At 32.6% G+C, this 72,089-nt stretch overlaps 2 long non-coding RNA genes across 4 annotated transcripts; one reads left to right on the forward strand and one right to left on the reverse strand.

Moving 5' to 3' along the window:
* Positions 1-21,004: 21,004 nt before the first annotated feature.
* Positions 21,005-23,525, reverse strand: LOC143082152 (uncharacterized). The gene is made up of 3 exons (XR_012980297.1): positions 22,850-23,525; positions 21,632-21,960; positions 21,005-21,286 (listed from the first exon to the last, which is right to left on the reverse strand). It is a non-coding gene; the product is annotated as an uncharacterized LOC143082152 (long non-coding RNA).
* A 13,772-nt stretch (positions 23,526-37,297) lies between these two features.
* LOC143082153 (uncharacterized) lies at positions 37,298-44,013 on the forward strand. 3 transcript variants are annotated; one of them, XR_012980298.1, is made up of 4 exons: positions 37,298-37,397; positions 40,403-40,538; positions 42,843-42,930; positions 43,985-44,013. It is a non-coding gene; the product is annotated as an uncharacterized LOC143082153 (long non-coding RNA). The 3 variants fall into 3 exon arrangements; XR_012980299.1 differs by lacking the exons at positions 42,843-42,930; positions 43,985-44,013 and adding an exon at positions 41,301-41,351; XR_012980300.1 differs by lacking the exons at positions 37,298-37,397; positions 40,403-40,538 and adding an exon at positions 41,739-41,812.
* Positions 44,014-72,089: the final 28,076 nt, after the last annotated feature.

A 72,089-nucleotide genomic window follows, 5' to 3' on the forward strand; every position in this document is an offset into this window, starting at 1 on the left:
GAACCTGAATGTCACATTCTTCCAATTTGTCGAAAATGGTTTGTTGGGCTTTAAAAAATTCACCAGGGTAAATATACTTCCTTTGGCTGGTATACATGTGCTGATGTCATTGAAGATGACCGTGATGATTAAAGTGACGTTCACATGTTTGGCATTGATATTTTTTAGCGTAATTCTTAAACTCTTTAATGTACGAGAGGCGATGTTCGTACATAATAAATACATTGTCTCTTTAAAACGACAGAGAGACTTGTACACACAAAAAGCCGTATCGTCTTCCTTCAATTCATAGACGTTTATATTCAATTGAAAACAGGATTAAAATTCTGGAATTTCTTTTAACTGTAATCCGGGAAACAGCTTTGCTTCGTATGTACTTTCATTTCGTCGTTTCTGATAGCCATTCCATTGTTGAAAAAAATGCTGCAGACTACGTTCTAAGTTAGTGATGGGTGGTCCTCTGTGTAACGCCAAGCACAGGAAATCATAGAGTTTATCCATAAATGGCTTAGCATTTTTATTGTCTTTTACGAGAGCGTGTATGCTTGTCTTATCTTTAATGTAGTCTCGCAGAGCCGTTTCTCCTTTTCCTAGCGTATACTGTGTAGTGTCGATTACAAATAGCTCATTGGTCACTAGGAAAAGTTTCCATTTGGTGTCGGTCTTTGTTTCATCAGGTATTCCCGCAGATTTAAGTCCGTGAGTTTCCACCGTAGTTTCTAGAGATCACTTCTCTTTGAAATAAACAGGGGTTCATGAAAAAACGGAATCGTTTGCGTAAAGTTTGAAAAACCTGTATCGTTTTTCTTCTATGTGAATTAGAATGACGCCAAAAGTCATGGTAAGCTTGAAGGCGTGTTGTTGACGCTTGTATATATTCTCGGCAGCTAGCATGAGTTGGTGCATGTCGACGTCATATTTTAGTGGTATGTTACATACGGAATGAATGGGACCTTCTCGATGATTTTCAAGATAAAAGGAGCGTTGGCCTCGTACATTTCTTTTAAAGCCAGGTCGTTTTAGCCTCCTTCTATCTCCCAAGGATATGGACCCTGTCCATAAGGGGACACTTGCAATTGTGTCACTGGCCGACCTGATAGTGTCGTTGCATATCGCGAAGGTATAAGTCCAGTTTGTTGGTGAAAGACTCATTACATAGTTGACAATAAACACGCTGAACGACTGTCTTCGAGGGATTGGTGCGTGGTTTCTTGATGGCTGGTACCTCTATAGATACTTGTGCCGGTCTTTTTAGTGATTGTCTGTTAGGACTGTGACTGTATTGTTGATGTTTTCGTAATCCGTTAGCCGTCACACAACGCTTGGCACTAATCATACATTCGTATTTCGGCAACACAGTGGGGCTACCTGAGCACTGATTTTCGTGTTTGCGTTTTTCATAGCTCTGAAGTAACATTTTATGACAATTTGTATATGGATACCGTATACCTTGATGTTTGGTTTGTTTAAGAGCTAAAAGTTTTGCTGGTCGGTTGTAGTTTTTGTCGCATAGACCGCATGTTAAACGAAGTCGTTCAGATATTAAGGGATGGGACGACAGATGGTGTTGTTTGGCCCATACACGTATTTGCGATGGCAAATGTAACGTCTCCAATTCTCTTCTGATAAAATCGTCTTCAGCATAGTATATATCTGTTTCCATGTTCCACAATTGTTTCATGCTGAATTAAATGCAGAACATAATTAATCCCGCAAACGTTAATTCTATCGAAAAACATCCTGCGTGACTGGTAATTGTTTTAGATTTTCTATAGTCAAGTATTAATTTAAAGCTTTCTGATTGGCTCTTTTATGGATTGAATGAAAGATAAGCTATAATTCAACACACTCTATATCAATTTAGATTCATCAAACACCTTCCCCGTGCATTTTTGAAGATATAAATCAATTAAAATGAACGACATCGGGCTTGTCAAATATATATATATAAAAGTCTATAAAAAACGACCAACCAGCAAATTTACTATGAACCGGATCGTCTAGAATAGGCGATACTATGCAGATAAGGAAAAAATTATATCAGTCTAAAGATTTGCACAACGGTACTGATATAAGATGTTATAATACGAAAATGTTGTTATTAAATCGTGCTGACAAATATTTCGGCTCAACAAATGGCCTGCTTCAAGTGTCACAAGTTTTAACAATACTCATATATATATAGAGTCTATAAGAATCTACCAACCAGTAAACTTAATAGGTATTGGATCATCAAAATTGACAATACTACACAAACAGGAAAAAATTATATGAGTCTGAAAGATTGTGTAACAATACCGATAAATAGATGGAAAACAAAACACTAAAAAGTGTTGAATATCATTGCACAAAGATAAAAAAAACTGAACAGATGATATAAATTATACAATAATTGCAAATATTTCGGCTCAACAAATGGCCTTCTTCGGTGCCAAACGTTTTAACAATAATGATATATAATGTATAAGGTGTAAACATAGATCACTAATAATACAGGTAAGTTTTGGTCGATTGATTTTAACCCAAAATCCTGAATATAATAATATAAACAATAGACTGTAAATTTAATTATTTCTTTCTATTGATTCCATCTGGATGGAGGACACCCAGTGTTTTTATCCAAAACTTCTCCCGATTTTCTCTTTGCCTATTTTGCCATGTACAATCCTGTTCGTTCACAAGGATCTTCATGTGATCAAAATCTTTCAGATTGTGATCTGGTAACCTGAAATGTTGGCTGACAGGAATATACGGTTTTTTTGTGAGGTCACTCCTGTGGCCATTGAGGCGTTTGTGAAATGGCTGCATAGATTCACCAACATATTGGAGACCACATCTAGGACACTCAAGAACGTAAATCACGTTTGAGCTTTTGCAGTTGACATTGCAGAAGATCTTGTATGTCTTTTCTGTGGTCTTACTGTGAAATGTTGATGAATGCTGCATTTGGTTGCAACATTTGCAGCGCTTATCCCCACAATGCTGACAATTACCTACAGTATGGTTAGGTTTGGAAAGGTCAGCACGGACAAGTATATTTCTCAGGCTGTTGGGTTGTTTGAAGGCAATCATGGGAGGCTCAGGAAAGATTTTGGATAACTTCGAATGTTTCTCGATTGCTGTCCAATGATTACGAATGGTCTTGAAACTATTTCTCAGGCATGGATGGTAGGTGAGCACACATGGGATTCTTTTACTTTTCTGTTTATCTTTGTAAGTTAGCAGACTGCTTCTGGGGATGGATTCCGCTTTTCGAAAACTATTTTTGATGTTTTTGTGTTTATATACCCTTCTTTTCAAATGTCCTTTGAGCTGCCCCAGACGTTGTTTTGCAGTGTCTTCAGAGGAGCAGATTCGCCTTATTCTGAGAGCTTAGCTGTATGGAATACTCTTCGTGCAGTGTGGAGGATGGCAACTTTCAGGCGACAAGTATTGATGAATATCTGTAGGTTTAGAGTATATATCTGTGTTTATTATACCTACAGAGAGGGTGCTAGATGTATCCAGGAAGTTTATGGTGGAATAAGAATTATACATCTAGCCCGAAATATTTGCAATTATTGTATAATTTATATCATCTGCAGCTGTTCAGTGTTTTTTTATCTTTGTGCAATGATATTCAACACTTTTTAGTGTTTTGTTTTCCATCTATTTATCGGTATTGTTACACAATCTTTCAGTCACAGAAAATAATTATATTTATAAGTACGTCTGAGTCAGTGACAACTGTGTGGTCGTGTGGTGGTCGTTTGGTCTAGCGGGACGGCTGCAGTGCAGGCGATTTGGTGTCACGATATCACAGTAGCATGGGTTCGAATCCCGGCGAGGGAAGAACCAAAAATTTGCGAAAGCAAATTTACAGATCTAACATTGTTGGGTTGATGTTTAGACGAGTTGTATATACATTATGTACACAGCCATGTATCACCATCATTGATGGCGATCCGATGGATACATCTGTTGTAGAGTTGTCACTGACTCAGACGTACTTATAAATATAATTATTTTCTGTGACTGTATATTACATTAATTTGTAGGATCCTTTACTATAGATAATTTAGCTGATCTGTAACATCTTCATGCCTTATATATCATGTACTGTAGTACGCCGCTAGATTAAAACTGACGAGGAAAGGTAACACACGGCCAGCGAAAGCTCTTTTTTTGAGAGCCCAGGTGGTCGTGTGGTCTAGCGGGACGGCTGCAGTGCAGGCGATTTGGTGTCACGATATCACAGTAGCATGGGTTCGAATCCCGGCGAGGGAAGAACCAAAAATTTGCGAAAGCAAATTTACAGATCTAACATTGTTGGGTTGATGTTTAGACGAGTTGTATATATATATATATATATATATATATATATATATATATATATATATATATATATATATATATATATATATATATATATATATATATATATATATATACATATATGATAAATAAGATACACGTCGTATTTCACTGATAAGTACATAAATGTAAAGATAAACCCGAACATATAATTGATACAAAGTATGTAATGCCGGAGAACAATATTGATAGCGCCAGGTGGGGATACACACATCCTTTTTTTATTCATATTACTATTATGTATCTTTTTTATCCTTTCATACAAAGTTTGTTACCTTTAACATGTTTAACAAATTTTCAGTCATTTGTTTCCCCTACCCCCTTCCCATGAAATATATAGAAACTAATTCTCTTTAGTGCCTTTCTAACGCATTTTTCTTTCACATCGACGCGTTTGGGTCAAGTATTAATCTCTTGTGACTATTAAAATATCATTTGAAAGAAAGCGTATAAAGATACTAATTTTTAATCACCAGATATGCTTTATCTCTTAATCTAATTATTAGAGGTGTTATTTTAATCAGGACTATATGATATTAATAAAGTGGCTCAGTAAGTCGAAAAGCAATACTACTGAATGTTTCACAATTGTCATGTTAATAAGAAATCCAAAAAATAAAAATGAAAAGATAAATATTTTATTTACTGATATCAAACATTTTAATCCAATTATCTTAACACGTGCATCTATTCATAGTACCGCCTACTGGATTGAGTGACATTTTATCTGATTATATAATTACTGATTAATATAAATAGTATATCTTGGAGAATTCTTACAGTTGTTATAAGCATGTATAGGCAGTTACTTATTTAAGAGGTAGAGTACTCTTTTCAGAATTATCACAGACTGATTATCTAGGGGTTTGGAACTTTATTGGACAAGTACCACTTTGTAAGGATTTCAACAATAAGACTCTTAGTTGAGTGAAAAAGATTTCATAAAACGTTTATATGGACGAACGGACGGACAGACTTCCAACCACTAAATACGAGCTAAAAAGGCCCAATAAATTTTAAATGCTACACGATACGGTTTATCCGCGCTCTAATTTCCTTTCCTATCGACTAAATTATAATAGTCTCTTTTTTTAATTGATCATTGTTAATGGGCAGGGATAATTTATTCACTTAAACAAATAATCTTTTAACTTTTCAAGAGGAATTAAAAAGCTGATCCGAAAACAATTTCTTTTACCAGAGGAATTGATACGAAGTGAAATCTTTCCAAATAAGTTACAGAAAGCACATAGAAGGAACAAAGTTCAAACGTTTCTTATAAAACCATTACATCTCCTATTTCAATCTCATTGAAGTTATATGTAATTGAAACAACATTATCGTATAAATGATACACAAACATGATATGGTTAACGTGACAGTTAAAGTTTCTAAAGAGTAACTTGTCTGTTAGATGCTGACCAATCTGTGACTAACATTCTCAGTCGTCTCCAGGTATCATCTAAATCTTTTTGATCACTCGGCCATTGCACAAAGTATGCATAATTGCAAATAAACGAAAACTCAAGGGGAATGTCGGTAATTCTAATATCTTTTGTTATTACAATTATTTTGTCCAGATTTCTCGTTACTTTTTCGTATTTTGCTCTGTCGAGTTCAAACAAGCAATCGTTTGACGATTTGAACTCGGGTGTGATGAGAAAAATGATGTACCTACTATTTTCAATACTTTCCGCCTCAGTGTCAAGAAGACTCTTACCAGCTAAAAAATCGCGATCTCTTATACACATAGTCAGTCCCCATTCGGCCTCAACTCTTGGTATTAATACATCCTTTATCCATATTATAATGTCTCCTGCATAAGACAAATAAACGTCGTACGTGTATCTTTTCCGAACTTTTTTCTCAATAAAACGCTGAAATACTCCATAAATGGAGAAGGCAATCTTCCATCTCTTACTATATAAAACTAGTAGTAATAATACTGTAGCACATGTAGATAAAAATGTTGAAGCAAAGGTTAACCACATAGCACTCTTACAGTCCGCAAACAAGTGCGAGAAGGAGTTGTAGACAGTAAGTGAGTCAGTAATGGTTCCATTCGATAATTGACATTTATAAGACCGACTGTCAAGATTAACTTTAGTAGTGTTAATCCATCGTATTAAGTCTAAATTATCACAGTTGCACATAAATGCATTGCCATCGAGAAACAAAGACATTCCATGCCGTGCTTGCATCTTGTCTGCCCAATTTCTTATGACAGAACTCACAGTTGTTAAGAGATTGTTTCTCATATCAAGCACCTTTATTTTAGTATGATCAGTCAGTTGTTCCGGAATTGACGGAAGTAAATTTTTACCTAAATTTAAATTGGATAAATTAGGCATTGGTTTTAAAAGTTCGTTTGGAAAATACCAAATATTATTTCGAGATATATCCAACGACTCTACAGATGCTAATACCCCGAACAACTGGTTTCCCTTTTCTTCTATCCCTTCATTAAGATAAGCCTCATTCCATACAACTGTTTTCAAGTTGTGGTCAGGAAAACGCATTATTTCACTCCAAGGAGTTTCGTAGGAACCAGTAGATATAAATGTTTCAACTCGAATTTCCCGAAATACTAATGGCATATTTGTACTTGAATAAGATATATCTAAATATTTGAGGTTGTTGTTTAGAGGAATTATAATCAATATTGCAGGGTATGTTGTGAGTATAGTGTTACTCATATTTAGTATTTCTAGTGATTTTGGTAATGTCACATAACTGCCATGAAAACTCCCTTTCTCTAAAATAGAATTCACAGAATTGTCCATGAAATAGTTGACAGCATTATATGAATAATCTATCGATTTTAGTTGAACAGATTTTCCACAAAAAGAATTAAAATCGCTGATCGTTTTCGTAGTAACAATAACAAACCTGTTTCTGTTTAAAGAAAGATGACGTAAACATTCAGGGCGATCAAAGGTGAATAAAGACCCAGGTTCATAATCAACTATACCATTATTTGATAAATCTAAATTCTCTACGCAGATTGTTTTCAGATATTTCATCATGTCGGGTGTAATTGTCGTAACAAAAGGTAGTTCACTGCTATCAATACTAGCGTCACTTACATGACCTAAGTTAATTGTACTGAGATTTGAATACATGAATGGGTGTAATAAATACAATGCTCGTCTTAGATGTATAAATGTCCCATGAAAGTCTATTACACGGAGATTTGGAAACGGAAGCAAAACATCAGCATCCGTCCTTACGGCTTTTAGTCGGCAGTTCGTAAGACTAAGCTCCTGTACGAAATATGAAAACGCTTGGAATGTTGTATTAGACAGGCTTACTAGATAGCATGATTGGAAGTGTAATTCTCGAAGGTTGGTAATATGACTGAATCCCCTTCCAAATTGTGGCACAGGCATCATATCAATACCTAAAAACGACAACTCACTTAAAACACCAAATACATGGTCGGGATAAATAAAATCCTTATCAAAATCTATTGGTTGGCGCATATTACTTCTGATATCCAATTTTGTTAAGTTTTTAATTGGAACAAATATTTCCGCTGAATATGCTTTTGATAAATCAAGCATGTTATGAGACATGTCAAGCGTATCAAGAATATATAATCCTTTAAATGCCCCACTAGATAAATATTCAACTTGGTTGTTTCCCAAAATCAGTTCCTGTAAGTACTTATAATTAACGAAAGAGTCGTTGTCAATAGCTGTTAATTGGTTCGAACTAAGATCTAGAACATTGATATCTCCTGGTAAATTCTGAGGTATAAAATTCAATCCCCTGTTTTTACAATCTGCTAGTTTAACTTCCTGTGTTTTTTTGATAACGTATTTAATATCACAGTCCGATAAATGTAAGATTTTTTTACACTCATGTATCTTAAGAATGTATACAATAGCTAAATAAATCGAAATCCTCGTCATTTTGTGAACTGTATATTCTCGAAAGAATTTCAAATAGTGCCTTGAAAACAAACAGCTTCAAACGCGAACAACACTTTATTTCGAACGAATAAACACATTGAAATATATATAAGTCTCCATGCTTCATTAATGTTGCATGGATGGATGAAATACAAAAGTTTTTTTTTAACTTATTAAGTTTACATAAGGAATAGTTTTTTTCTTTACATACGACATACCTGAATTGTGTGTTCTCCTAAATTTACAAGAGCTAAAAAATAACACAAGATCACTGTCTGACATTGATCTTTAAAATACAGGAAAATTATAAACAACCAAACAATGATTTGACCATGTGTGCCATTTATAACTTTTAATGCAATTTACGTATGCAATTTTTACATTTATTAAATATACCTTCGAAAACAAGTAAATAATTTCCAACAAAATGTTAGAGAAGCTATCTGTATACAATTGAGTCTGGCTTAATCTTTCAAGAAATAACTACGATGGTATGATAAGAAACCACACAAGTCTAACAAAATCCATAAGCCTTTGACCTTGAACAGGTACAAAAACTATGGCGTGGATAAACCTTGTTTGTGAGATCTCAACTCATCTATTCATCTAACTAAAGCAGATTAAACAAACACACGGCAATACACAAGGTTAACCCAGCTTTAAAGAAATCCGACTCCGATGTCAAAAAAGGTAACAGAAGAAATTAAGCAGATTGACAATGAAACATAAATTACCAAACTAGCAGTAACTGACATGCCAGCTCCAGACCTCAATTAAACTGATTGAAATATTGTGTCTTAATCATCTGCAAAATCAAGCACAATCTCTCCCGTTAGGGGTTTAGTATAATAAGAGATGCAATGACAATATACGGTGATGACACAGCAATGAATTTTGATATTAGGACGTGAAAGAGAACTATTTCCTCAGATTACTTTGAATTGACATTGTTCATATTCTTTGTTAGATTTTTTTCTTTCTAATGAAAAAATGGGATAACGCCATAATACATTTAAAATAGTCCATGATTGTCAATTTCTAGCACTGTCTCTATACTTAATATATATTTTTATACCTTTGCATACTAAACGACTGAATTATTTGATTATTGTCTTGTGTATATGTTTATTATAATTTGCTGTCTCATTGACACATACGGGTATTTCCAATTTATTTAGAATGTATACAATAGCTAAATAAATCGAAATCCTCGTCATTTTGTGAACTGTATATTCTCGAAAGAATTTCAAATAGTGCCTTGAAAACAAACAGCTTCAAACGCGAACAACACTTTATTTCGAACGAATAAACACATTAAAATATATATAAGTCTCCATGCTTCATTAATGTTGCATGGATGGATGAAATACAATAGTTTTTTTTTAACTTATTAAGTTTACATAAGGAATAGTTTTTTTCTTTACATACGACATACATGAATTGTGTGTTCTCCTAAATTTACAAGAGCTAAAAAATAACACAAGATCACTGTCTGACATTGATCTTTAAAATACAGGAAAATTATAAACAACCAAACAATGATTTGACCATGTGTGCCATTTATAACTTTTAATGCAATTTACGTATGCAATTTTTACATTTATTAAATATACCTTCGAAAACAAGTAAATAATTTCCAACAAAATGTTAGAGAAGCTATCTGTATACAATTGAGTCTGGCGTAATCTTTCAAGAAATAACTACGATGGTATGATAAGAGCAGTGTCCGGTACCTAGATGTTTGGTACTGTCATGTGGGAGTTATATATACATTTATGTATTTGATTGTTTCATGAGTTTATTTTAGATTAACAATTTATCAATAAAAATACAGCGTATTTTTCGTATGTTGTGGTGAAGTTGATTGTATGTTTCACTGGTACCAGTAGTTATATGTTTGAGCGAAATTTACATACATATACGATAGTTAGGAGTGTATAGTTAAATAACAGTAATTTACAGGTTATTTTATTTACATACGTATACGCAAGATATGTGGTATCGTATCAACATAAAAGTGTAAGCAGGTCTTGATGGAAAAGTAAAATCACAAAAATACTGAACTCAGAGGAAAATCAATTCGGAAAGTCCATAATCACATGGCAAAATCAAATAACAGAACGCATCAAAAACGAATGGACAAGAACTGTCATATTCCTGACTTGGTACAGGCTGCTAAAGAAATGTGACAAATTACATTGCAAAGCTAAAATCAACTTTGTGGTGAATATAAAAAAGAAGATGTGGTATGATTGCCAATTAGACATCTGTCCACAAGAGACCAAAATGACACAGAAATAAACAACTATAGGTCACCGTACCAGCTTCAACAATGAACAAAGCCCAAACTGCGTAGTCAGCTATAAAAGGCCCTGCAATTACAATGTAAAACAATTCAAACAAGAAAACTAACGGCCTCATTTACATAAAAAACATATATAACACATAAACAAACGACAACCACTGAATTTCAGACTCCTTACTTGGGATAGGCACATACATACATAATGTGGCGGGGTTAAACAAGTTAGTGGGATCCCAACCCTCCTCCTAACCGGGGACAGTGGTATAACAATACAACATTAGAACAAACTATAAACATGATGTTTATTCTTCATTAAACTGAGAATGGAATTGGGGAATGTGTCAAAAGCACACCAACCCTCCAATTGAGCAGAACACAGACCAAGGCCACTAATGGTCTTCAAAAGGGCGAGAAATCCTGCACCAGTAGACGGAATTTAGCCGACAAAAAGGGGAACAGAATTTCTGAGAAATGGACGTCACAATAAACTCCGAAACATATAAACGTCTGAAATTTAAAAAAGAAACCACACAAGTCTAACAAAATCCATAAGCCTTTGACCTTGAACAGGTACAAAAACTATGGCGTGGATAAACCTTGTTTGTGAGATCTCAACTCATCTATTCATCTAACTAAAGCAGATTAAACAAACACACGGCAATACACAAGGTTAACCCAGCTTTAAAGAAATCCGACTCCGATGTCAAAAAAGGTAACAGAAGAAATTAAGCAGATTGACAATGAAACATAAATTACCAAACTAGCAGTAACTGACATGCCAGCTCCAGACCTCAATTAAACTGATTGAAATATTGTGTCTTAATCATCTGCAAAATCAAGCACAATCTCTCCCGTTAGGGGTTTAGTATAATAAGAGATGCAATGACAATATACGGTGATGACACAGCAATGAATTTTGATATTAGGACGTGAAAGAGAACTATTTCCTCAGATTACTTTGAATTGACATTGTTCATATTCTTTGTTAGATTTTTTTCTTTCTAATGAAAAAATGGGGATAACGCCATAATACATTTAAAATAGTCCATGATTGTCAATTTCTAGCACTGTCTCTATACTTAATATATATTTTTATACCTTTGCATACTAAACGACTGAATTATTTGATTATTGTCTTGTGTATATGTTTATTATAATTTGCTGTCTCATTGACACATACGGGTATTCCCAATTTATTCAGGAGAGGGAAAGAAATCACACAAACAATTTAGAGTAATACGAGGAAATATTTGACTTTCACCTCCTGGTGTATAAATATATTGCTATGTCATCACCGTTTATTGTCAATTTATTCTGCAGATGAAGTAACCGTAACCGTCACTTTCAAATATGGGGAAACTCCAAAATTAATTGTACAGTTGGTTGAATTTGACGTTAAATAAATGATTATAGTAGAATTCCTGTACGAAATGTTCCATATGCAATGTACACGGAATATAGTAGGAATATTGCTGTGAATTCCTACCAGAAAAGAGCGATATTCTAGTCAGACAGTAGTAGGAATCCACACGGAAATTAGCCGAAAAATTTAAATTAGCAGGAATTATGCAAATTAGCAGGAATAATTTGGTAGGAAAATGAAATTCTACTTGAAAACCTGGTGGGAATTTTTCAAAATTCAACCCAGAAAAAAAATTAAAATATACAAAATGTAAGTGTATATTCACAAATACACAACTAGCCATGAGTCAATGATTTAATATTTAATGAATCTCAACAGCAAAGAACAAAGGAAATTCATAGAATACATTCATTTTTAAGAAAATGGATTTTTGAAATGTATAAGGAAACTGCAATATATGTAAGCAAGACATTGTGTTATATATAAACATGAAGATTATCCAAAAATATGCCTAAATGAAATTAAGAGTGAATAAATAAGTGAAATTATACACTATTGTTGAATTAATTGATTACTAAATATTTTTAGCAGGCATATACAAAAATCATTTTAAATGAATAAGAATTACTTTCAGTCTTCATAAGTCATATGTTCTTACATTTCTATAATGTAGCTGTGTGACCCTAGCTTGCAGCATTGTGTTCCAACATAACTTTTCATTCTTTTCACCTCCAACTTTTGAATTTGTGAACTGGAACTTGCTTGCATTAAACACTGCAAAATGTGTGTCATTAGCAAACAAGAATCCAGTTCAAGATAACTAAAAGATTCCAGATAGAAAGATTTTATGGTAGGAATCTTGTACATGTAGTAGAAAAATGTATAATCAAATCAGATTTTGAAATAAGAAATAAACCCATACAGACTTTTAAAATCCCACCTAGGTAGTAGGATTTTAGTAGTAGGAAAATAAAAATTTCCAGTCAGAATTTTGTTCATTTTCCATGTCCGCCTACTTTCTATATGGAATCTTTGATTCTAGGTAGATTCCTACTTCATTCCTACTAGTGTCTAGATGGATTCCTGCTAACTATTTCGTTATTCATATTACAACTGCTTTCTATCAGATTTTCAATTTTAATCGGCATTACTAACGTAAATCATTGACACATTCATAGTCTTTATATAAATTAGACCGTTGGTTTTCCCGTTTGAATGGTTTTACACTTGTAATTGTTTCTGGGGCCCTTTGTAGCTTACTGTTCGGTGTGAGCCAAGGCTCCGTGTTGAAGACCGTACCTTGACCTATAGTGGTTTACTTTTATAATTGTGATTTGGACGAAGAGTTGTCTCATTGGTACTCATTGTGCATAAATCAGACTCGTATAAAATGGTTGATAAGAGATTGATAACAAGTTCAGACTCTAAAGTTTGGTTCGGACTACAGTTGATCCTTTCAGACAAAGTTTCCAGTTCTGGTTCGTCTGGTTCGTGCTTCACTAATTTTCTACCATAGTCGTCAACTTCTTCTTTCAGTTACTTGAAGTTCTTCTTCCAGTTGATGGGCTGGGAAATTCTATATGTTGTTGATTTTGCTATCAATTTTCTTGTTATGTCATCGGTAACTATGAAATTGTTGTCAGTAATAATGATGACTAGCCTGACTATAGTATTTTAACGATGCATATTAACCATTCGGAGGATAGGATTGCACATCTCTAAGGTTAAAGGCCTCTAAAACCTTTTTATGGCTGAACATTTTGGATGCATGATACTTTGTGTAAGTATATGAAACTACAGGTATAGCTTGAATTTTTGATGTAATCATGTAAAGTTTTGTGAGCAGATTTCTGGTTGTTGGTAATATTGAAAGCAGCTTAACCTTAAGTGGCGGATTCTACTTTAGAAAAAAATACGTTTATCCTCATTTAAGGAAGTAATTGTAATGGATTGTAATAGTCTATTGTTAGCAATGTCCATTGACTATTACAATTAACCTACACAAAACAGAATAAGAATCAACAACAGAAGTATTTTTGGCCACTTATAACAGTAAATAAAGTTAAGATAATTGACTGAAGTATAATTTAGGACTGATTTGGTGAATTAATGAGTTTAATTTTAACCAGACGATAACAAACTATCAATGATCACGGTTAAAAAGCAGGTGGTGGATTACATCTGTGACACTGACTTATATTTCATCGAGTAAAAGTGTAAAAATAACTGAATTTATTGACTGTACTACATCTTGGACTAGCAAAATTAACTACATCATAAATTTTGTCATTGCATCCATTATAATGTTATCACCTAATGATGAAATCTCGATCTAGCTACTTGTTTGTTTTGAACTTGGCCATCTGTCTTAAAATGTTTTCACCTAATGATGAAATGTCTATTAGTAATTGTAATGAATTGTAATAGTCTATTGTTAGCAATTTCCATTGACTATTACAATGAACCTATACAAAACAGAATTAGAATCAACAACGGAAGTATTTTGGGCCACTTAGAACAGTAAATAAAGTTAAGATAATTGACTGAAGTATAATTTAGGACTGATTTGGTGAATTAATGAGTTTAATTTTAAACAGACGATAACAAACTATCAATTGTCACGGTTAAAAGGCAGGTGGTGAATAACATCTGTGACACTGACATATATGTGACCAGCCACGACATATCCAGGCTTATGGAGGTAGAACGTCATTGTGAGAAAAACGCCGTTAACTATATGTGAATAGCCATTTCCAGTCTTAGGAGGGTACATTGTCTAAAATTTGATTTTTGTATATTTATCTAGAATATTCCGAAACAAAACTCTCTGTCATGTTATTATGACATATTTGTTGTAATAGCAACGAAACGAGACATTTCGAATACCGGTATGAAAATGAGACTGTTCTATGACGACTTTTACTTATCGAAGGCACTAATTTATAAAACACAAAATTATTGTATTTATTGGCTCTTAGTGATGTTTAATAGCGTTTTTGAATAAAATTTCAAAGACTTAAATTTACTGCAATGCAAACAATTCTTATCTCTATTTTAGAACATGTAATTTAAACTTGTTGAAATAAAATTAGTTTAAAATTTGTCAAAGTAAGCTTTAAGAATTCCTTTTTTTAATTTAGATTTATTATGCATGTCTCTAAACATAGTATGCGACGCGTAACAGTTTATAAGTAAGTGTTCTCATATATTAATTTGATACGGTGCATTTATTATAAATATATTTCAGACTTCATTTATGAAAGAAAATATATACAGCAGAGCATTATTTGTTTGTTTGTAGCTCTATTTTAGAACATGTAATTTAAACTTGTTGAAATAAAATTAGTTTAAAATTTGTCAAAGTAAGCTTTAAGAATTCTTTTTTTTTAATTTAAATTTATTATGCAAAAGATGTCTTTATACATAGTATGCGACGCGTAACAGTTTATAAGTAGGTGTTCTCTTATATGCATTTGATACGGTACATTTATTATGGATATATTTCAGACTTCATTTATGAAAGGAAATCTATAGAGCAGAAATTTGATTTTTTTTTGTATCAGTTTAAAATGTAGATTCAAATATTTTTCACTTCAAACGTTAAAGTAAAACTTCTTAAAAACTTATGTATGATGTATATTTCGGCGTCCGCAAAAGAGAAGCAAGGGAAAGTGTTTATCTCTTCTTCACAAATACGTATTTCATTGAATCTCGATATTTATCATGTTTATAATTTTTCTAACAATGACATTCTACCTCCATAAGCCTGCAAATGTCATGGCGGGTCACATATTTCATCGAGTAAAAGTGTTGAAAGAACTGTAATTTATTGACTGTACTACATCTTGGACTAGAAAAATTAACTACATCATCAATTTTGTCATTGCATCCATAGTGAATGGCTGTTCCCAACTCTCTTATTCAAAAGTCTTCTCTATGTAGACGATATGATGAATTCAATATAAGGTCATTTGTTTTCTCTATGATCCGCACGTTCATTGAAACAAATGAATGACCAGGCTGATTAAAATGCTTACCTGTTGGTGACCTTCTGCTGTTGTTTTTTTTCTATGGTCGGGTTGTTGTCTCTTTGACACATTCCCCATTTCATTCTCAATTTTATTATAGATTAATTGACTGTTATTGGGATCATTACCATTAGATCGATGGTTATTAATTCAAAAAATGAGTCTTTGTAGAGTTTCCTCGATGTATATAGCTCATACAAAATCATACACACTATTTGAAGCAGAACAATTTAAATCCTCATAACTATGTGAATTTTACCTTGCAATGGTCAACTTTCTTTGAAAGTGGGTATTACATATAAGTACATCACATGGTCTAAAACATTTATGGTTACATTAAGAAAAAGAGCAACAGTGTAAGCTATTATTGTAATCTTAGATATCTGAAAGTTACAGAATACTGTACCAAGTATAAAAAAACTTCTCTGAATTTGTATAGTATAATGAGGAATCAGAAGACTGTACATCATGTGTCATTTTCATTACATCCTTTAAGATAATCGTAGGGAGACCTGATAAAAAGGTTGTTTTGTGTCCTTGACAACATCAAATTGACAGCTTTGTATCCTGAGCGACGTGTTATTCGGTATGATAATATGTATGTCAATTTACCTGTGTTGTGTGCAATATCTAATGGAATCATTGTGTTTCAATAACACAGTATTTATGGAAATAATAATAGTTTCGACACAGAAAAATTAAAGTCAGATTACATGTAGTATATTTAGCTATTCTACATGTTCTACAGAATTTGGTAAAATGTTGCATACAACATTGACTGGTTGATCTATCACTAAAAATCGAACAGTTTGATATGAATATGAATGATTGATTTAAAAAAAAGTGAACATTTGTTGAGAAAGCATATAAACTCGACAAAAATATTCCTGACGTCATAAAATCTTCAAATATTCAATTTCAGATTCATTGACTAATTATAATTCCCTGACGTTTATACAAACATTTCCGTTTGAATGATAATAAATCATAATGTTGGCACCTGTCCTGAAATGTCTATTGAGCTACGTGTTTCTTTGGAACTTGGCAATCCGTCTTATAATGTTGTCACCTAATGTTGAAATGTCCATTGAGCTACTTGTTTGTTTGGAACTTGGCAATCCCTCTTATAATATTGTCACCTAATGATGAATTCTCTATTGAGCTACTTGTTTGTTTGGAACTTGGCAATCCGTCTTATAATATTGTCACCTAATGATGAAATCTCTATTGAGCTACTTGTTTGTTTGGAACTTGGCAATCCGTCTTAAAATGTTGTCACCTAATGATGAAATCTCTATTGAGCTACTTGTTTGTTTGGAACTTGGCAATCCGTCTTATAATATTATCACCTAATGACTAAATCTCTATTGAGCTACTTGTCTGTTTTGAACTTGGCAATCCCTCTTATAATGTTGTCACCTAATGATGAAATCTCTATTGAGCTACTTGTTTGTTTGGAACTTGGCAATCCGTCTTAAAATGTTGTCACCTAATGATGAAATGTCTATTGAGCTACTTGTTTATTTTGAACTTGGCAATCCGTCTTAAAATGTTGTCACCTAATGATGATATGTCTATTGAGCTACTTGTTTGTTTTGAACTTGGCAATCCGTCTTATAATGTTGTCACCTAATGATGAAATCTCTTTTGGGCTACTTGTTTGTTTTGAACTTGGCAATCCGTCTTATAATGTTGTCACCTAATGATGAAATCTCTATTGAGCTACTTGTTTGTTTTGAACTTGTCAATTCGTCTTATAATGTTGTCACCTAATGATGAAATGTCTATTGAGCTACTTGTTTATTTTGAACATGGCAATCCGTCTTATAATGTTGTCACCTAATGATGAAATGTCTATTGAGCTACTTGTTTGTTTTGAACTTGGCCATCCGTCTTATAATGTTGTCACCTAATGATGAAATCTCTATTGAGCTACTTGTTTGTTTTGAACTTGGCCATCCGTCTTATAATGCTGACACCTAATGATGAAATCTCTATTAAGGTACTTGTTTGTTTTGAACTTGGCCATCCGTCTTATAATGCTGACACCTAATGATGAAATCTCTATTGAGCTACTTGTTTGTTTTGAACTTGGCCATCCGTCTTATAATGTTGTCACCTAATGATGAAATGTCTATTGAGCTACTTGATTGTTTTGAACTTGACAATCTGTTATCAACATCTTCAATCGTCTCCATGTATCAATTAAATCTTCTTTCTTGGTCTCTTGAAAACGGTCCATTTCCATCCAACCAAAACTGTATCTTGTTCCAGCAGAAATGAATGTCTCTAACCGTAGTTCAACAAAAAGCACGGTAACAGTTGTATTTGCATAAGATATATCTAAATAAGTAAGCTTATCATTTTTTCGGAACTATAAATAGAAAGCGTAAAGTATTAACTATTGTGAAACTGATATCAAATTTTGTTAATGAAGCTGGTAACATAACGTAACTGCCACCAGAACTTTTAAAATTAGAGTCTGAGGTCATTGAATTTTCTATGAAGAAGTTGACAAAATTATATGAATAATCTAAAGATTGTAATCGCAAAGCTTTTCTAAAAAAAGAGTCAATTTCTCCGTGATTTTTTATATGAGCTAGTAAAAGCCTGTTTTCTTTCAATGAAAGATGTTTTAGGCACTCTGGGTAATCAAAGGAAAATAAAGAGCCATGTGTGTAATCAACTATTCTATTCTGGGATAAATCTAGATTTTCTATGCAAATTGTTTTCAGGTTTTTCATTATATCGGATGTTATTGTCAGAGCAAACGGAAGGTCGTCACTATCAATGATTAGGTCGCTGACATGGCCTAAGTTGATCGTGGTCATATTTCTATAACGGTATGGATGCAAAAGAAGTAAGGCACGCGATAGGTGCATAAATGTTCCAAACAAATCTAGTACACATAGATGTGGAAACGGACCCAAAGCGTCATATTCTGTTTTAACAAAGTTTAATCGACAATTTCTGAGATAAAGCTCTTCTACAGACGATGAAAACTTCAGGAATGTTTCATTTGATAGACGCACTAAATAAATAGTTTGAAAGTATAACTTTCGAAGTTTCTTCATTTGACTGAATCCGCTTCCGAAGATTGGCACAGGCATCATATTAATCCCTAAGAAAGTTAATTATCTCAAAACATGGAACGCATAATCGGGATAGTCGAATTCCTTATCATAATTCTGAGGTTGAGGCATATTACTTCTGATATCCAATTTCGTTAAGTGTTGTATATGCATAAGATAGATCAAGCAGATTATGAGACATATCAAGCACGACAAGATTGTGTAATCCCTGCAATGACTCTTTATATAAATGTTTCAGCTTATTTTTTCTCACATTAAGTTCGTGTAAATGTATATAAAACGCGTTCTATTTGAAAAAGAGAAAATCTATTTTATTCTCTTTTTAGTGTGGTTTCAAATTCGGTAAACAAAAAGATTGTCAACGTTTATTGTAAAAAAACATCTTTATTTGAAGAAGCGAGGCGATTCAGTTGCTAAAAATTAGTGAAAATTTATCCAGAATTACACCTGATGTTAACTTTATATTCATGCAGCAACAAAGAATGATGAAACTCATTGAAATTTTTCCTCATCTATTATCATAATGAATTTAAAAATAAATGAAAATGGGGAAATATCCCCGGCATAAAATGACCTTTAGACTGGGGAAATATCCCCAGAAAAAAGACCTTCAGACTGGGGAAATATCCCCACTTTTCTTCAAATATAATTATAAGTTTGAGGATAATGTGTAAGTAACTGTAATTAACATCATGAATAAAGTGGGGAAATATCCCCAAATTAAATATGACTTTCAATATGGTGATAAAAGAATACGAAATGGGGAAATTTCCCCATTAAATTACAAGTAGTGGGAAAACATCCATACAGGAAGACAACACATACGTGAACACTTAACAATATTGGGGAAATTTCCCCACATGAAAATAATCTTTTAAACAAGCTGTGTAATTGGTCATTTTCTATGTCGAAGAAATAAAAAATATACATGGAATGGGGAAATGTCCCCATTATGTGTATGTATCCATTTCTACAGCATTTTGCAAAGATTTACTTTCCGTCTAAAAATGTCAATCTTGAATATAAAAATGACGAACATTTATCAGGTGAGCTTGGAAAAGCAGTGTGATTCTCAATGCACTTTTCGACTGATTTTTTTTATATTGCAAACAAGTCAAGCTAATGAAAATACTGCTTTAAATTCTTTTTGCAAAGTTAGATAGCGGGCCTTAGATTTGAAGGTCATAATTAACACTAACTAATGTACATGTGCAAGACTTTAAATGACTTTGAAACATTCAAATACAAAATAAAAGATGAATCTTGGTGATTCGCACTGTCCAGCGGGAAATAAATATGCATATTCAGGACAAGAACAAGTTAATGTAACATGAAAAATAACTTTACTTTTCACTTGAACCACACGCAGAGTCGGATTTTCAACAAGCTAATTCATAAAGGAGGAGTAAAAGATACCAGAGGGACATTCAAACTCATAAATCGAAAGTAAACTAACGCCATGGCTACAAAAGAAAAGACAAACAATAGTGAGGAAGAAACGTCAATGAAATTAAAACCTACAAGCAACACGCATCCCACCAAAAGCTTGGGGTGATCTCGCCAACTCCGAAAGGGAAGAAAATACTGCTTCACATGTGACAACCGTCACGTTGTTCATAAGATAACAGTCCACCGAAACGGACATAGCATTATCACTTCGAGCCAATCAATCCTTTGATCAAACTCCTTCATGCTGCGTGCTAAGCGGAGAAGCAACAAATACAAATTCTAAAGTCTCCGTTTTCATCCAGCCGAGTTCCAAACTACGACCTCTCGCACTCGGGGTGATCACGCTACCACGTATTCGTGTATCCATCAAATTAAAGGAAAGTAAACGAGATAGAAATCAATGTTTTTTTTAAGAGAAAACATAATTACAAACTGTTTAATGTCAGTACAGCACAACAAGGACGTATATTAGATGTTAGTTATACGTCCTTGAGCACAAGTAGAAAATTTAAACTCTTGAAAATTACATATTAAAGCATGCACATTATTTTGAATAAAACATAATTGTACTGTTGCTGTTGAAACCATATGTTGTTCAACTGCTAGGTAAAATAGCCACAACAAATATGATACCTCATGTATATAACAAATCAAATCAAAAAAGAAAATGAGTTCTATTAGTTCCTGTATTATAGAATAAAATATCTGTTTCTTTTGACATATATAGCCATATACATATGAGCTATATATGGTGCGTCTAGTTGTCATGTTCTTCGTATTTCCTGAAAATACATATTAAAAACAACGATTGATTTCGACCTTAAATGTTGTTAGTTGATGATTAAAGAAAAACAAATAAATATTATAAAGTAGTCAATTACCGATTTCGAGTTGAGTTTGCTAATAAAACGTCCAGATGTTTTGCTCAAATGAAAAATATTTAATTTGAAAAGAAGATAAATATTTAGTTTTCTCAGTGATATTAGCAAGCAAAGACAACGCGTTTGACATTTGATCCGTAAAGAGACATTTCCAGTCATTAATTCCACTTTCAATTTTTTCGATAAATATTTTGTCAAAAACTGGCGTGGATACTTTTGGTACACCCTTTGGCAATTCTACTTCACCTTTATCGTTAAACATGAACATTCCACTTGTTGAAATCTTCCAAGGCCCCGCATGATTGGATTTGTAACACAGTTTAATCTTATTAGATACTTCATCCATTGTAAATCTATAATGTAATGGCTTGATATGTTTCCGTACATCAGCAATAAATGGTTGAAGCCAGTTCCTAATATCGTATTGCCAAATTAAGTTGCTTGGATTTGGTAAGAGATCCAAAAGCTCAGGGATTTTTTCTGCGTCATTTCGACGGAGGGAATCTACTATTTTGCTGAAAACCGGCGTCAATATCCTCATGTGTGTGTCCAACATACAGAAAAGAAAGGTGAACCTGCAAAAAAAAATATTTTCATAAAAAATTCTATCAAATTTTATATTGATTTATATTTTAAAACTGTCCGCATTACGATTCTTGTATGTGCATTCTTTTGCTAATTGTTTTGACATTTCTCTGAAGCATTATTGCGACAGTCATGATAGTGGATGTATGTGGAGTATTTATATATTACACTTGATACATTATTTCAGGGACGGTGTTCCATATCATGAATTCAGTTAGTCTAAAAATACGACGGGTGTCCCTCGAGGAGCTGTTAACCGAGTTTTCCGGTGGTATTGGAGTTACTTTATATTTTTATGTAATGGTTTGTCTTAGTTGTTTTACTGTTGAATATTGAGATGATTTATTTTAATCGACTTTTCATTATGATTCTCCGTCGGTATATTTTCTCGCTTTATTATATCTTATTCATCATGTTCATTTGGATACAGTTATTCATGTTAATACATAATGATACGACCCTTATAAAAATGGTAGGAGGAATCACCGATCAATTCAGTAGGAACAAGTACACGAATGCCCCACTCGCACTTTCATTTTCTATGTTCAGTGGACCGTGACATTGGGATAAAAATTAGAAAGATTATATCGTAGGGAACATGTGTACTAAGTTTGAAGTTGATTGGACTTCAACTTCATCAAAAACTACCTTGACCAAAAACTTTAACCTGAAGCGGGACAGACGGACGAACGGACGGACGGACGAACAGACGAACGGACGCACAGACCAGAAAACATAATGCCCCTCTACTATCGTAGGTGGGGCATAAAAATACGTGTGTCCATTGTCATGATTGTATTCCCTGAATTTTTTTAGATAGGAATTCTATTATCTAACAGTAGTATGATTACTGTGGGCTATAAGATATCAAATGTCTACCTCTTGAAATACTTTCATGTGCACCAGTAACTCGCAAAACGATAAAACATATTTATTTTTGTTTTCCCGCCAGCAGTTGTCCGCTTGAATATACAATACTGGAGGCAACGTTCCACCCTGCAAAAATTATAATTCAAACCTTAAACATGTTATTTTATTTATCTTGCTCATTCATTACTTGATGTGTCAAAACAGGAGTTTGTTGTCCACTAAATAGCTGTAGCTGACTAAAATAATTGCAAGTATATAATACTGCCTTAGCAAGTACAGTATGTCCAATGAACATACACACCAATATGTGTTATTCCTCCCTACCGTGTTGCTTTTAGTTGTTTTGTCATCGTAGTTGTAATGTTTTCCCCCTTCTTGATGTGGTATGGTATATGCTATATTTGTAACATAACCGAATTAAACTTCGATATTAATTATGAAAAGACAAAATATTGGTTGAAATCCATGTTGCTTTTTGTATATCAAGATACATTGTATTAAGAATGTCCCAGACACCCGCAGAAGTCGACTTAAACACATACGTATGCATGTAAACACATATAAATTTTTCATAGATTTTATATTCAATTATAATGCAAAATATTCTATAAGAATACTAAACCACCGAGGCTGTACCATTTTAGTAGGCTTGACTTCTAACAGATAACAAAAAAAAAAATGATATTTCTTTTTTTATGTCTCTTCATGATTAACCATGAACTTAATATGTAGTTCATCCTTAAAGTGGAAAAGTAAAGATAATCGGTTTAATAGATATTACTATCTAGTAATAGCATAGTTTAGTCAGTCATAATGTGAATCTTTTCAGTCAATATATGTATGCACAAAACTGATAATCTGTGTATCGCACTATTTCGGATCATTTCTACTGAGGGCTATTTGAAATTTTCTAGTTTGAATTGTTCTATATTTGCATTGTTGTTTTGTAATATTTATAGCTGATTATGGACATTGATTTTACTCATTGTTGAAGGCTGTGTGGTGATCTATAATTGTAATTTTTGGTGGCATTGATCTCTTGTCACATTCCAGCACTCTGCAATGGTGGTTTCTATAAATTTATCATTTATGATTATGAAATACATGCTTTTCTATTTCAAATAAATCAATACAAGTAAAGGCAAAGGCAGAGATAATCGTGTGTAAAATAGCAGAACAAATGTGTCGTCAAATAAAATAATCATTGTAAATGACATTAAAACAATGACATGATTAAACAATAATTTCCTAAATAATTAAATTAACCTATACTGAGCCAAAAAAGTTTAGCAACACTTTTTTTTTAAATTTTTTTTGGTTGTTTCTGGATTTTTTTTTAATAAACATCATTGATATAATCCTTAGTATTACCTGTATTTTTAAGCAGTCGTACTTTTTTCCAGGTGATTGATTTTGCGCCATTTTAGCTTTGCGCGTGTAATTGATGTTTTACCTTCTGTACCTGTACTTTTAAGACGAAATTTAATTTGTTTTTGCACTAACGTTCAGAAACACACCATTGGTAAGAAAAACACATAAACGTTTGAAAAAATTGCATGGGGCGTCAACCAGGCCTCTCCGAAAATGACCGTCAGATTGCTCTTGGAATGGTTGATGCTTGCATGAGTGTTACTGACGTTCCACACAGTGGATCGATTTAATGTGCATAAGTCAACAGTTTATAGACTAAAAAACAGTTATCAACAAATTGCAACAGCACTGGATAGGTCAATATGTCGTAGACCAAAAACAACCATCGTCAAGGGAGGAGCGCTACATTCGCTTTACGTCAACACGGGACAAGTTTTTTGTGGCCACAACAGTAGTGCATTGACTAAGGGCAGCTGCTGGTGTGCCTGCCAATACTTAAGTGATGCCCTGAAAGCATGGTCGAGAAATTGATTTTGAATAACACAATACTCAATTCCGCTTTTTGACCCTCTCGCGCTCCATACAAAAAATATTCTAATGAATATGCGTGTTAAACATACATTTTGCTTCTCACATGTCATAATTCATAAAAACAAATATGTAACCCATAAAAAAACGACAACCACTGAATTACAGGCTCCTGACATGGAACAGGCACATACATACATAATGGGAAGGGGGGGGGGGGGGGTAATCATGTTCGCGGGATCATAATCCTCCCCTAACATGGGACAGTGGTACAACGGTACAACATGAGAATGTATTTTGTGACTTTTCAAAAGTAATCCGTTTTTTCTTCTTTATCCTGTTCACTAGCCCAAATATATTTATTTTATTTTATTAAAGAAAACCGATATGCAATGACTTTGTAAACTATGCTCAACAGCAAAATAAACTGACCATCGCCATTTTTTAGTACATGTCTTAGGCAGCAACCATTTCATTTTCGGGGGGGGGGGGGGGGGGCAAACAATTGATTTTCCCATAAAACGACAAGACAAGACAAACTATTTTATTTTCTCAGTCATAAACGTGTACAATAGTAGCCTTTTTTTCTCTCTCGAGCCTTTGAATGTTGATTTTAAGAACGAAACCGTATTAAAGAAAATTGTAGTATGTTTTAGTAAAAAAAAAATATAGGTTGCTGTTGCTTTTTTTAACGCAATTTGTACTTAATAAAAGTATCTCCCATGCCTATCAATTATGCAATAAAAAAGTATCACGCAAAAAGTAGAAAATTCTTTTGAGGCCTATTAGGTCTGAGTAAACTATGTTAATTTTCCTTTTATGACAATGCAGAGTGAACGAAGCATCTAGTAATAAAACATATCGGCTGCACACATCGATCAATTAGATTAATCATAGTTTTAATTTTGAATACCATATTATCTTCATAAAATGTCTGTGCCAAAAAAAAAAATCGTTTTATAACCCCAGCTTCATAGTGCGTGATTTATGACAACTTGCCGCTGGGTGCGTAAATATTAACACCGATGTGAAGTGCCTACTTCTTAAAGCTTTTATATAAACAAAATAATTAATGCATTTGTACATTTTGATTGGAATAGGTATATTAATATTTCTATCTGTTATTAAAGGATTAACCACGATTATTGAGGGAAATCCTCTCGTTGTGAAAGTAGTTACTATCATGCGCGTTAAGGAATTTTTGATTCTCGGACTATCATTTTTTTCGACATTCGATTTTTATCTCAATATGAACAATTTTGTTTTTAAATCCTGTTATTTTCAATGGGAACCCACAATAATTATTTAAAAAGTTCTTGCCGCCTCCACCTCCACAAAAAATGAATGGTCAATGTCTAATATAAAATCATTAATAAAATGATATCGTAAGATATGCTTTAAGTTTACTCGGGGGTGGAGAGGGGGCACTTACTATGCAATGAGTGACAGGAATGGGCCGCTGGAATAGGTTAAAATTTCTTGCTACATGATATATAATAGTTGATAAATTCAAATATTAATTATGGGTTCTATTGTTATTCTTTTACTTTTCTACATTGGCTAGAGGTATAGGGGGAGGGTTGAGATCTCATAAACATGTTTAACCCCGCCGCAATTTTGCGCCTGTCCCAAGTCAGGAGCCTCTGGCCTTTGTTAGTCTTGTATGATTTTAAATTTTAGTTTCTTGTGTATAATTCGGAGTTTAGTATGACGTCCATTATCACTGTACTATTATGCATATTTTAGGGGCCAGCTGAAGGACACCTACGGGTGCGGGAATTCTCGCTACATTGAAGACCCATTGGTTGCCTTCGGCTGTTGTTTGCTCTATGGTCGGGTGGTTGTCGCTTTGACATATTCACCATTTCCTTTCTCAATTTTATTATCATATTATCACTTGCTTGATAATATCAGAAGTATCTGAAACAAATCAGATGCCAGTATTTATTTTTAATGCGGTTAAACCACAGTCGACTTGTAAATGCATTAGCTATTTGTCAAACTAATTAATCTCTATTATTCTAATGTAGTATTTCCACTGATGCTAGTCATAGATGCTATAAATCCGATTATTTTGACATTTGCACCTAATTACCATATCCAAAGGTTTGTATACATGAAACACTATACCATTGATCAGTGGCAGATCCAGAATTTTTCACAAGCCGGGGCCCACTGACTGCCTAAGAGGGGGCCCGCTCCGGTCCTGCTTCAGTAATTCCCTATATCATAATCAACCAAATTTAGCATCAGTAGTCAGAGCTCATGTTTTGTCTGTTATTGTGTATATATAAGCCGACGCTAAACAAAATTTACTTACTTAGTACTTACTTTTCTTAATCTTACGTATACATGTATATGGGTTATATTTAGTTTTTAAAGATCATTAAAACCGAATATTTTTTTTGTTTCGATTTGTTTTGTTGTAATAATTCACTACGTCAATTGATAAAAAGCATCAATATAAATACAAACATGTTTAACCCCGCCGCATTTTTGCGCCTGTCCCAAGTCAGGAGCCTCTGGCCTTTGTTAGTCTTGTATTATTTTAATTTTAGTTTCTTGTGTACAATTTGGAAATTAGTATGGCGTTCATTATCACTGAACTAGCATATATTTGTTTAGGGGCCAGCTGAAGGACGCCTCCGGGTGCGGTAATTTCTCGTACATTGAAGACCTGTTGGTGACCTTCTGCTGTTGTTTTTTTATTTGGTCGGGTTGTTGTCTCTTTGACACATTCCCCATTTCCATTCTCAATTTTATTTCACATATTTAGACGTTATAATAATCTAATAATTTCACTTTGACATTAGTTACATCGTTTATTGATTTGTTATGGCCACTTATATTTCTTATTTGCCGTATTGCTTCACCTATAATAAATCCTCGGAATACATGCTGTGATTGACAGCTGCTTTTGTATTTCTGTGTATATCTATAATACTAAAATTACGAGGTCCAATTTGTCAGCCGTCATCGGGTAAAAACGACAAATCAAAGAATTCAATTCTATATATAACTAATATAGGACAATGGTGTAGATTAAAAATTACACCACTCCAGACCCTTTTGTTTTCCACATAATTAATATTGCCAACAATTAACAAGTTCCGGGTCTAATCCGATACCGATACCAATAGTATATTCACCTGTTGGCTATTAGGGAGCTACCATTTGATTTTTAGGGGGGGGGGGGGGGGGGCTAGGATGAAAAATTTTGTCCTGCATTTTTTTTTAGTTGTAATCTCTGTCCTGCCTTTTTATTTTTCACTCTATTCGGTCCTGCTTTTTTTTTTAGTTTATCCTGACTTTTTTTACATAAATTGTCATCCTGACTTTTTTTTTGCAAGTGTCTCATCCTGCCTTTTTTTTTTAACTCAAAACTCCTGTCCTGCCTATTTTTTTCAAATTTCATCCTAGCCCCCCACCCCCCCTCCCCCCCCCTCACCCCCATAAAAATCAAATGGTAGCTCCCTTTCCTTATCTGTACGTTCCGCATTTGGCAGTTGACAGGCGCACCACCAAACGGGTGTATTTAGGATTTTGCTTTATACACGGGTCATAATCGGTCCTGCTTTTTTTTTTTTTAGTTTATCCTGACTTTTTTTTACATAAATTGTCATCCTGATTTTTTTTTTTTGCAAAACATTTTTGTTTTCCAAATAATTAATATTTCCAATAATTGATAAGTTCCAGGTCGACGGGTTCAAACAGAAAGATTTGAAAGCAGAGAAATCTGTGTATCAGACTGAGTGTTCAAATAAAATCTTGAATCTTGAAATCTTGACTTTATCACGGATGACAATACTAATTACTAAAATAAGGCTTAGACATAGTTATATACTTTAATTCAGCCACGGACCCGCGATATCACGGGTGTGTACTTGTAGATATAATAATTAGTTTCTTTAAAATGTATTTCAAGGTCAAGAATGCCAGGTGTTGTAAATTATCAATTTTTACAGCGGATGAGGGCATTCCGGTGTATTGCTATCGCCTAGATTTCCATTACGTAATATTCGTTTTGGGTTTTTGAACCGATCTATAAACATGATGAAGACATCATCAAGTGCAAACTTATATTCCTTATCGCTTGTTAAAAATCCATTTCTTCAATGAATACTCATCACATACTTTTTTTAAAAAGATAAATTAATAATATTAAAATGTTTTGTTATACGTACATAAACATTTAGTGAAAAATCATTCAAAATAAATATGCACACGCATGCGGTAGAATATCTCAAGAACGTTTGCAATCATAAGCAACGATAACTCAACCATGCACTAGCACTGCACTATTATTAATATAGAAGAATAGAATGATATACAATGAAAATACACGTAACTGTAATATACAAGTATTAATATACTATATAACAATAATATACCTGAGTAATTATACGGATTTGTATCACGTACTTCAATATAATAGTCATTACGGTGAGGATAAATTCCCTGTCATTAATTTATCTACGCACGAACTTGTCCAAGAAAAAAATTATATCTGCACATAAAACCTCATTTTCAGGTATAGATATGGGTTTTTTTTTCTGAGACAAGTGCTTCTCGGACCATTCACAAGAACTTGCGGTCATCCGATTTTCAGTATTTCAGTACTTTGGTTTCATTCTTCGAACAGAACCCTGCATAACTGGATAATTTTGGGTCAAGGGAAAACGTTACGCAGCCCTAAGCAATAAACCATACAGGCCTCATTTCGTAGCATATTATGTTGAAGTAGATTTCATATTATAACTTAAATATTTTAGTTAAATACAATGACGATGATGGCGGCCTAAGGCTCTTCGCGGTTTTATTTTGTATTTGTTTTTGTGCAGTAGTGTTGTGTTCAATTGAAATAACATATATTGTATACTGAGCATGTTTAGTGAGAATATAAAAAAGAAGATGTGGTATGATTACCAATGACACAACTATCCACAAAATACCAAAATGACACAAACATTAACAACTATAGGTCACCGTACGGCCTTCAACAATGAACAAAGCCCATACCGCATAGTCAGCTATAAAAGGCCCCGATAAGACAATGTAAAACAATTCAAACGAGAAAACTAACGGCCTTATTTATGTCAAAAAATTAATGAAAACAAATATGTAACACATAAACAAACGACAACCACTGAATTACAGGCTCCTGACTTGGGACAGGCACACACATAAATAATGTGGCGGGGTTAAACATGTTAGTCATGTTAGTAACTCCGGAAATAATTATACTGAATCTGATCGTTCATGTAAATCATGAAACAAGACATTGAGGAATTAGCAGATGGGAATTTGTTGGGATAAACTTCAGATTTTGCGGTCATTAGTTATCTCGTACATTACTTAATAACTATCATGCAATCGTTGGTCATTTTATTTTCTCAGGAGGATTGATTACTACACAAATTATCTGTTCACTACTGCATGGCTATGTAAATATTTCTAAATTAATAAACTATGGCATGAGAAATAAATCATACATGCAGAATACTTGCAGTTTTAATAAGTTAAATATTGTTTCTAGATAAACATCGTGGTCAAATCTATAGAGACAAATAAACTTATGACGCTTGAAAATAAAAAAAAAAATCGCAAAGGCTTCTACGGAATAGTGATTTCTGCTGTCATTTTGAAAGCGTAATGTTGACTGTAAAATTGAATCCATGCATTTATCTGTAAAATACCGAATTACCAAAAGGATCAAACCATTTCTGTATTTACTATTTCATGACTTTGGAGATTATATTTTATCAAAGTAGCATTATATACCATGGAGTTTACAAAAGTATAATGTTAAAAAAAATTACCTAAACTTACTAAAAACGTATAATGTGTTATGTGTTCTTATTAATTTTGTTCACTATTTCTCCTTTAACAAACTAAAAGCACGAAAAGAGGCTTATAAAGATAGAAATATATATATTGTATTCAAACATTTATTATTCAACAAAAATTTAGAGTCCTGGGGCCTGGTTTTCGAAAGTATCATAAGATATGTCATAAGATATATCTTAGGACATATTTTATGATCATCTTATGACTATCGTATGATATGTCATAGGATGTAAATCAAAGCTGTCTTAAGTGAGTCGTAGCTTTGGTGCTCTTATGACTGTCATAAGTGAACATTATTTTCTAATATTTTAAGTAATGATTAAAAAGTGATCAATATAAAAATTAAAATGAAAAGTATGAACATATTAATATTTACGAATATTTTATTTCTTTCATATAATGGACATGAAATTTTATATAAAAAGGAATTGATATTTGACTTGAAAATTTGTTAAAAATTAGTTTGTGATAAATAATAAACTTGAACTTCGTTTTCGTGTATAATCATACTTTTTTTTAAATGTGAATACTTTTTAGATTCGGTACATCGAGTACCCGCTTACCGTGCACATACGTTGATATAGTTCTATCAGAGACATATATATGTCTCTGGTTCTATTAACTATACTAGGAACTAAGTAATATGTATATGTATTATACAAAACCATGACTATTAGAAAAGAATTCAAAATTATATGTCGCAGGAGATTCAAATTTTAGTTCACGTAGTTGAGAAAAATAAAATCCTTACTATTAAGCTAACTGAGATACACAACAAATATTTGTATTGCAATTAACATGAAATTAAACATGAAAAGTAATTAAAATTTTAGTTTACAGTCATAAGACCATCATAAGTCATGTCGCGAGGGGTCTTAAGTTTACCACAAAAGTTATGACAATTCGTAACTTAGGACACTTTCGAAAACATATCTTACGACTATGACATGTCATAAGACCATCATAAGACATGTCTTAGTAGGTTTAAACGTATTCGGATGTGTCTACTTTTGTGTTTCAAATGTCTGGTTATGTAAATGTATTTCAGTTGTTTCCTGTAATTAGTTAATACTTCAGCTTTATCATGTACATCTTATGAATATTCATTTTATTAAATTTACTGTTTGCAAAAGTATAAATTACTCTAAATTATAGGGATTTTCTGGTAACTTAACGGAAAACCCTTGCCGTTTTTGGCACAACCTTTTTGATCTTTTGGTCCTCGATGCTGTTCAACTTTGTACTCGTTTCGGCTTTCAAACTTTTGTATCTGTGCGTCACACATAGGTCTTGTGTGGACAAAATACACTTCTGGCGTATTAAAATTTTGAACTTGTTGCCTTTTGTTGGCTGTTGTTCGTGTGATTCTTTGTCAATTGTGTTCTCCAATTTATTTATATTGTAGTCCTGTGTTGTCATTTTGATGTTATATTTCACATGGCCATAAAAGTGCGAGGTTTGGCATGCCACAAAACCAGGTTCAACCCACCATTTTTTCCTTTAAAAATGCCCTGTACCAAGTCAGGAATATGGTCATTGTTATATTATAGTTCGTTTCTGTGTGTATTACATTATAACGTTGTGTCGTTTGTTTTCTCTTATTTTTGAGTGTAAATTCACATTGCGATAAGACGTGTCACGGTACTTGTCTATCCCAAATTCATGTATTTGGTTTTGATGTTATATATATATGTTATATTTGTTATTCTCGTGGGATTTTGTCTATATGTGTTACATTTTAGTGTTATGTCGTTGTTCTCCTCTTATATTTAATGCGTTTCCTTCGGTTTTAGTTTGTTATCCCGATTTTGTTTTTTGTCCATGGATTTATGAGTTTTGAACAGCGGTATACTACTGTTGCCTTTATTCATAAGATACTTTCGAAAACCAGGCCCCTGACTCACTAAATTTTGAGGTAAATCATGACTGAAAACTGTAACAATAGCCTTTTATTGAATTATCAATTGTTTAGCAATAAGGTCTTTAAGTTAGTCTAAATATGCATATCAATTAAAAAAAACATTCAGATTGTAGTTTGGTCATGAAACTACGGTGGCAGAATGCGAACATGAAAGAAAAAAAAATATGTTGTTCCCTCATGATACTATGTCGTTCCTTCAAGATGATATGTCCTTCCCACAAGATAGCTATCTCGTTCCCTCAAGATGCTATGTCGTTCACTTAAGATACTATGTCGTTCCCACAAGATAGTTATCTCGTTCCCTCAAGATAATATGTCGTTCCCTCAAGATATTATGTCGTTCCCTCAAGATACTATGTCGTTCCTTCAAGATGTTATGTTGTTCCCTCAAGATGCTATGTCGTTCCCTCAAGATACTATGTTGTTCCCTCAAGATGTAATGTCGTTCCCTCAAGATACTATGTCGTTCCTTCAAGATGTTATGTTGTTCCCTCAAGATGCTATGTCGTTCCCTCAAGATACTATGTTGTTCCCTCAAGATGTTATGTCGTTCCCTCAAGTTATTATGTCGTTTCCTCAAAATACTATGTTGTTCCCTCAACATAGTTTTAACATTGTATTGATATTGCTATGTTGAGGGAACGAGATAACTATCTTGAGGGAACAACATAGCATCTTGAGGGAACGACATATCATCTTGAGGGGAAAACATCGTTTCTTGAGGGAAAGACATAATATCTTGAGGGAACGACATGATCTCTTGAGGGAACGACATATCATCTTGAGGGAACAAGATGACTATCTTGGGGGAACAACATAACATCTTGAGGGAACGACATATCATTTTTAGGGAACGAGATATTTATCTTGTGGGAACAACATAGTATCTTGAGGGAACGATTTGAAAGATCGTCGAGTCCAGTTCGTAAAATGTATGCATTTGTTTTTTGAATGAAGTAAAGCGTTTCCAACGAGTTTTTAAATCTAAATTATTTTTAAACAATCTATAGCTCCATTCGATCATATTTTTCATCTCGATATCCCTTAATTTTATTCAATATATATTTTTTCAAAATACAGAAAAGAAGATTAAGTTTTGTTGAATCGACCATGAGTATAGTATGTGATATTTTTTTCTCATTGTTAAAGACCTACGGGTAGCCTGTAAATCCTTACGACCGCTTTATTGTAATGCTTTTGCGCCACTTTGCACACAATGCAGTGATTTGTTATGTTAAATTTACGCAAAAAAAAAAACAAACCCAACAACATTTAACTTAGAATAACTATTTTATAACACTAATTTTAAAAAAAACGTGCATACATAAAAGTAATAGTTATGAGAAAAAAAAACATGTGACCCTGAATGTCGTCATATATTTATTCTTTACATGTAATATATCTTCATCAGTCGTTCTGTTCATTTTTTTTTAAATACTGTGCCATGTCACACATCAGATCTAGACTAATTACTATAAAACATCTCAAAAAGTAATTATGCTGTTTTACCATGATACTATATAGATAAAATTTCTCTGAAAAAAGTTTAATACCGTAAATAAAAGTTAGTTTTCTTACGCTTTTGTTTTGTATGTGTTTGATAGCTAGCACAGTATTACATGTATTATGCATCATACTAGATGGTTGTTTAATGGAAAGAGTTTTAAAGTCGAAAATAGTAAACCACTCATATATACACTAGCTTTCATTCATTTTATAACACGGATATCATTTAATATTAAACGTTTCCGGGCAGTTGAAGAATCAAACCACATGGGATCTTTCTTGTGTAGCTGAATAAAGGAGTGGTGTAGTGCATACACCGTTCAGATGATGTAAAATGGGTATTACATCTATGGTAAAACCAATTGACAAGTCGATTACTAGTTATTGTATTGATATATGTTAGAGATAATATAGTTTCTAATGAACGAACGAATCATTGTAAATGTAAAATTACTGATCTTTATCTGCGATGAAAACTCAAGTTAAAGCTTGTAGTAAAAATTATAACAACATTACCACATCTCGCGTCTGAGACAGTAAACATATTATGATACAAACACAAGCTATTTTATCGTAATCATAAATAAACAATTATGTATACTAGTATACAAAAATCTGGAAAACCAGATAGGTTCATTATACATGCACCTAAACTGGCCATTCGTTAAAGAGCGGAACAAATGAATACCATGTAATACTCTATGCTTATTCGTATTTATACATTAATTCATAAAAATCGTTTGTAAGTGAGTAAAACGTTTTTTAAGCGTCTTAAGATGTTTATTCATGTTGTTTTTAGGATTTTTGCAAGATATTCGGAATCCTCTGGTTTTTTTTTATGTACTTTCCCAAAATATTTTGCCCGCTAACCCCTACTTTTATATATTTTCATAATGTTATTACACAAAGTTCTATTTAAAAATCTAATAAAATCCTTGTTATTTTTTTAAAAGTTTTTGTAAGAAAAAAGGTGCAAATGTTAAATGTATGAAAAATATAGAGAGAATGATTTCCCGCCAAATTTTCAATGCCTTTTTTTTTATATCAGCTCACGGATGATTTTGGCAGTCTAATTGTTTTACCTTTATTCCTCCTTTATTCATAACCATTCTTATTTTTATTTTAACTGTTGCTGTGTGCAAATTAAGGACAACCGATAGACAAATGCAATAACATCAATAATAGACCTCATTAAAGATTAAAACAAAATTAAATTACATTAGACACATTTAAAACTTGACGGTGTCACCGTCAAGTTTTAAATGTGTGGAAATGTGTCCTATCGAATAAATAGAATAGAATAGAAGAGAAGAGAAGCAGTGGTGGATCCAAGGTTTGAACCCCCTTTTTTTGGACGATCAATGCATTTGAATTGGGATATGTAGTTGGACCCCCCCCCTTTTTGTCGTGGGTCATGAACCCCCCTATTTAAAATGGCTGGATCCGCCCCTGAGAAGTTTAAATCGGGGTTACATGAACATTACAAACATAAGCTTGGCAGTACTAGTAGAGTTATCACGCTTTAAAAGGACTATAGTCAACTTCATGTGCTACATTTGACTTTTTAAGATATACGCATTTAAAAGATGATATATTCTAAATGTACACACGTTTTATGCTCTTAGATAGCAAAATAATTTTGTGATGACTTTAGCCATTATTGAAAGCTCTGTCAGACAACATAGACATTCTATCGTCTTTATTCATTGCAATGGGAAAAAAGAAAATGTTCTGTACCGTTGACAGTACTAGAATCACATACTATACATATGTATTCTGCGTGCAGAGGTATCAGGATGCATCTGTCTAGTTATATTTGTAAAATGTTAGGGAGCTACCATTTGATTTTTATGGGGGGGGGGGGGGGGCTAGGATGAAAAATCTTGTCCTGCATTTTTTTTTTGTTTTAATCTCTGTCCTGCCTTTTTATTTTTCACTTTATTCGGTCCTGCTTTTTTTTTCTTAGTTTATCCTGACTTTTTTTACATAAATTGTCATCCTGACTTTTTGGCAAGTGTCTCATCCTGCCTTTTTTTTTTAACTCAAAACTCCTGTCCTGCCTATTTTTTTCAAATTTCATCCTAGCCCCCCCCCCCTCCCCCCATAACAATCAAATGGAGGATCCCTTATCTAGTATAAGATGCATCTGTCTAGTTCTATTTGTAAAATGTTATCTAGTATACGAATAAATACGTTGCCTTGAAGGATACTTAATAATGGACAGCTATACAGTATAAACTGCTACTTTTTTTGTATTTCAAAAATTATCAGTTAATCGATCAACGTTTTTAAATAAAATTAAACGGTGTTTGTATATTCGCTTATATTATATTTCCTTTATCCTGCAATCAGCCAACTATTGTACAAACAACAGGTACACTAATATTTTTGTTGTTGCTTTATTTCTACTTGTTCAAATTAATGTTCTGTTGTCCGACTTTCATATTGAACGAGCGGTAATGCGGATATTCCTTTTTTTACGTAACAGTTAATTTTTGGGGTCCGCGTTAAGCTACATGTCAAATTCTTTGAAAAATAAGGGACACATTTTTTAGATTTTATACAACTAAAATTTCAAGTGAATGATGTAAATTTCAGGATAAAAAGAATATACGTTTATTTTCGGAGAAAACAAATATAAGTACTTGCTACGAGTCTGAGAAAAGCTCGGCGAAGTTAGTTTTTCGTCATGTTTCGAATGCTCATACACATAAGTTGTATATTTTCCGACAATGTACATATATCATATATCTATCACACTCGGGAAGAAAATAGATACATGCGTGGAATGAAAAATGTGCTGAAAATACACGTTTGCAATATTGGAAATTCCTTTGTGGTTTTAAGGAATGGTAATACTTGTTTTACGCACTTGAACGTAACCTTTATTGCTTTTTTTCATAAAGTGTATATCATATTATGCGTACATTCGCCATGATAACGATTTTAATTTGAAAATAAGTTGAAATAAAATTATACATACCTTTCCCTTTTCTGTCTCATCTTCGCTGTCGCTAAATACGGCATCGGATATCATAAGCATTGAAAGAAATAAAAAGAACACATTTTAAATCAGGAAAACCATGGTGGAATTATAAAATCGACGATTATTTCAAAGTACACATCTAGACCGATGTGGGCGTGTCAAATACCGGCTGTTTTCAAGAGAAGGGTCAAATTTTTACTGTAATTGACATGCAGGCTAGGGTGAGAAGTATAAATTAGTGTGAACATATTATTAATTAAACACTCATTGGTAGGATATTCATTATGGCAAGTTGGTCATTGTATTAAACAGTGGTGATTTTTATCTTGTGCTTGGACGTTTCAAATGGGGAAAAATAAAATATATCATACCTGGAGGATTAGGATTTTTTTAAAAAGGTACTGTAGCTTAAGTTAACTTAGTCTTGGCTTATGCCAATGCAGAAAAAATGAGAACGATTTTTTTTTATAATTTCACAATTTTCTAATTTAAAATTACATTTTTCAATACATTTTGTAGTTTTGATTGACAATTATTTTTAGCGTTTGGGCAATCAAAAGCTGACATCCACTATAATATTATAGCCAAAAGTGATGAAAGTTGCATTAAACACCTACAAGTAATCAATAAATCTTATAATTTCAACAGTTCATTAAAATTCACTTTCAAGAAAGTACATTTTGCTTGGTTTCAGTTATTGTTTTAGAAATGTTAAAGACTTTAAACGTCATTATCCACCAGGGTGCGATAATGACCGGAAATGGTTCAGTACTGGTCATGTGTTAACGAGAAATTTTATTTTTCTTAATTGACGAATTTAACAGGTTTTCTTTTTTAGATCACCTGGCCCAAAGGGCCAAGTGAGCTTTTCCCATCACTTTGCGTCCGTCGTCCGTCGTCGTTAACTTTTACAAAAATCTTCTCCTCTGAAACTTCTGGGCCAAATTAAACCAAACTTGGCGACAATCATCATTGGGGTATCTAGTTTAAAAACGTGTCCGGTGACCCGGCCAACCAACCGAGATGGCCACCATGGCTAAAAATAGAACATAGGGGTAAAATGCAGTTTTTGGCTTATAACTCAAAAACCAAAGCATTTAGAGCAAGTAGTCATTTGTAAATTTTTACTAACATTTTCCACTGAAACTACTAGGCCAAGTTCATTATAGATAGAGATAATTGTAAGCAGCAAGAATGTTCAGTAAAGTAAGATGTACAAACACATTTCCATCACCAAAACACATTTTTGTCATGAATCCATCTGCTTCCTTTGTTTAATATTCACATAGACCAAGGTGAGCGACACAGGCTCTTTAGAGCCTCTAGTTTCATTTTGTTTCAAAATAGTCTCCCTTACAGAACTGAAATGTTTGCAGCAGGTCTGCAGCATATTTGCTGCAGGTCTGCTGCAAACAAAAAGCTTGCAGGAACCCTTTGAATAATGTTTGCAGAAGTTTGCAGCTAGCTGCGAACCTCCTGCAAACATTGCAGCTTTTTGCTGCAAGCTTGCGGCAAGTTTGCAGAAACTTTTATGTTTGCAGTAAGATTGCAGGAAACTCTAGAATTTAAGGGATGTTCGCAGCTAGATTGCAGGAATCTTTGACAATTCTATATGTTTGCAAGAACATTGCAAGAATTACATAAAACGAATGAGCATGCCCATTGGTAACTTCCTGGAAGATACAGATTTAAAATTTGAAAATGTTGAAGGTGTTTGAGTCATGTTATCATACAATGTATTAGTATTCAGGGAGTATTTTAGGTTGGAAATTAAAAGAAAAGTTTTCAAAGACATTTGTTGTAAGTATTGATTCTTCATAGACGTGTAAATATATGAAATTCGTCCCCTCAATAAATACCTGCATGAAGTTTTGAAAAACATTTTCAAACATGTAACAACTATATATACAGTACACTCAAGAATGTTTGGAGATTATAACTTATTTTAAAATAGTGTTATACATGTTATAGTTCAAGTTGAATTATGTGAAAATATTAATTAAAAAGCAGAATATATGCACAAAATAAATTTCAAATAATTCTTTTTTCGTATTTTAGATATGCATGCAATTCATTTTAGCACGTACTTGAACAACAAGAAATCTTTAAATTATTTTTTAAAGGAATAAACCATTGCTATGATAATTATGCAAATGATAAACTATTCGAATTATTGTATGTATGTATGTAACCAAACTTTTCAGATTTACTGTGTAATAAAGATAATGTGATGTGTATACACAACATGACTTAATTGGTTAATATTGTATAATCATTTATGTAGTTCCTGCAAGTTTGCAGCAAACACGCAGGAAAAAAAATTAATTTGAATATAAATGTTTGCAGCAGGTCTGCAGCAAACACGCAACAGGTCTGCTGCAAACACGCAGGAGAAAGATTAATTTGCATAAAAATGTTTGCAGCAGGTCTGCAGCAAACACGCAGCAGGTCTGCTGCAAACACGCAGGAGAAAGATTAATTTGCATAAAAATGTTTGCAGCAGGTCTGCCGCAAACACTCATTTGCATATAAATGTTTGCAGCAGGTCTGCAGCAAACACTCATTTGCATGGTAAATTGTTTGCAGCAGACCTGCAGCGTATTTGCAGCAAACACGCTGCAAACACAAACTCTGTGTTCGCTGCAAGTCTGCAACAAGTTCGCAGCAGACCTGCAGCAACTATTTGCAGGAGGCTGATTTTTTCGGTAAGGGAGCTACTATAAAAGATACATTAAAAATAAAAATGAAGGCAATATATGCATTACCGAAAAGATCAAATCTAGAAGTTTAGTTATAGCACTATATACATGATATATAATAATGACTTTTGCGTTATAGCCAATTATTTTAACATCTAAAATAGATGTAGCAAGAAATGATCAACAATACGCAATTTGCACATAAGTTACAAATACTCAAATTATCAGTAACAGGATGAGCTTTACCAATATTTTACGTTTTTAAGGAAATGCGAATGCAAAAGCTATCCACCAGAGTTCAAAGCATTAAATTGGTAGTAAGCTAACTTTTCCTATAATCTTGAAAACTACAATAGCTAGAAAAATTTAAAAGGTGAAACAATTTTTAAGAAAAGGAAGATATCAATTCATTTATGTTGTTGTAAAATTGGCATTGATGCAATTGTACTTTTAACTATATTTGACTACAAATATTTGCCTTGAAATGGGTAAATACGTTTGCCCTTAAAATGTCCGATGTAATTGCGTCCTAGATTTTGGCGTACATGATATACATCAATTCGCAAAGCATATATTTTCTTCTAAATATAACTGAACGCGATCAGGTTCAAGGCTTTATGGTTTTTGTTAATACTAATCTTTATTGCAAAATTACACCTATAAGGGTCAAGCAATACATTCGTTGACTTATTTGAATATTTCAGGTTTTAGGAGTGGATGGAGAGGTTCAAAGTGTTCAGCTTAAAGATTTCGATACACAGAAATCCTTATTTAAAGACCAGTTCAAAGGGACTTTATTTTCAAGATCAACCTTCTTAAAGGCGTGGAATCATATCCGTGGTAAGACTTTTGTTAGTCATTGAACATGTAGAAATTAAATGGTAGCTTCCTTATATAGTAACACAAATAGATAAAAATAAATAGATTAATTTAATTCTTGAATTTGACAGCAATACAAGAAAAAATAAAATGACCTGGGATTTAGTAAGCTTAATATATATCTAAGATAGCTACATAGTTTGATGAAAATCCAAGTTGATTTGAAAAAGTTATAAAAAAAATTAAAGATGCCTATCTGAATTTATATAATACTTTTAATTTTTACCTATTGTAAAATTAAATTCTTTCATTTCACAGCAATAAAATAAACTACCTAATAAGCTTGAATTTTGTAAGATCAATATTTAATTTAGTTAGATGGGCTGATTTACACCAGTCAAAACTAAATTTGAAGGTCAAGACTAGTCGAGACAGGTCGAGACTAGTCGAGACAGGTCGAGCATTGGTCAAGACCATTTCAGACTACACAAAGATCATCAAGTACTGAATCAGACTAATTAAGTAAAGTCGAGACATAGTCGAGTACACTAAAGTACAGTTAAGTACAGTCGAGACAATGTCGAGACTAGTCGAGTAAAATGTGTGCTCTATTTTACTGGTCGAGCACAAAAACTGGTCAATTCAGACTCTGAGCAGTTTGTAGTGTATGCTTACTGCTGATTGTGCGGTTAACCTTTTTAATATGATAAATTGAACCTCAAAATAGGATTTTATTTGTAAAAATGTGACAGTTTTTATCAAAACAAAATATTATTTTGATAGGAAACAGAGATGACAATTGAGCTCGAGTCAAGAACTTTACATACAAACGAGGTAAGTTGAGGATGAACTTAAGTGAAATTAAATAAAGCAAGAATTTAAGATTGTTACTATTACCCGGAAGAGCATTAGATAAGCCTCAAAATAAGCTAAATACATTGAAATGTCATGGAGCTCATTTCGAGATATTTGATTTTTAAAAGATGGCCGGATAAGGCCGACTCGAACTCTGTGTATATATCTGTCTGACAGGATTTATCTGACCTTCACCTCATCATGCTCATTGTCATCATATTTTAAAATGTCAAGTTTATGCGATACTTGTAGTTAGAGCTTATTCTTTAATAATTTCCACATGAAATCAGTGATTAGTGAATCGGACGAGACGTTTCAGTATGTGTGGTTAGTCAATTAAACAAAACACTGATTACTTTGATTTACAAACTCAATTATTTTCAAAGGAAATGAAGATAACTGAGAATCAGATAAACATCAGATCATTGGAAGTAACAAATGTGAGTATGAAGTATGAGTATGTTTTATTTGTTTCTGCTAGTCCCATGTCGTGGATTATGAAATAATTTATTGAAACTTAGATTACAAAATTGTAATGCCTTGGGCAAAGTGAATCAGTGAAATATATAACATGTGTATGCAATGTAGTTTTAAGCTATCAACCGTTATATTTCTGTCTTCTCCGCAAAATATCAACGAGCACCTAAAACAAAAACATATATTTATATTATTTTTAAGTTCAGATTTGCACGTTGTGTTATAATTCAGCTTTCTTTGGAAAACCGGTTGGGATCCAGTTCGCGGAAAAGGTGGGGAGGGGGTGTAAACCTGGAACATCATGATACATTTGCATTTTTTGTGAACTTCAAAAATAATCTAATAATTATTTCCAGTAATGTGTCATTGCTGGAATGATTTCACACTTAATTGAAATATTTGTTTGCGTTTTACTTGACGTTAAATTGGGCCACATTTGTACATGTTAAATGTCTGTCCCAAATCAGTAATTTAGTGGTCGTTTTGGTTGCTGTTTGTGATCTATGAAGCATTTCTATTTATCGGTCGTTGATATTCACGTTTAAATTTGTATGCCCCACCTACAATAGTAGAGGGGCATTATGTTTTCTGGTCTGTGTCTCCGTTCGTCCGTACGTCCGTTCGTTCGTCCGTGCGTCCGTTCGCTTCATTTTAAGTTTTGACCACAATTTCACGGTCCACTGAACATAGAAAATGATAGTGCGAGTGGGGCATCCGTGTACTATGGACACATTCTTGTTTGACATTATGTTAAATCGTATTTTTTAAGCTTACACTACGGCATATGATTGCTTATTGTTGAATATTGTACAGTAAAATATAGCTGCTTACATCCAAATCAATTTACGTCTATGTGATATTGTCACTAGAAATCATACCACATCTTTGTATTCCTATTTAGTTTAAAACATATCATTTTAATAAAATTAAAAGCAGCATTCAAACAGAGGTGAAATTCTAAAGAAGATTACATTGTTTAAATTTTTTTCTCAGGATTTCGCAATGAACGAAAAAGTAATGGGCTTCTGGAAACTGGAGAAGAAATGGTATAATGCAACAGTCCTAGAAAAAACTAAATCAGGTAAACCATGATATACATTAAAGAGAGATTACAAAAGAACGATGAGTAATGAGTTGATTGATTGTCAGGTAGTTTTTTTGTTGTTGTTTAAGGCCACATTGTGCACTCTAGGCTATATCATAGATATAGGAAGATGTTGTATGTGTGCCAATCAGACAAGTCTCCATCCATGATTTTTTTTTATAAAAGTAAACAATTATAAGTCAAGGTATGGCCTTCAACACGGAGCTTTGGCTCATACCGAGCAGCAAGCTATAAGGTGTCAGACCACCAATTACTGCCTCAAATTTAGAACGTAAAAGTAGGCCTACTCGGGACAAAAAATAGTGCATTTGATGTCATTGTTTACTTAAACTACACAACAAATTTGCAGAAATGAAACTTTTGGTGAAAGAGAAATATATTAAGACCATTTTGAGCCCAAATTTACTTGTCTATGAGTTGAAATTAAAAATTGAGGATTAATGCGCTCCATAGTATACTTAAATTTAAGATTTCAAGAAAACCAGGGGTTATTTTTAGTGGTACATCCATTCGGAAGGTCTCTTCTTTCTTATATGGCTTTAAAGGTATGTCGAAAATTGGAATGAAGAAAGGTGATACCTGTACGATTCAGGACATACCTGGTTTGTAAGAGGTTAAACTTAAGATAAAAAATTTAGAAATCTATGAAAATTGCAAAATTTGGTTGAACAGATAGGGACTTTTAATTGGTGGTCTGACACCTTTTATAACGGGCCCAAAAAAATTACTAGCGTAAAACAATTCAAACAGGAAAACGAAGAGCGGTCTAATTTATATAAAAATGACCGTTTGCATTTATTGGCTGAGAAAATTGGCGTATCTGGAGAGAACACAGAGCATCACATGTCCAATCAACAGAAACTATGCACATATCATTCGAAGTAAAAGACTCACTAAGGAGTCAACATTTCGATAAAGTCTAGGGAAACATCATATGAAAGGAAAGATGTATATATGTTTGATCTAATTGTATATGCATAATTTGTGTTTGGTTTTCTGTCCCTTTGATTGGATAGTCTCTATTTTACAGGTTACAAAGTCGTATTTGCAGACGACAACCTAGTAACAGTGTTAGGTCTACAGAATCTACGACAAAAGACATCGAGATGAATTCAGCTGAAGGTGTTTTGTTTAACAAAACACTTTCATATATATATGAACTTACAAGAAACTCACAAGTCATCTGATAATGTTCTCAAAACAGGATATAATAAACAATATCAACAACAAAAGGAAGCTGTATTTCCTTGTCCTTGAACAAAAGACATTTAACATCAGTCAAATGATCCTATATATTTATACATGTATACAAGAATGAACAAGGTTATATATGTTATTTAATTTATATTGGGACATTATCATGGTATCTTAATGACAAAAAAAACAAACATTCACATAATTAGCTGGTTTGGTCTGAATGTGCTTGTAATTTAATATGACAAACTGTATGTAGAATAAGAAGTAATTATCACACCATCAATGAGACAACATCAACGACGAAAATAAATAGATGAAAAGTATGCAAAAATCATCAACAACAGATAGATGTGCGTAGAATCGCCAAGTGTGTTACAACATTATGCACATAAAGCTGTTCAATATAGTTGCAATATTAAAATATGTAACAATGTGTCATAGAGCACTTTTTATAGTAATTAGTAAACACAATCCTAGCATATTAAAATTTATGATGATGTACTTGTGCAAGTTATTGAGTTTCTTCATTAACAGAATTACTTTTATAAATTCACTAAAACATAACCACCGTTTACATACAGGATAGATATTTTCTGAACATCAACAGCTTCAGGAAAACTATTTGAAATTTGAAAATATCGATATTTGGTATAACAAATTGATTGGAATTGATTTTTAGTAGTGCGGTCGGTAGTGTCTGCTTATTACATTTTAAACAACCATAGATTTAAATTCCTTGTTTGTGTGCGTTTTGTGGTTTTTGTGGTTTCGTAAGAATATAACAATCCCTTGTGTTTTTGTGGGTTCTTGTTGCTTTGTCTTTGGTTTTCTATGTTGTGTTTTTACTATTGTTTGTCTGTTGGTCTTCTTTTTAAACCATGGCGTTGTCCGATTATTTTCGACTTATGAGTTTGAATTTTCTTCTGGTATCATTTGCCTCTCTTTTAAGGAGGTCTGTTCCTAATGATGACGATTTAAAGTAAGCTCCTCGTGTTTAAAAGCAATCTGTATTCAAAACATTCTGCCTTCTTCATACGGATAACCACAAAATATTCAAACATTTTGTCAGGAATCTGATGTTCAGTAGATGTCGTTTGTTGATGTGGTTCATAAGTGTTTCTCGTTTCTCGTTTCTGATATAGATTAGACCTTATGTTTTCCCGTTTTAATGGTTTTACGCTAGTCATTTTGGACCTTTTATAGCTTGCTGTTCGGTAGGAGCCAAGGCTCCGTGTTGATGACCTTTTTTTACCTATAAAGTTGGGTTTTTTTTACAAATTGGGACCTGGATGGAGAGTTGTCTCATTGGTACACATTTGTTTCATAAGTAGTCAACTGTCTAAACACTGTCTAAATTTCACGACTTAGGATGACAGTTTTAGTACATACAATTATTTGATTTGCCGTAAATTTGAATCGTATGAGATTATGGGGAAATTTCCCCAATTTGAAGTCAACAATATCTAATATGAACATGATGAGATTATGGGGAAATTACCCCAATTTGTAGTCAACAATATCTAATATGAGCATGATGAGATTATGGGGAAATTTCCCCAATTGATAGTCAACAATATTTTCTATGATTTGAACATAATGAGATTATGGGGAAATTTCCCCATTTGATGGTCATCAATATTAAAGCTTGTATTTTCCAATTAATAATCTTATCGTGGGAATTTCGGCATTCTGATGTTTTTGGTTGTAGATGTGAATGTGGGGATATTTCCCCATTCTAATGTTATTGGTTTTATATGTGTAGTGTATGTGGGGATTTTCCCCACTGGTACGTTTTTCAATTCAAGAATACTAGTTTTCTTCATTGAGCGGGGAGATTTCCTCAAATTTGATAAAATCATGTAAGCGCATTTCCATTAACTTATAGATTTGTTGACAAAAAGTGTTTATTTCAATTCACATCGCCAACCGAATTTGAAACCACCAAAAAAAGAGAATAAAATAGAAATTCTCTTTTTCAAATAGAATGCGTTATAAGTAATCAGCGAACTGTTTTCAATACTCCTTAAATAATTTGAAGATACATCCGAATGGTTAACTTATATCCCGGGGGTAAATCTTGAGGAACAGACTGTAGTCCTCTGTTTTTACAATCAGCTATTTTACCTCCAAGTTTTCCGTTAAATACATATTTGATATCACAGTCTGATGATCGAGAGATTACATCACACTGAACTACAGTACAAAGTACTGCATAAATAATAATCCTCACCATTTTGTGACATGGATATCAAAAACTTTCACATGGTTTCTAACAATTGCTTTGCAAGTCAACACCACTTTATGTAGGACACAAAGGTAAAAAAATGGAATTTAATCATCTCAAATTGTTATCAATTTAAAGGACAACTGTATTTATTTTTTTTACTTTATTTAAGATAGTATATTGATTCTAAACATGAAGAGACTTCCTGTATGTTCTTGGTAACAAATTTATTAACCGTTTACTCTATCAAATGACAAAATATTTGAAATTTCTATGGGGAAATAGCCGTGTAATTTTTAATGGGGACATGCATGCTAATATAGTATTCTGATTCTTAATTTTGCAGAAAAACTATGAAATTTCATACACAAGAGACAAAGCAAGTATTCAAAATAGTTAAATAAATTATCAACCTTTTAATGGTCCTTAAACAAAGCAAAATATATATAGTATCTCTTTTGATGAAATTGATGTAATGAATAACTTACACGTGACTTTTATAATCTCTCTATCGTACCTATTCATTATTTCTTTCTTCATACTCAATTTCAATTGTATTTTGTTATTTTGGACAGTTATTTAAAGTTTAATATATAGTCAATTACTAAGGTACATCTTACCATGTTGATAGAGCTTTCGTACATCTTACCATGTTGATAGAACTTTCTTACGTCTTACCGTGTTGATAGATCTTTCTTAAATCTTACCGTGTCGATAGAACTTTCTCATATCTTACCATGTTGATAGAACTTTCTTACATCTTACAATTTTGATAGAGCTTTCTTACATCTTACCGTGTTGATAGAGCTTTTTTTACAGCTTACCGTGTTGATAGACCTTTCTTACATCTTACCGTGTTGATAGAGCTTTCTTACATCTTACCGTGTTGATAGAACTTTCTTACATGTAACCGTGTTGATAGAGCTTTCTTACATCTTACCATGTTGATAGAACTTTCTTACATTTTGACGAAACGAACGAACGAACGCAAAGGGAGCACGTATTACATTTCCACAATATTACGAGCATTTGTTTTATCTTGTAAAACAGCATTCTTTTTTAAAATAAACGTATTGCAAATAATACACGCTTTTTATATCAGAAAATCAAGAAAAATAGTGTCTTATCCCAGGCATAGATTACCTTAGCCGTATTTGGCACAACTTTTTGGAATTTTGGATCCTAACTTTGTACTAGTTTGGATTTATAAATATTTTGATATGAGCGTCACTGATGAGTCTTATGAAGACGAAACGCGCGTCTGGCGTACTAAATTATAATCCTGGTACCTTTGATAACTAACTAAATACACGTACGTCCGATACGTTACTTACGTAAACCAAGATAACTCACATCTCCGAGGGAATTGTGCAAGCACGAGTTTCACGCTTAATATTTTAATGGCAATTTTGAAGTACGTTAATCTAAACTTAACAACAAGATTCACATTTATTTGTATATACGTTGTATGAGTTCACTATCAGCAAATTGTCAATTGGTTGCCAATCCTAACAAATTGTGGCACAGGTATCATATCAATTTCTAAGAATGACAACTCTCTCAGAACAATAAATACATGGTCGGGATAAATAAAATCCTTATCAAAGTCTATTGGATGGAGCATATTACTTCTGATATCCAATTTTGTTAAGTTTTTTACTGTAAGAAATATTTCTGCGGGATAAACATTATAATATATACATGTCAAGAGAAGCATTATTATATTACCACGTAAATGACTCACTAGATAAATATTCAATTTTTTCTCCAAAATTCAGTTCCTGTAAGTACTTATAATTACCGACAGAATCATTTTCAGTAGCAGATAATTGGTTCGAACTAAGATCTAAATCATTGATATCTCTCATTGATATATCTTATGAGGTATAAAATTCAGTCCTTTGTTTTTTACAATCTATTGATGTCACTTCCTGGATTTTTTAAGTAACATATTTGATATCACAGTCTGATAATGGTAAGATTTTGTTACACTTGATAATCGTAAGAATGTAAAGAAAAAATAGCTGAATAACTGATAACACAATTATGTAATAAAGTAAATATCTCTGTTCTGTACAAATAACTACCTTTACACATATTAGGTGGTACCCATATATGTGGTACTGTTGGAACAGAATATATGTGCTATTTTAAACACATAACATACATCAACATTTATTATTGAGAAAGAGTGAGACATTACAAAAACAATGTCTATTCAAATCAATCTCAGGATTTGAATTTTACTCCCTATCATATCAAAATCCATTACTGTGTCATCACCGCAAATTATCAATCTATTATGCACATGAAGTAGCTTCAACGGTCACTTTTAACTGTAGAGGAAAAACCCAAAACAAATAGGTCAGTTATGTTGATTTAAATAACTTTTAGTGAATAATTACTAGTAAAACAGATTTATAAAAGAAATAATTCTAGAATAAGATACAGATATTGAGCTGTCCAAACGTTATTCATATATCATAACCTTTATTTATCATACATATTTTTATTTTATTTGGCCATAAGTAAATAAAATCATTGATACACTCATTTGATTTATTGTATGTTCAATGTGCGCAATGAATATACATCTACATATTTGTTTTGTTTGATTTCAAGTAGGAATTATGTAAACAACAAACAACAAGTAAATTTGAAATTTGGCTGATTATTTGTCAAGGCATTTATTCAACACCATTCAGCAATATAAACCAACAAACAACTGACGTCAACAAACTTGCTAACAAGTTAAATCTTAATGACAATTGGTCACTGAAGGGAAACAACTGTGAATGCAAAACAATGTCTAGCTGCTAGACAAATCCATAACAGTTTAATGAACGATATTTGAATAAATCACTGCCAGTTGAATCATGCTGATGATGACATCCAACACACTTTCTATATAGAACGGAACGTCATGACGATAGACATTCTTTTTGTTAAAGCATCTGACATATTTGATGATACATAACAATATAACTGGAACATTCAATACATATGAAACAATTCACCATGTAATCTGTAAAATAAACTAAAAACAGCAGCAATTGTGTATGTTAAAGGGAAGAAGGATGGGTTGTGCAATCTTGTTGAAAAATAACCATGGAATAAATATTGAACGGGAACACGTGTTTAAATATGACCAAAGTCTACGAGGCGGATCAAAGCATATTATTTCGTATGTTGGAATACTGGTATATAGTTGCATGGATATATAGATGATGTTCTCTCACTAAATAGTTAAAACTTCGTTGACCATGATGAACGCATCTATCCCATCGAACTAGAGATAAGGGACACAACAGATGCAGTTACATGTAAAAAGTAAAATCGCGAAAATACTGTACTCCGAGGAAAATACAAAACGGAAAAGTCACTAATCAAAAAGGCAAAATCTAATGAAAAAACACATCAAACGAATGGACAACATCTGTCATATTTCTGACTTGGTACAGGCACTTTCAAATGTAGAAAATGGGGGATTGAACCTGGTTTTATAGCGCTAAATATCCCACTTGTATGACAGTCGCACCAATCGCAATCATACGGATGCTTCATATCTTGACTTACTTCTAGAAATTAGCAATGATGGTCGGTTGAAAACATTTACGACAAAAGAGATCATTTCAGTTTCCTAATTGTGAACTTTCCATTTCTATGTAGCAACATTCAGCTGCGCCTGCATACAGAGTATATATATCCCAATTGATACGGTATTCCAGGGCTTTTAATTCATATCATGATATCCTTGATAGATGGTTGCTGCTCACAAGGAAACTATTAAAGAGTTCCAAATTGTGAAGTAGACATCATCCCTGTGTAAATTTTACAGACGCCACCATGAATTTGGGGACCGTTATGGAATTACCGTTTCACAGATGATATTGGATATGTTCCTTATGTCGTAACTACAATCCACCTCCCTTTTCACCACGAATGTGACTTACCGAATTAGAATATTTATCGGGTTTGTATTAACATGAGCATTACGACGGTTACCATACGTGGAGCTGGATCTACCAACCCCGACGGAGCACCTGAGATCACTCCCAATTTTTAATGGGGTAAGGGTTGCTTTGTTTTTTGTTTTCTATGTTGTGTCTTGTGTACTTTTTTTCGTCTGTTTGTCTTTTAATTTTTTAGCTATGGCGTTGTCAGTTTATTTTCGATCAATGAGTGTGACTGTCCCTATGGTATCTTTTGCCCATCTTTTAATTAACGAACCGTAAATAATGAACTGAAGAACATTTTAGACACACTAAACAAATAAATGTATTTTTGATGCAATAAATCAATAAGATAATTAGCTCATTCAATTCTATTAATTTCGTTGTTTGAATATGGATAAGCGTTATTGGCCGGAGATGAATTTTTCTAATGTTAGAACGCATCTATTTGTAATATATATAAAACACCACCATGCAGTTATAAACATCACATTTATTTATCAAATGAAATGCATTCGGTACGAGTTTTGACAATAAACTACTGTCCAATGATGATTGGGGCTGAAATATTTAAAAAACAAAATCTAAAAACAAAGGTAAAAAGAGCTGGTTCAATCAAATGAGATGATGAATAGAGCCAAATCTGGACAATTAATTTATGCCAAACTTCATCCTTTAATTCAAAAACATTTAACACATTTGAGACATATGAATCATATTTCCGATTCTTAAACAGAATGCATGCTCCTCATTTTGACATACTGATAGCTCGACGAATGCATGAGCATTGGTAATAAATAAAAATTAAAAAATCTTACCTATTATGAAGTTGAATGCATACTGAAATTTCTAATTTAAACATTTGATCTGTACAGTCGGTTTGCATTTGAGAATCATTATGTAGAAAATTACGTTCCAACTTGGTAAGGCTGAGTTTGCCTCAGATACATTAGACTATTTTAAAGTTCTGTTTAAGTTGTATTGACAAGTATTGCTACTTTTCTATATAGATATAGGAAGATGTAGTATGAGTGTCAATGAAACAAATCTCGACCCAAGGCACAATTTATAAAATTAAACCACTGTAGGCCTAAGTACGGTCGTCAATACGGAGCCTTGGCTGACACCGAACTGCAAGCTTTAAAGCAGATCTGCAAGACAAATATCATATACTCAATAATTTATATGTTAGCAGTGACAATGTGTTGCCTTTCTACTTCCTGATATTTATAACATTGTTTTGCATGTATTATCATTGCAGTGTGGACATGCAGTACCAGTGATATATATAACATTGCTTTGTCATCACCATGTATTATCATTGCAGTGTGGACATGCAGTACCAGTGATATGTTACATTGTTTTGTCATCACCATGTATTATCATTGCAGTATGGACATGCAGTACCAGTGATTTTTATTTATACCTGTGCTATTGTTGTATGCATCCCTTTACTTTGAAAATACATGAATTTATAAAATACAATGGTAATTTGCACGAGTTTATCAACTAACAAAATTATTGTTAAAATTAATTACTTTTGTGAAAAAGAAAAACAAAACAAAAAACGTTCTGTGTACTTTTTATTTGAAGTGCATAATTTCAGCATCATTATGTGTTTCAATGAACTTTTATGGTATATGCATTGTCTTAATAATTTTTATAACGATATTATGTGTTTGTAATCAACCCATCAGTGAGCAGCATCCTCAGTTTCCTCCAAGTATCATCCAAATCCTCTAGATTTTTCGGCCATTGTACAATAAATGCATAATTCCAAATGTACGAAAACTCTACAGGAATATCAGTAATTGTTATATCTTTTGTAATGATAATAATACGCTCCAGATTCTTTGTAATTCTTTCATATTTTGCCCTGTCAAGTTCGAACATGCAATCATGTGACGATAGGAATTCGGGCGTGATCAGAAATATAATGGACCTGCTGTTTTGAATGCTCTCTGCCTCGTTGTCCGCTTGACTCGGTCCAACTAAAAAATCTCGATCTTTAATACACATCGTCAGTCCCCACTCGATCTCAAGTTTAGGTATTAATACATTTTTAATCCAAATGACAATATCCCCTTCATATGATATATACACGTCATATTGGTAAATCCTCCAGACTTTGCGCTCAACAACACGGCGAATAACTCCATAGATAGAGAAGATGATTTTCCATCTCCTGTTATAGGCAAAAAGTAACAGTGAGATCGTTATGAATGTCGATAATAATGTTGATGCAAAAGTTAACCACATAGTATTCTTACAGTCAGCAAACAACTCATATAAAGAGTTGTACGCAATAAATGTATCAATTACTGTGCCGTTGGACAATTTACATTTATACGATCGGCTGTCTAGATCAACTTTTGTAGTCTGTATCCACCTTATAAAGTCTATATTGTCACAATTGCACTCAAATGCATTATCAGTGAGATGTAAAGTCATTCCATGGAGTTCTTGCATCTTATCTGCCCAGTCTCTGATAGCTGAACTTACACTTGTTAATCGATTCTTCCTTACGTCCAGCATTTGTACTTTAGTATGATCACTCAGTTGTATCGGAATAGACTGAAATGAATTTTTACTTAAATAAAGATATGTTAAGTTTGGCATTGGATTTAATAAGTCGTCTGGAAAAAACCAAATATCATTTTCAGATATATCCATTGACTCGATAGATCTTATACTGTTAAAGAATTGATTTCCGTATAGTCTAATTGCAGTATCTAGGTCGGCGTTTTTCCATACAATCGTTTTCAGAGTGTGATAGGGAGAACGTTTTAATTGATTCCATGCAAATGAATAATCTCCACCATTAGAAATAAATGTTTCCAGTCGAATTTGAAAATCAATCATAGGAGCATTTATGTTTGAATAAGATACATCCAGATATGTAAAGCTGTTATTTTTAGGAACTAATAAATAAAGTGCAGGGAAAGTATTTGCTATTGTGTAACTGACATCTAATTTTTCAAGTGACTTTGGTAATATCACACAACTGTGAAATGAACAATTAAAATCTAAATTTGAAGTACCTGAATATTTTATATCATAGTTGACAGCATTATATGAATAGTCGAACGATTTTAATCTAACAGTTTTACGGAAAAAATATTGTATCTCATTTAGATTCTTCTCGCTAAAAAGCAAAAACCTGTTCCCTTTAAAGGAAATATGTCGTAAACATTTCAGGTGATCGAGGGAAAACAAAGATCCAGGCTCATAATCAACAATTCCATTTTCTGATAAATCTAGATTTTCTACACAAATTGTTTTCAGGTTCTTCATTATGTCCACTGTAATTGTCAGAACATACGGGATATCAACCCTGTCAATACTAACGTCACTCACATGACCGAAGTTTATTGTCGTAATACTTTTATTACGGTATGGTTGTAACAGCTCCAATGCATGCTTCAAATGCATGAATGTTCCAGAAAAATCTATAACATGAAGATTTGGAAACTGCAGCAATGCGTTATCGTCTGTGACAACAAAGTGCAACCGACAATTTCTGATAGTCAGCTGTTCTACAGAGGATGAAAACCTCTGAAAGATTTCATTCGACAAGCGAACTAAATAACATGAGTCGAAGTGTAATTCTTTAAGAGTGGTCATGTGACCGAATCCACTTCCAAAGTGTGGCAAAGGCATCATATCGATTCCTAAGAACGACAACTCCGTCAGAATACCGAATGCATGATCGGGATAATTATAATCAGCAACAAAGTCTATCGGTTGAGGCATATTTCTCCTGATATCCAATTTCGTTAAGTTTTTAATTGGATGAAATAGTTCTGCGGAATAAACGTTAGATAGATTAAGTATATTTTCAGACATGTCCAGTATTGTAAGTTTGTGTAGTCCTTGAAATGAGTTGTTAGATAAATAATCAAGTTGATTTTGTCTCAAGAAAAGTTCTTGCAAGTATTTATAATTAACAAAAGAATTGTTCCAAATCATTCGTAGCAGATTAAAACTCATATCTAAAACTTTAATATCTCCCGGTAAATTCTGAGGTATAAAAGTCAGTCCTTTGTTTTTACAATCTGCTATTTTTACTTCCTCATTTTCCTTCAATTCATATTTGATATCGCAGACTGATGCATGTACGAATTCATTACAGATGATGATAATAGATAATACTGAATACAGTATAATCCCCTCCATATTGTGACCTGAATATCTGAAATACACTTCGTGAAGTACTAGATGTTAAGTAATCCTCTCCATATTGTGACCTGAATATCTGAAATACACTTCGTGAAGTACTAGATGTTAAGTAATCCCCTCCATATTGTGACCTGAATATCTGAAATACACTTCTTAAAGAACTAGATGTTAAGTAATTCTCCGTAGTTTACATCGTATTCTATCATACACAGATAGGTTTTAAGTTACACATTTAAACACAGTCATGTAATGACAGTACTTTTGCACGCATCAATAAAACACATTATATAATTTGTAATTTCTTTTCTATGCCTTTTTGTGTTTCTTTGTTACATATTTGTTTAATATTAAGATGAATAAAATAATCACACAATGTTGACTGCTATACCTCTTTATTGACATTTGTACCTATACGTCTATTTTTTTGTTCACTCATCGTTGTCAATGTAATAGAATTGAATTTGACAGTAATACAAATAAAAGGTTAAGAAAGCTAGAAAACCAGGTTAAATCCACCATATTCTACGACAGAAAATGCCCGTACCAAGTCAGGAATATGACAGTTGTCATCCATCTGTTTGATGTGTTTGAGCTTCTGACTTATTTACCCCCCGTTTTGCAAAATTTGCCCTTAAAAGAAATATTCGATATACACAGATGATAAAAATAAAACAGTCGTGATCCGGAGTTGCAACACACAGCCACATCATTAAGGTATAACAATGCATCAATTCTTCTGTATGTTAAATAGATTTTCGATATACACAGATGATAAAAATAAAACAGTCGTGATCCGGAGTTGCAACACACAGCCACGTCATTAAGGTATAACAATGCATCAATTCTTCTAGATCTGTATGTTAAATAGATTTTGGATTGACTGAATTGTCTATTTGTAGAATAGGTACACATTTATGTTGCAGTCTCAGACTTCAGTCGGTGGTTTTAAGTCAAATATTGTTTTATATGTAGTGTATATGTTAGTGGCAATAAGTGAAATTAGGCATTAAGCTTAAATCCTAGGCAATAAGCAAATGCCTAGGCAGTAAGTCTATTGCCTATATGATGTTAGGCATTAGTCTTAATTCCTAGGATTTAAGCTTAATTCCTGGAAAATTTGTGCAGGCAATAAGCTTAATGCCTAAAATATAAATGCGACATTTATTCATTTTAATTAAAAAATCTTTGTTACATAACAACCTTATGAAAACTAGGGCCTGTTTATCGAAACGGTCCTAAAATTGGTCATATAAGGTATTCTTAGGACAGTCATTATCATAAAGTTAAGACTGACTTACGACATGTCTCAGCATGCACATCTAAGCTATTTTCGGATTATCTTAGATAGGATATCAATGATAACAGTTGTACCATTTGATTATTTTCTTTCACATACGAAAGGCAACTATCCAATAGTTTGCAACTTCAATGAAAACATAATATGTTCGTTTTGTCTGTATGACACGTGTCGTTGGTGTAAACAATATTTTATTATGCATTATACAAGTACATTTTATATTTACATTCACAAAATGGATTGAGAAACAAGCAACAAGTGTTTATATTAATCTGTTTCCGTGTTAAATTAAATACATTAAAGAAATAAAAAAGCATGCTCTGTTTTATTAGCGCGCGGTTCTACATTATAATCAATGTTAGTCTGGCCATTCGATCCCAGTGCTAAAGGTCATTCGGTCATTTATGAGTGAAATTGGCATGCATAAATACAAATTCAAAAATAAGAAAGCAATGAATGAGGTTGTTGAATTTGATATATGACTTTTTGTGTCCGTGCTTCTTGTTAAATATTTGTATGTTTTTATTGTGATTTAGATACTTGTGGTACTTGTACTTGTAAATCCTGTCATTATTGTTCATGATGCTTTGTAACATATATGACGTGGCCCTGTATTTATGCATCCCGTTATTTTGTTATTGTACTATGGTAAATGTGTGTATTCTTGTCTTTAATGTGTGCTAATACAATGTATGATTGGTCTATTTGCCATTTTTGTTCCTATTTGTTACTATGGCTTTTCTACCTCAGGAATATAATACCTTAGCTGTATTTGACAAAACTATTATGACTTTTGGTCCTTAAATGCTCTTCAACTTCGTACTTTATTTGGCCTTTTTATATTTTAGGGATTCGAGCGTCCCTGATGGGTCTTTTGTAGACGAAACGCGCGTCTAGCGTAAATACAAAACTTAATCCTGGTATCTATGATGAGTTAATTTACATATTTGTTTGTGTTTGAGTGAGTAAGATTTTTTCACAATGTTGACTGCTGTATTTTTAAAACTTTTGTTTTATCTATAATGTCTGTTTGTTTTGTTCACGCATTGTTGTCAATATAATGGAATTTGATGCGACTGTCATACAAGTGAGAGGTTAAGCAACTATAAAACAATGCTCAATTCAACATTTTTTACACTTTTACCGACGGAACCAGGGCTGTATAGCCAGGCAATGTCGTTAATACCTTCCATCTGTTGTATTGTGTACACCAGAAAATGCCTGTACCAAGTCAGGAATATGACAGTTTTTATCCATTTGTTTGGTGTGTTTGAGCTTTTGATTTTGCCATTTGATTAGGGATTTTCCGTAGTTCAATATTTTTGTGATTTTACATTTTACATTCTGCAAATATTGATAATGTCAGTGGAGTTACGTAATAAACTTGAAAAAGAAAGAAACAATGCAACTTATATGAAGAAATGCTTACAGGTTTATTGTGTGAATAATAAGTTTATAAACCTTTAGATTTAATAATGAACCTTTGTAGCATGAGTTCATTTGAAAACATATTTGAGCCATTCAGTAGTTATTCGGGGTCTCTTGGTATCGTTAATTCTAGGATTCCAAAGGCTATTATCATGTTTTGTCTTATGTCAGAATATAATGAGCAAACTGTTAAAAAATGTGTATTGGAAAGAAGTGACAGTTTAAGATACACTATTCAATCTTAGTCATGCGTGATGAATTTGACCTTTTCGTCATCCAGCAAAAATGGATAAATAAACTTTCATTTAATGGTAAATAATTTCCTAATTTGATGGCGTCACCCTTATAACAAAAAAAGGAAACATACTATGATTGTTTTCGGACACGTCATTTGAACTATTAGTACTTGCATTGACTTATAGGATCATTAAATACGATATATATTTCCCGAGTACTAGTAATCCATATCAATAACAGTATTTAAAAAAGACATCCATTGTATCATATACACTTCCTCCTAGAAATATGGTTGGAATGTTGAGATACAGATAAATGCTAAAAAAAATAGACATAGTTGTGAAATTATAAAAAAAGGGAATAATAAATTAAAATAGAACGAGTGATTAATAGCAATAGAAGAAACAACTACTAGTAAATAAAATGAAGAAAAAAATGAAGAAAAAACAAACGTGAAATGAAACTGCTAGTTCACATTGTTCATGCGTGGTTTTCTATATAAAGAAGAGGTGTAGTATGAATGCTATACCTGTACTTCTAATCAGTTAATCTTTTTTGAAAAAATAGGCATACGGTTTCAAATATATAAATTTCGCAATATGAAATTAATCTTGAATTCCCCCAAGTCGGTAAATCCAAGGTTAACGGTTATTCCATGTACATAACAAAATGAACTATACAGTGTGACCCAGCAACTAAATGAACAAAAAGTAAAATCACAAAAATACTGAACTCAGAGGAAAATCCAATCGAAAAGTCCATAACCACATGGCAAAATCAAATGACAAAACACATAAAAAACGAATGGACAAGAACTGTCATATTCCTGACTAAAGGAAGTTGAAAGTGAAATATTTCCTTTTTATTAACCGATATGTGTATCACATGTCGCTCGTATGAATAAAAAGAATTAAAGTTCTGATATCTTACCTTTGTGCTTGAGCTGTTGATTTTTCCATTTTATAAAAAACAATTTCCGTTTCGAATTTCCCTTGGAGTTTTTTTTATTTCATCTTTTGACACAAAACTGTTTGCCTATATCGGCAAAAATTGCCAAAGAATCATAAAACGTATCCCCCCCTAATAAAAACCTCTTTAAGACGCTAGTAATGGCAACAGTACTATACTATTATATGACGAAAACAACGGAACAACAGAAATACTGGCCTGGAAATAAGACAAAACCTCATCATACATTATAACAGATTGCAACACGTTTCCGAGTGTAGATATGTTAACTCATCGAAACCACACTCACTTATCCAAGTCAACTGTAATCCTGAACCAGCTCAATGAGGTGGCATGCAACATTGACTCTTTAGGTAAATTTAAGACTGAACTATGAAATCTTAAATTGAATTCAAAAGCCCAAGTACCAAAACATTATGACTTTAGCAATCGTAAACTCAACATTATTTTGACACAACTTAGGTGCTCAGCTTCATTTTTTAATTATGATCTTAACAGTGTCAACATTATTTCAGATCCGTCTTGTAGTTGTGGTGCTAAGTGCGAACATTCACGTCACTTCTTTTTTTATTGTCCTAATTATGCGAATATAAAAAACCAAATTATTAAATAATCTACCAGATAACTCTATACTAAACATCTTAACCTCCGGCGATATGTCTTTCACTAATGTTGAAAATGAAAAAAATTGTAAAGAATGTATTTGAATTTATTAAAGAGTCTAAGAGGTTTCCAATTGTGTAATATAGCACATTATCAAGTGCAAATACATGCATTAAAATAACATATTGTAAATTAAATGCGTCCGAAGCGCTTTGTTGAATTTATATTCATCCGGAACGCTCAAAGCCGGGTATTTTAAAAACAAGGATTTATCTGACGTTTTGATCTTTCATTTTGAGTAAAGGATATTACCAGGCCAGTAAGGGACTGTTTCAAAGGTATCTTGTAATATTCTGTTTATTATCCCTTTGAATAAATAATACAAATATGTTGAAAACAACAAGTTGCAGTCTTAGTACAGACATTAGTTGCATATTTTGCGATGGATTTAATAAACTTAATATTAGGAACATTTCATCAGATTCATGATTTGATAAAACCATGAATTTTACCAAAGCCTGCTCTGAACGATACCACATGTTCATATAACACTATATCCAAGATAAATATTTGCTGAAATTTGATTGCGCAATGTGTGATTATGTTCAAAAGATGTTTAATCTTAAAATTCAGTTATGAACCATAAGTACTAATATATTTACAAATAAAAACTTTAAACAGTAAACATGTTAATGTAATTATGTGATATAGAAATGTTACCAATTATCACGTTGATAATAGTATATGCGATTCGTGTTACGTCATAAATGATGTCACTTCTTTTTCAAATCATGTACTGGGTTGCGTTCAATATCGTAGCGGCTACCTAGAGCTTTGTAGATTTTTGCCTAGCTGCTATCAATATATATGTACAAGCTATAGGCTAGCTACACGTTCAATATTCATACATCTACGTAGCCCTATGTAGCCGCTACGATATTGAACGCAACCCTTGTCTGTTTTATTTAATCAGCTTTATCATTCATTTTGGAATATTATTTACAACTGTGTTTAAAGGTAACAACATCTTGAATGTCGTAACATATTAACAATATAGGGTGATGACAAATACAGGTAAAGAATATCAGGAAGTTGAAAGGCAAATATTTGCATAGGTAAACTTTCAATATCAGATTTGTAATTGTACCTTTCACTTTTCAATGTAAATCTTCAATTACTAAAAATATCATAAACCTGTTTGTAAAGAAATTAAAGACCTTGATAGAGAGACAAAGTTTAATCCGAAACTGTAGTTAACAACTCCTATGACGTTGTTAGTTCCTCTCAATTTTTTGTTTTTTATTTTAAACATTTCCTTACATGTGTAGTATCTTTAGTCTCAAGTATCTATACAATCATCAAAATTTTCTTTCGGTTGAAAGCTTCTACTTATTTATAAATGATTTACAAATAAACAAAAAAACAAAAAGGAAATTGTTTTGTATAACTATTATTAAGAAAAAGGGTTTCGATAAGAAAGTTTGGGTCTAACATTATACATTTTAACTGTTTGTCGAGTCTGCGACTTTTGTAAAAAAAAATAGTTTGTATCCCTTTTTACTTATAAATAGACTTAGTTGTTATGTCTGTTATCATTACATTCATTCTATGGTTTAATTTCATAAAATTTTAATAACTTTCTGAAACTATCCTGGATGTGTACCAGAAGCTAGTTTGTCATCATCAGAAAGTATCTAGAAGTAAATTTTATAAAATAAAAATCCTGTTTATCACTTTTTGTCGAGTAGGTGACTTTTGTCGAAAAAACGAGACATAGTGACTCTACATTTCGTTGTCGCCAACGGCGGCAACAATATATCAATTTTTGAAATTTTAATCATTTTTCCATATTATCCTGGATTTGCACCAACCTTCGACAAAACATTATTCATGATCATATTAAGATAGTATCTATAACTGATAATTGTAAAGAAAGATTCTGTTTATTCATTTTCCCCCCTTATAAATGAAAGTAGTTTTTCTGACAGTTAACATAACATTCAACCCTATGCTTAAAATTTAAAAAAAATGTTGATAAATTTCTTTAACTATCTTGGATTTGCAAAACACTTTGACAGCAGCTTGTTTATGTTCTTACATTTGTTTGCATTGTTGTCCTGTCATGTAATATTGTCATTTTAGTGTTATTTTTAACATTGCAATAACAGCAAGAAGTCTGGCTAGCTACAAAACCGGGCTTGACCCACCTTTTTTTCTGAAAATGCCATGTACCAAGTCAGGAAAATGGCAATTGTTATCTTATAGTTCGTTTCTGTGTGTGTTGCATGGTCGTTAGGTGTTTTGTTCCACTTAAGTGTTTTTGTTGGTTTGTTGTTTCCCCCTGATATTTGATGTGATTCCCTCAGTTTTAGTTTGTAACCAGGATTTGTTTTCTCTCTATCGATTTATGACTTTCGAACAGCGGTATACTACTGTTGGTTTTATTTATGATTATAAGAGAGTATCCAGAAATAAATTTTTACTTATAAAGACATAGTTTTCGAGATTTCTTGAAACTTTTTATTGATTAACCTTTGTAAAAACAACTCTTAATCGTTGTCATATTGTATAGCGCTTAATTTGAATTTGCCATACTCATGTCTGATTTTTTTCTCTCTCTTATGTGACCTTCATAATAGGATAAAAAGTAAAATCACATGTATCACTGTTTTTGTACTGACATGCGAAACACAACAGTTGCCACATGCACCCAAACCACATATCCTTAATACCTGAGAGTCATATATATATATACAATAATGACTTTTTTGGTCTTGATTTCTTGATACATTATTAGCAAAAATATCAAGCGAGCCAACAAGGGATTCCGAGCTGATGAAATGATTTAGTTAGACTCTTCTTTTACGTCTAATACATGTCATAATGGTTGTTTTTTTGGTGTTAGAATAGAGACGAGTGTATTTCATTGATAAATTGAGAATAGACAAGATTGTTTTACAGTTGTCATTTCTGGGACTGTTTATAGCTGACAATGCAGCATAGTCTTTGTTTATTGTTGAAGACCGTACAGTGATTTGTAGTTGTTGGTTTCTGTGTCATGTAGGTCTCTTGTGAAAGTTGCCTCATTGGCAGTCATACCGCAAATCCTTTTATTCTATAAGGTCGCATTTACGAGTATCAAACCCTGTACACATTTTTAAAAAAGTAAGTAATATCAACTGGAAAATGTACAAATTGCCGATAAAAAGAACTGTTGAAACAAAAAATACTAAAGGAAAACTATTCGAGCTTTTACGAAAATAGGCATCACTTTCTCAAACAAAATACTGGACGTGTAATCATAACTGAACAACTACTTAAACAGCATCTATGTATGCAATGAAAATTAAGTTTTAAACTTGACAAGCGCATTCTTCAAGAACTCAGAATATGCAGTATTAAACTGATCATGAGCCGCACAACATGAGGAGAAGTACATGAATACCAGAATACAGGTGATTATCGCTGGTTCTGAGGTCTGATTCATGTTCCTCAGTTTAACGTTTGCTATGCTATGATCTGTGTATGGTTATTTTCAGTTTGTTTTCGATTTACGAGTTCAAATTATCTACGTTTTTTTTCGCCTTATTTGGAGAACAGGGGAACCATGTAAACGAGTTAAAATAAGGAAGTTCTATTACTTGAACTTTAAATTTAGGCGAATGAATAGCTGAACCTTAATGAATATTGATTTAACTACATCCATTTATTGAACTGTATTTGTTGGATATAAAGTGCGAGTTGTAACAACGATATTAATAATTAACAAGAACGGTTTAACTGTCTCTGATATTAAGAGAAAAATATGACGAGATTTATAGTTTATTCAGTAATGTGTATTTTTATTCAGTGTGCTGAATTACCAAGATTATTTCAATGCGATATACAATACGATTTTAATAAGAAAGTCACGATAGCTTATTGTAATAACAGTGGACTGACGACTATACCTCAAAATATACCGAGTCATATCAACGTATTAGATCTGAGTTCAAATGATTTAAGTAAAATTGACACAAATGCTTTTGGGAATTTTTCAGATCTTCAAGTACTCAACTTGACAAATAATAAACTGAATTCTTTATCAAACAAAACTTTTCAAGGATTAAGCAAACTTTCTGTGCTGAACATGTCTCACAATATGCTTGATTTATCTCAGGATTATTCAGCAGAGTTATTTCTTCCAATTCAAAATTTAACGGCATTGGATATAAGTTATAATATGAATCAATCAGATAATGGTACAGGTTATAATTATCCCGATCATGCAATTAGTGTTCTGAGAAAGTTGTCTTTCCTAGCAATTGACATGATGCCCTTGTCTCAATTCGGAAGTGGATTCAGTCGATTAAATAATCTGAAAGAATTACATTTTCAATCTTGTTATCTAAAACGTCTAGAGAATAAAACGTTCCAGAGATTTTCCTCCTCTGTAGAAGTTCTTACTCTCAGAAATTGTTTGTTATACTTTGTGACTACTGAGATTGATGCTTTGCTTCCGTTTCCAAATCTTCGTGTTATAGATTTTTTTGGAACATTTATGCATTTGAAGCCAGCATTGCAACTGTTGAACCCATACCGTTATGCAAACATGACGACAATAAATTTTGGTCGTGTAAGTTACCCAATAAGAGATAGCAGTGACCTCCCTTTCTCTTTAACAATTACATCCGATATAATCAAGTATCTAAAAACAATATGCGTAGAAAATCTAGATTTATCAGAGAATGGAATAGTTGATTACGAACCTGGATCTTTGTTCTCCTTTGATCATCCGGAATGTTTACGTCATCTTTCATTTAAGGGAAACAGGTTTGTGCTTTATAACTTGGAAAAGCGTGATGAGATTAATTTGTTTTTTAAAAAAGCTATACGATTGAAATATTTAGATTATTCATTTAACGCTGTTAACTATAATATGAAGAAATCAGTAACTCCAAACATGAGTTTATTAAGTGCTGATGCAAGTTACGTATTTTTACCAACATCACTGGAAAAATTAGACATAAGTTATACAGTACTAAACACCGTACCTGCAGTATGGTTGATAGTTCCGAAAAATAACAACCTTACATTTCTAGATATATCTTATTCAAATACAACATTGTTCATATCTATTCCTAATATTCAACTGACAACGTTTATTTCTGCTGGAACGAGGTACGATTTTGCTTGGCATGAATTGAAAAAACTTCAAAATAGCAGTTTGAAAAATATGGTTCTGAAAAACGCGCACATAAATAATGGGATAAGAAAGTACGGTGATCGGTTTTTCAAAGATCTAGCATCTGTGGTGTCATTAGATATATCTCAAAATGACATTTGGTATTTAACAGATGAGCTGTTAAAACCAATGACGAATTTGACATATCTGTACTTAAGCCAAAACCTTCTTCCCTCTGTTCCGATACAATTAATTGGTCATTCTTATATAAACACACTTGATGTTAGAAACAATCTACTCACACGTGTAAGTTCTGATATTATACATTGGGCAGATCGGATGCAAGAATTTCATGGAATGACATTACATCTCGTTGGTAATGCATTTGAATGCAACTGTGAAACTATTGACTTCATAAGGTGGATTCAAACAACCAAGGTGAATCTTGACAGCCGATCATATATATGTAAGTTATCGAATGGAACAGTTATTAATACACTTATTGCGTACAATTCTTTATATGACTTGTATGCGGACTGTAAGAGTACAATGTGGTTAACTTTGGCGTCATCACTACTATCTACATTTGTCACGATATCACTGCTGCTTGTGGTGTATAGTAAGAGATGGCAGATTTTATTCTCTATCTATGGAATAATTCGCCGTACAGTGGAACGTGAAGTCAGAAAGAGTTATCAATATGATGTTTATGTGTCATATGAAGGAGAGGTTGTTGTTTGGATTAAAGATGTGTTAATACCAAAACTGGAGGATGAGTGGGGACTGGCAATGTGCATAAAAGATCGAGATTTTTTAAGTGGCACGAGCCTAGCAGATATCGAGGCAGCGAGTATAAAAAAAAGTCGATGTATTATATTTGTCATCACGCCTGAATTTAAGTCCTCCCATGATTGCTTGTTTGAACTCGACAGAGCAAAATATGAGAAGATAACAAAAAATCTTGAGCGTATTATAGTCATCACAAAAGATATAACAATAACTGATATTCCAGTAGAGTTCTCCTTCATTTGGAATTATGCTTATCTTATTCAATGGCCTAATGATCCTGAAAATTTGGATGATACATGGCGGAAGTTATCAATTTTTCTCACAGATGGCTCTGTTTCTTACCAGTAAACCTCTTTATAAAAAATCAAATTCAATATCCATGAAATAAATTTAATTTGCAATATAATGGCTGCATGATACTAGATTTCTATTATAGATAAAGGCAACAGTAGTATACCCTGTTTCAAAGTTATTAATCGATTGAGAGAAAACAAATCCGGGCTACACACTAAACTTTGTTTTTTGTTGAGTTTCATGTGGCTCAGTCTTTAGTTTTCCTCCTCTCTTTTGTTGTGCCATAAACAATCTTTGATTTGAAAATAAACACTTGTATGTTTGCTTTGTAATTTTTGTATAATGTATTTCATTTATCTTAGACTTATACACTAGGACAACATTCATGGTTTTGTTTAATTTTGATTAAGATTTATATATTTTGCAAATAGATGTAGCACCAAATGACGATGAATCAAGAACAGTGGTACATGATTCCGACCTTCACTTGAGACTATCAGCGCCAAATAATTAATGTTTATATGTCCAACCCTAATAACATATATTCGTGCCCAACATGCGAACACATATGACGTAGATAAAGGCAACAGTAGTATACGGCTGTTCAAAACTCATAAATCCAGGGACAAAAAACAAAATCGGGATAACAAACTAAAAACCGAGGGAAACGCATTAAATATAAGAGGAGAACAACGACATAACACCGAAACGTAACACACACAGAAACGGACCAAGCATCAGACAAAACACCACGAGAATAACAAATAAAACGTAGGGTTTTTTACATTCACTCATATGGCAAATAGTTGCACATCCACACATCGGGTCCGCTTTCAACTTATAAGTCGTACACAGATGTTATTGTATTGACAACACATTTCGTGTTCACCATATGTTTATGGCTTCGAACATAAACGAAGAGGTATTGATTTTGAAAGAAAACCACCAGATGCTTTACAATTAGTAGCATTGAATGTTACAAAATGTTGATACAAAACAAAGTAATATTGAATATCCATTACTATAGTATTAATGTATGGACTTTTTCATATTGGCCCTGTAACATGCCCGAGGTATTAATAATGGCCAAGGATGGTTGTAATGGCCCTGAGGCAACGCCGAGGGCCATTACAACTGTCCGAGGCCATTATTAATATCAAGGGTATGTTACAGGGCCAATATGAAAAAGTCCATATATTGATACTTTTATTAACCAACTAACATGACTAAGGCAAATTCATTCAAGAACAGTCTTCGAGTCTCGGATCCAAAATTATACAGCTATCCACAAACTAGTACTACAACAGGACCAGTACAGAAAAAGCGAGTTTTATAACCTTTTTATTAAATGGTTTTAATTCTTCGATTAAACAAAGAGTAAGAAACTTACCGTGAAGAAGATACAGGAATTTCATAGCTGAACTTCAACTTGTCAGTCTTTTCGCATTCAATTTCGCATGGAATTTTGGTCAACATTGTGACTGTCAGATGTAATTTCTGATTTCTCATCCAAGTACTTAATTTTATGCTATTAAAATTCATTTCATCTAGCAAATATAAAGTAGCTGGGAGGAATAAATCAGACAGATAACTATTCTTAATAGATATAGGAAGATGTGGTGTGAGTGCCAATGAGACAACTCTCCATCCAAATAACAATTTAAAAAGTGAACCATTATAGGTTAAAGTACGGCCTTCAACACGGAGCCTTGGCTCACACCGAACAACAAGCTATAAAGGGCCCCAAAATAACTAGTATTAAACCATTCAAACGGGAAAACCAACGGTCTAATCTATATAAACAAAACTAGAAACACGTATATATTACATAAACAAACGACAACTACTGTACATCAGATTCCTGACTTAGGACAGGTGCAAACATTTGCAGCGGGATTAAACGTTTTAATGGATCCAAACCTTCTCCCTTTTTCTGAAACAATAGCATAACATCACAACATAGAAAAACACACGATAAAATATCAATTGGCAGACTTAACTCAATCAAAAAACGTATGATTACACAATGAACGAATAAATTTGATCTGTGATATCTGAATACAAATGCACAGTTAATTAAATATTAGAGACAAACATTCATGACCAAAAAGCTAACAAACAAATTCAAACAAAGCCATGGCAGGACTTAAGTCTGCCTTCTGAGGATTGAACAACGGAAATGAAACATTGATAATAATCGAAAGTCGTACTCGAAAAAGGCTGTGAAATATTTCCGTTTTAAGTCGTTACAAAACAATGAACTTCACTTAAACTTGTTTTTATGATATTAGGTTTTAAAAACAATTTAAAAAATGTAACACTTATTTAAAGAAATAAACGACATTTTGATTTAATCGATGTCCCGTTTCATCTGTTCATAATGCATGACTGTGATTTCGTAATGCACGGGTGTGATTTCGTAATGCATGACTGAGATTTCGTAATGACTGGCTGTAGCAATTTCTTCGTTCATAATGACCAGATGTCGAAATTTTCCTTTTATAAAGCATGGGCATTTCTATACATATTGTAGTAAGTTGGTTAATAAATTATCAGAAAAATAATTAATACGCTTTCCGGGCTCTCGACAACATATATGTAAATACAAATTGGAGTAATTTCGCTTTCTTCATTTTGTAATTTATAGTTGCTTACAATATCCAACAAACTATTCAATATAAAAATTTGTTATCATAAAAGATGACAGTAGCTTTATTTGGAGGAACAGACTACATAACATGAGATTTTAGAACACACGCTGCTAGAGACAAATTGTTTTATTACAACTAATATAGATCTGTATTTTTTATTTTCTTTCATTAGTGTTTAGTTATTCCTCTCGACAATTTAATTTTCCAGCTTTGAAAATATACCTAAGCTGTCTCGTGTAATTATAAATAAATACTATATTAGTGATGTAGTTGTTATAGCTTAAACATAACTAATTGTTCAAATAGACAAATGGATCAGACATTTTCGAAAAATCTTTGTCAAATTTTACAAATATGTAAACAGTTAAACTACGTATATCATTATCATAAAATGTTGATAATTTTCCTTCATATTTTTTTAACGACCAAATTGATAAATAATAAATTTATTGTAATTGTTTATCTAGTAATTGCATGTGTTTTAGCTAGGGGATCGGTTGATTGTTGATTGCTTCACATCCGTTGATTCAAAGTCTAAATAACATTTTTTACATTATGTACAGATTATTAGGAACAGTCTTCATAACCATGTACTCTGTGTGAGTGTAAGATTTAGCTGAATGAAAAGTAAAGACATTTAGATCACAATAAACAGTATTATAACAAAAATACTGAACTCCCATACCCAACTAAATTAGTCCTATTCAGGACCGATAACTCTGTCGATAGATATTATAGGGTATACAATATTGTTGAAATCAGGGCAATCGTATTATACGTCTTTGTTGAAATGTATACAATAAAATAATTTTTACAAATGTTAAACTTTATATCGATTCATTGAATGCCTGGATTTAGCTTAAAATATTGAATTAAAAAAAATATATATGCAATGAAATCTCGCTGAATTTCCTATAAAATAAAAAAAAAATCCATTTAAAATTTGAATCATAATATTTCTTTAAAATAATTATGGAAACATAAATATTTGAATATCTTTTAAGCAAAATTATTTTTTTAAAGACATTTTCATAATATTCATATTTTCTTAAAGTTTATTATGAAAGATACTTCTTCTGATTTGACACTGGAAATTAAGAGAAAGTTTATTTGTACATTTATGAAAAGTTTTGTTTATCGCAAAATTTAATGTCACCTGGTTGCTTTTGGTTTGCTTTTGGTTTGCACGTCTACCTGACAATATATTGTTATGTAACATTATAACCCAAGTCAGAGTTCACCTGTTCTGTAAAGGGATGAAATTGTAAAGGCATAGAATATTTATAATCTATATATATAATAATTGTTGGGCATAGGTTTTTTTTCTCTTGGGATGAAAACATTTTTTTTTCTAAAAGGAAATGTATAAATATATTTCTAAAGAAAGATAAAATATACAGAAAAACACCTTTAAAAAAATGAAGAGAAAAATTTTATTGTAAACAATTTTCTGGTAACAGTATATCCTGGATATCTGTCAAACAAATTTTTTTTTTTATCAAGAACAAAGAACAGAACAAAAACATCAGAGATTCTGCATGAAAATATTCATATAACTTCTAGGAAAGTCTAACTATACAAATCCTTGATTTGATGCAACATTTCCATATACAACATCCGAATGTCACATCATCCGCCATTGTGAAAAATCCCGAAAAATTCCCTTTTTTAAATCGATGTTTGACAGACTTTAACTTGAAATTAAACTGTTTTAAGTAGTATTCTTCGCCAGATATATGTTTTAATATACTTAATCGATTTGCAAAGTTTGTTTTTTATGTACGGAATTTCTTTAGTTGTTGTACAAGTGGACATGAGTATCGGTAATTTAGCATGGAGGCAACGGAGAAATGACGAGAAAAGTGCATGTTTTTACAATTCTAAAGTGGTAGACTTTAATCAAAAATTAAAATGTTAGGACCAACATTGTTTTATAGAAATATGTTTGAATATCATAGATTGATTTGCAAAAGTTAGAAAACGGGTCAGGTTTATGCATAGAACATTCAAAACTATATTGAAAAGGTATATGAAATGTGTTTAAAAGGAAATTACTGAAATAGTGAAAACTATAGGTTATTGATGCAGAAAAAGAGAGACATTTGAAGAGGATTCTTTGTGTGATGATAATGTTTTCTTTTTAAAATCAAACAAAGGTTTGTATGCATACTATTTCGCAAATACTGGAAAAATTCAGTACCCATATAAATGGCTTTAAAAAAAACCTGCGAAATTATATATGTTTTGCATTTTCATTCAAAACTTAAGGAGGTGAAATTTAAAAAAATAATAACTTTTGAAATTGAAAACGCAGGACACTACAATGCTTTTATTGTCGACTTTTGAATAATAACTTCCGTTTAACCTTACAAAACAACCAGCATTGTGATACCGGAGGATTTGGTCATCTAAATAGTTAACACATATCTTTGTTTTATTCAATCTTTAACAGTCCTATGACCATACTTATTTAATCTTAGTGCATTGACTTGAACTTTGTTAAATTAAATACTGCAGTGCTACAAACTTGAATTATCAATTGGATGATTTGATTAAAGAATACATCATTTTAGAGAATAATATATTGCAGATAAGATATACATGTTAACAACATATACATATATGAAGGAAGAGTGTGTTTCAATTCAGTGTTTAAAACAGGAAGTTATCGTAACGATGTATTTTCAAGGGTGAACAACAGCATAGTAGTCGGCATTTTTTATATTGACATGGATTTTTGTATTGTCATATTTTTTATAATATTGAATTTAAATATGAAACACAAAGGATTTTGTAGCCCTAACCTTTTTGTTCATCTTGTTGGGGAATCGGTCGGGTTTTTAAGGCTCTTTTATTTATCAACCTCCAAACTGTATTGATTCAATTCTCATTGCTGATTTAGTTAAAATGCACGCCTGTCCAATCTTATAATATAAATCATATATTAATTTTGAAGACAAATTAAGGTAAGCAGTTTTTTGTCGTTGAATTAGATACTTCAATTAAAAATAATCAGATGCGGAATAATTTCCATTGAGACAAGGACCAATCAGAGTTCAGATGACACGGTTGAAATCTCAGCAAAAGGTCAGCGTACAGCTTTAAATGAAAATAAACACATACCGTACAATCAACTGTTATAGGTCTCACAATGATAAAATGTAAAAACATTCTTACTAGAAATTCACAAACTTTTTACAAAAACTGCAGGAACAGAAAATGATTCAACAAATTCTTAATATTCAGATTTTATGAAACAAGTATATACCACATGTACAATCAGCATCTTGACTGACAAAAAGTCCATTGGCTTATTTACATATTTCGGTCCATTTTGCATCTCTATCGTTTCTTGAACTTTCACACACTATCGCATCACATTGAAGATCAATATGGTTTTAGGAAATCTGTACTAATTAACTTATAGTAGTTCTCTAACATTATAACCTTCATTACCATTTTTTATTCCTAATCACATAATTTCTATAGAACTCTAACTTGCTGTTAATTTTTAGATGAATGTTAACAAATTATGAGATCACGGCATGATCAGCTGTTTAAGATCTTTATCGCAATGTTTGTTCCACCACATAGATTTATGATTGATATTTTATCGTTGAGTTATTGTAACACCTGTTTTACCGTCTTGATTTTTTATAATGGTTCATATTTTGAATCTTGCCAGAATCAAAGTATATCAATATAATCAGTATGTGTTTAAGCATCTGTTTAAGAATTACATTACACATTTTTTTATTATCTCATAAATAGTATACAACTTCATTTAATAAAACTACTGATCACCGGATCCCTTATACCTGTTGTATAATAATCCATTCATGTGGTCGACGTTGAATAATATATACAAACGATGATGTGACAGTATTGCAAATGAGAACACTCTCCACGAGAGACCAAATGAAACTATAATCGACAGCTAAAGGTAACTCAACGGTCTGAAACAATGCACAAAACCAATACCGCACAGTCAGCTATAATAAAAGGCCACGAAATCACAAATGTTAAACAATTAAAAATATAAGAAAACTAACGTCCCAATTAATGTTCAAAAATATGAACGAAAAACACATATATAACACAGCAATCTCTTTTTTTTTTATATGCAAGGAACTTTTGCTAAAGTATTTAA

This window comes from Mytilus galloprovincialis, chromosome 7 (assembly GCF_965363235.1).
Source record: "Mytilus galloprovincialis chromosome 7, xbMytGall1.hap1.1, whole genome shotgun sequence".
Classification (NCBI taxonomy): domain Eukaryota; kingdom Metazoa; phylum Mollusca; class Bivalvia; order Mytilida; family Mytilidae; genus Mytilus; species Mytilus galloprovincialis.